Below are 62,586 nucleotides of genomic sequence, written 5' to 3'. Positions count from 1 at the left end.
TTCCAGCCCTCCCTCGCTGTTGCTTCCTGTTGCTTGTCCTGTTGTCCCCAGGAACACCTGGCACACTGCACCCCTTGGGCTGGGGAGCTGTAGGGTGCCCTGTGGGCTGGCTGGTGTGCCCAGAGCGGTGCAGGCTGGTCCCAAAGCTGTGCTGGGGGTGGGGTGGATGTGGCCGTGGTGGTGTGGGGTTTGGCAGAGCCCTGGTGGGGGTGACAGGCAGTGGTGTTGCCGCAGCTTAGGTGGCAGAGGGGTGCACTGGGACTCCTCTGTCGTGGGGGCATCACTGGCAGCGCTGTGCTGAGGGCTGGGGTGCTGGCACAGCCACACTGCCAGAGCATCCTGTGCCTGGACCTTCCCTGTGATGGAGGGCTCCTGTCCCTGTGGGTCTGTGGTCCTGCAAGGGCCCTGTGCCCCTGGCACAGCCCATCCCAGCGGCAGCTCCTGGTGCTTTCCTCTTGTGTCCATTTCCCCGCTTGTAAGGGGCAGCCCTGGCCTGCTCAGAACTGCCTGGCTGACTTTGGAGCTTGGTATTTTCTTTAAAAAACCAATTCTGTGCCCAGGCAATGTGCAGGGGTTGCTCAGAGCCCCAGCAGAGCTGTCGCCTGTTCCTTATGGATTGCACTCCCCTGGCTCCAAACCCAGAGTCCTGATCACTGTGGGACATGTTGTCCTGCAGGCATTGCTGCATCCAGACAGGATGGTTGGCTAAACCTCTGGAAGCTGGTGTTGCCCCAAGGGAGCTCCAGGCTGTGGATGAGTGAAGGAGAGGGGGAACAAGGGAAGATTGGGCACCCTGATGTTGCCCATGGAGAGCAGCAGAGCTCAGTTCCAGCAGGATCAGGCCCTCTGTGGTTGGCAGAGCAGGGGCCTGGCTGGCATGCCACTGCAGTGCCCAGCCGAGGGCACTTTTCCTTGGACACACAGAGGGCCTCCAAGGAGCCCTTGGGGCTGGCAAGGGCTGCCCCAAACCCGTGTGTGCTCCTGGCCCTTGGCATGCTGTTGGCAGGCTGTCGGGAAGCTGCCAGTGCTGATGATGCTCATTTTGCTGTTAATGGGAGCCCCATTAACCTGGTGTTAACTTCATTAACTTCCTTTTAAACCAGTAATTAACTCAGCCCTGGCTGTTGGTCCTGTGCCCAGAGCTGCCTCCTGTGGTGGCTGGGATGCACCCCCCAGTGCACAGCCTTGGGTGGAGAATGGAAAACTGACCCTGTCCAAAGGCTGTGGGCTTTGGTGGGGGATGGAGCCACCTGGGCTGGCCCCTGGCCACGCTGTGACCTGTGGGAGCACATGGGGCTCAGCACCCCAGCCCGGGTGCTGCTGCTGTCCCCAGGATGTGAGGAGCTGAGTGCTGGAGGGCAGGGACAGCCCTGCAGCTGTGTGGGTGCCCCAGCAGCTCCCAGTCCAAACTGGGCAGGGACCGAGTGCTGCTCCTGACCCTGAAACTTCCCTGGGGACACCCAAATCACAAGGATCTGTGGGGCCACAGAGCAGTGCTCCCCTCATGCCTTTGGAAGTGTTTAATGCCAGTGATGAGCCCCCCCACCTTGCAGTGACCAGTGCAGGGGACCTGGGGGCTTGGGCTTAGGCTGGATGTGTTGATTTTTTACATCATTTTCCATTTTTTCTGGGATGCACTCTTTCCAGGAGCTGAGTGGCTTGGGGCTTACGAAGCAGCAGAATTTATCTCCAAACAGGCACTGACATCCAGCAAGAGAGGAGAAGGAGAGCAGGGAGTGAAGGATCTGAGTGCACTGTACTGCTGTGAAGTATCTTATGGCTCTCCCCTTGGCTGTGTCCCCTCTAGGTTTGGGGTGGGGACGAGATCAAGACCCCGGGGAAGTTTCGTTTGTCCCCTCTAAAGAACAGCCCCCGGACCCAACCAGCGCGGGTGCAGTTCGCTTTCTCTCCTCCCTGCCTCCGACGGCCGCGGTGGGGCCGGGCGGGCGATGGGGCTGCGAGGTACCAACAGAGCTGGTCTGTGAAACTTGGCTGGGAGGACAGAGGGAGATTGATGTTTGCTTGGGCGCTCAGCCCTCAGCTGCGGGCTCTGCCCGCCCATGCACCAGCTGGGGACAAAAGCCCTGGCCCCGGGTGGCACTGCAGGGCTGGCGTAAGCCCCCCAGCACAGCTGGCAGCTCTGTAAGGCTGGCGCCTGCCCAGCGAGCAGCCCGGAGGGGCCGAGGGGCCGGGCAGGGAGGTTCATCCATTGGGAGGCTTCACATGCTCGGGTGTCTGAGCTCCACTGCAGAGCCAGAGCCCCCCTGTCCCCACCTCTGCCTCATCCCGGGTCCTGTCTCCTGGCCAAGCCTGGATGGGGTGGAAAGGGGCTGGGGTGACCGTGGGGAGCACCCCACAGAGCTGAGTGGGGAGGGAGAGTGACAGGGCTTGGGGCTGGGAGCTTGTGGGGGGCTCCTGCCCATCCCTGCTGGCGTCTCCCATGGGGGAGATAAACATGATGTCAGAAAAATCACCCGTGGAGGTAATGACATCTGTGACTAATGGCAGGTCAGGGCTCCTGTCCCCACAGAGTGGTTTTGCCCTTGTTCCCCCAACACACTGGGGCCCTGCTGGGAGCAGGAGCTGACTGCAGGGTTCTTGGCAGAGACAAATCACCAGGACACCACTGAAAACCCCAGAAAGCTTTATTTGCGTAGGAAGATTGATGCTGTTTAAAAACCCACCACCGCTGGAGGTTGGCGTGGCTGCCCAGTGCCTGTGGGTGCTGCTCAGACTCTGGTACCTCCCCATTTGGCACTGCCTTGGGTGCTGGGGAGCCGAGGGACACCCCTTCCTCTGCCTCCAAACAGGGCCTCCCCAAAAGCAAGTCTGGCCTGGACACGGGGTTGGGCCCCACAGGGAACCCCACGGTGGGGGAGGCATGCACAGAGGTGGTGATGGGATGGAGCTGGCCCAGCCTGTCCTTGTGGGTCCCTCAGTCCTCTCGTGGCATGGCCTGGGGCCAGTTCTCTGCTTGCCCAATCTGTGAAATGGGTGCATGTGGCTGAGGACTCTACAGGGTTCAGGGGGTCGGGTGGGGCAGGGCAATGCTGCCAGTCCTGTGAGGGAAAGGGTGATTCCTGCCTGAGGAGCCAGGCCAGGGGTCATAGCAGGGGTTTCTTCCTTGGTCTGGCTTCAGAAGGCAGTGCTGGCCTCCTGCCCACATCCCCCTGCCCTGCAGGGTCCATTCTGCCATGACAGGTGGGTCACTGCTGGGCCATGGGGGCACCACAGCCTTTAGGGAAAGGGGAAAATCCTGTTTCCATCCTGGCCTACCTGGAAGACTCTGGGCCTTCGCTGGCTCCCATGCCATGGAGGGGATGGGCTGCAAGCCCCCCCCAGGCTGACTGTGGGCAGAGGGAAAGGAGAGCATCAACACGTTTCTCTCTGTAGGACCTACATAAATGTTACCTACTGCTTTTATTTCCTGCTAAGCATGGAGGGTATTCAGGTCTGGAGGGCTGGAAGCCTTGCTGAGCTTGTCCTGTCAAGGTTTCAGTTGCTTTCCTGTCCAGGAGGGGTAGCAGGGGTGAACATGCCCAGGGGATGCTGCACTCAGGTGCCAGGCTGGGGAACAGGCTGGTTTCCACCTCCGGCTCTCTGCTGGCACTGTGGTGCTGTGGGAACGCAGCAGTCTGGGGATGCCACCACTCACTCTGCTCACCCAAAAGGATCAGCCAAGCTGTCCCCACTGCTTTCATCCTGAAAAACTCCCTTGGAAGATGGGCTGTGGGCCCTACCCGGCTGATAGTGCAGTGCTGGCTCCCCAGTGCCCAGTGACTGCCATCTGCAACTGCAGTGGCCATCTGTGCCCCCTCACCGTCAGCAGGACTGGGCTTGCCTGCTGCCTGCCTCAGAGCTGGCACTGCCTTGGAGCAAACAGAGCCTCCTGTCCAGTGCCCCTGCCACAGTCCTGCCTGCAGCCGTGGGCACCATGGGCAGTTCTGAGCTGTGCAGGAAGGGAAGCATCCCTGATCCATTGCTTTGCTGTGCGTTGGAGCTGGAGGGGGGCTGGAGGGGCCCTGTCCATTGCTGGGCTGGGGGCTATGGGGCCATAGCCAGCACCCCATACAGTCCAGCCTTTCCTGCAACTGAGCTCTAGGCTAGAGGAGAGAACTGCAGCCTCTCCCCTCACTGCTCATGGTCCTCAGCTCCATGATGCAGCCTGGAGAAGCCACAGCCTAACTGGGTAGGTGTGGAGGAGGAGAGTGTTTTTCTGGAAGGTGATGTTCTTTGGCCACTGTCTGTGCAGCATGCCAGAGTACCAGGGGCTCCCCTGTGCCATCCAGCACTGCATTCCTGGGTAGTATTTGTTCCCCTGTGCCCTGATGGCACAGCATCCCTGGGTACCTGGGGCTTCCCCAGCAGATCAGCATCCCTGGGTACCTGGGGGTGACACCATGCAGGAAGTAGGAAGGGTCCCTCTCTCCAGCTGACTGTGGGGACCTGCGGTTGTTGATCCCCCCGCTTGGTGCCCTGGGATCCAGTGGGGAATGGGCTGCCACGTGTCCAGGCTCTGAGGCCCAGCCCAGCTGAGCCGCTGCTCCGGGACAGAGGCAAATACAGTTCTGGCTGAGCTTGTGTTGCCCGGGCACACTGCAGGGGGTCAGACAGACAGGCAGTCGTACTTTTCCAGGCCTCAGGGCACCAGGTGGATGTCCTCTGAGCGCAGCACTTTGTAAACGACCCAGTAGAAGATATTGAAGACCAGGAAGGTGAAGGGGAAGACGGCTCGGGAGATGGTGTCGATGCGCTTGGCCCGGTCGATGTAGCGCCTGTGGAGGGCCTCCCCCTCCCGCAGCAGCGTGGCTGGAGTGGCTGGAGCAGGGCTGTACATGCTGGGGCCCTCCCCAGCCCCGTCCTTGGGCTGCAGGCAGTGGCCCAGCCCGTAGCCTCGCAGGTAGAAGCGGCTCTCGCGGACAAGCTCTTCCTCCTGGCGAAGGGAAAGGCTGTCAGCCAGGGCACCCACGGGTGCTGGTGCTGCAGGGTGAGCAGCTGCTTGTGTCTGCGTGTCCTACCCACCCTGTGGTGCTGGGTGATGAGTGCCTGGTGTTAGGTTGAGTGCTTTTTCAGAAAGCTCCTGAACCATGCAGGCAGGAGCACGGGACCAGCAGTGGTGTGCACAGGGATGGGGGTGAGTGCTGACCCATGGCCTTCCCAGCCAGCACGTTTTAGGGGTGCATCCAAAGGCAACCTTGGCCCTGTCAGCCTGACACAGATCCCCCCAGCCTTCTCCCAGCTCCAGCTTGGAGGCTTGAGAAGCCCAACTCTTGGGCATGAGGGTGAACTGGTGGGAGGGGGAGGATGGGCACATGGGGGTGCAGGGTGCACTGGGGTGCAGGGGTCTCAGGGGTGCAGGCACTGCTGTGGCAGCTGTGTTTGCTGCGGGGTGGAAGTGTGCCTGTGGTGGTGAACAGGAGAGGACAGGCATCTTGCTGGGGCAGAGCCAGGCAGGGATGCAGGAGCCTGGCTACCACCAGGGCTTGCAGGGCCTCCCAGTCTTTTCAAGGGCCCAGACACTCATTTCTCCCCATGTCTGGTTGGCAGGGGCTGACTGGTGCAGCAGAGGAGGGAGGCTGAGAGAGCTTGTCTCCTTGCTGAGCTCTCTGCCCTTGCTCAGCCTGTCTCCTGCCATGCTGGCAGGGGGCTGCAGAGAGGGCAATGTGCCCACAGAGCTGAATCCCCATGATCAAGGCTGCAAAAATGCCGTGAAAATCTCCAGTCACAGCCCACTGCCACTGTTCAGGGCACAGCCTTGCTTGCCTCACAGTCCCTCACAGCAGTGCCTGCACTCCTCCCCACCAACAGCTGTGCACTGTTAGCCACGTGCCTTGTCCTGCTCTGTTATCCTTGGAGAGGGCTGTGTGTGCAAAGATTTGGTGAGGGACAGGCGTGTGCAAGCACAGGCTGCACATCTGATGTTTTACTGAGTCCCTGGGCTCATTTGGACTCATTTAGTCTCCATGGCTCGTCTCCCCTTTGCCCTGCCGGTGCTGTATCTGGCCGTGGAGGGTCTCTTCTCCCAGGGCCAGTGCCTCTCCCTGTGCCATGCCCACCCAGAGCCTCAGTGCTGGATCCCAAACGCCATCTGCAACCGGCACTGCCCTCCAGGACACGGAGAGCAGCCCTGCTCGCTGAGCTCAGCCCGTGCAGGCGCTCGGCTGGCACGGGGGCTCTCATGCAGAGAGTTTGTCCCCTGCCATCCTTATTTAACTCAGCAATCCACAGGCTAAGCAAGATTTTTCAGTAGGAGCAGCAGCAGCGGCTCAAATTGCTGAGATTAGTTCTTATTTGCCGCGGAGTTTTATTTCCCCTCCCCAGGCTGAGTGCTCGCGGCTGCCCAGGCGGGGGGAGCCCCGTGTGCCCTGGGGGCCAGCAGCTACTCCCCCAGGACACGGCAGACTGGTCCTCCCTGCGGGAGGGTCCCTCTGGGCTGGGGCAGCCCCAGGATGCTTACTGGGGGCCGAGGCTGGGTGCGGGGAGCTCCTGGGCGTGGATTTGGGTGGTCCGTGAGAGGGATTTGCTTTGTCAGGCACAGGAGCTGTGTGCAGTGGGGCTCTGCTCCGGTCTCTGTCGGAGGAGCACCCCGAGGTGCTCCTGGCTGCACCCAGTGCCATGTCAGCAGCACCCCGGAGTGGCTCTGCAGCCTCCACCTCGGGGAGGTCTGTCCTAAGCCATCAGATGCCCCTGGGTTCTACAGAACCCCCCCGCTCCCTTTGCTGGCTAGGTGGGTGTTGATCTCCAGGGGTCGGTGCTCAGGGGCTGTGAAAGGCAGGGAGCACAGGACTGTGCTGGGGACAGCCAGGAAGCCTCTCCTGGCGTCCAGAGGTTGATGAAGGTGGAAGGGAGGCAAGGACAACCAGGCCTGATCTCCCTGGAGCTTCTGCACCTCCCCATCATCCTGGGAGCCTGTCCTGCCCCATGCTCCTCCCTATGCCTCAAGCTGCAAAGTGCCCGTGTGCCCTGAGCAGCTGCTGGAGTGACTGTGGGCAGCCCCGACTGCCTCAAACCTGCCTGCACCGAGGCAGCCAGGCAGGCAGAGAGAGCCCTCACCCTGTCAGAGGAGTGGGCATGGCCTGGGGAGCTGGGCAGCAGCCCAGGAGCAGCCATCAGTCTGCCTCAGCATCACTCAGTCCTCAGCAAAGGGGACTGTTTTACAGAAGGAGAAACTGAGGCACAGAATGGGGGTGTCTACAAGGGAGATCTGCTCCATTCCCATCCCTCTCTCAAAACTCTTTTGAGCCCAGGGAGCAGCAGCTCCATCCTACAGGCACATACTCTGTGCAAATCACTGGTCTGCTTCTTCCACGGGCCCTTGTGGCCCCCCCCGGGGCCAGCTCCTGGGGGGCTTGTTTTGGGGAGGGGAGGGTGAGCTGCGCTGCACGGAGGGGCTGCCAGGGGGGTCGTGCTTTACCCGGGAGCTGGAGAGCTGCGAGAGCGTCGCGTAGGTGTGCTCGCTGCTGTGCCGGCTGCTCAGCTGCCGCAGGGACTCCAGGCTGGCCGTCCCGCTGCTCAGGCCCTTTTGGCATCCAGCAGTGTGCACCAAACAGAAACAGGACAGCGGGTGACCCATGGCCCTACCCCGGCCCCGCGGCAGCGGCTCTGGGGGACAGTGGGGACACGGGGGTCTGTGTGGGGGAAACCCCCCCCTCCAGCAGTGCCCTGGCACCGGGATCTGTCTTCAGCACAGGATTTGGTTGCATAGGGCACTGTCAGCCTGTGTGGTGTGTACATGTACTCATGTTTTCTGTGGAGATCTGGTGCCTTGCGGTGTGTTTATGGCAAGGAAATGAGAGTGGGGCAGCCACATGCCCACCCCAAGCAGGCCCGATGCCTGTGTTGGTGGGCTGACGGAGGGGAGGACCATTTCCATGAGTGAGGGACCCTGCCTCTCCACATCTGTAGCCCAGGCCTGTCCCTTGGTGCCACCAGGTCCCCTTGGTGCCTCAGCACCCTGACAGAGCAGTGAGCCCCCATCACCACTGAGGCACAGCAAGGAGCCCAGGTTTGGGGCTGCAGGTAAGGGGAAAGGCTGTTTTCCCCCCATCCTCACTGTTCATTTTTCTACTTTTTGAGAGGAAGCAGAGCCTGAGGGCGTCCCTGCAGGAGAAGGGCAGCACCCTAAGCAAGGCCTGGGGCATCCAAGGGTGCTGTGCCCTGTGCTGCTCAGGCAGGCAGGGGGTCCCTTGTGTGCCAGAGGAGCCAGCCACAAGCCATGGGCAATGAACACAGCCCAGCGCCGAGCCCTGCGCCGGGGGCTGCTGGAAAGTGGCCCTGCAGCCCTGGGGTGTCCCCTCAGGGGCTGAGGATGGACAGATGTCAGTGAGAGTGGTGGTGGGGGGACTCACCATCCTCTGGCGGCGCTGGCGGCGGCGCAGGCGCATGAACTCCTTGTGCTGGCGGGAGACAAAGTTGACGGCTGCGTATTCCAACAGGGCAGCAAAGACGAAGAGCAGGCACACGGCCATCCAGATGTCAATGGCCTTCACGTAGGACACCTGCCAGGGGGAGAGGGGGCTCAGGCACCCACTGGCCCCTGCCTAGCTAGTCATCACTCCCCCCTCCAGTTTCATCCTGCTGCCAACAGCCACAGGAGCCCTCTCAGCTTGGACACATGGGCTGGAGCTCGCCCAGCCAAGCAGCACCGTGTTCCTCCTCAGCACTTGTGGTGTCCCAGCCAAGCCTCTGAAAGGCTCTCCCTGCTCCTGGAGCACTGGGGGTGGCAGTGGCACCCCAGGTGCCCGGGCAGGCTGCAGCAGGGGAGCCCAGCACGGAGGCAGCACTGACCTTGGGCAGGGAGGCCCGGGAGCCGGCGCTCTGTGTGGTCATGGTGAGCACCGTGGTGATGCCCAAGCCCACTCGGGCTGGCGCTGCATCCATGTTGATCCAGAAGGAGACCCAGGAGAGGATGACAATGAGCAGGCTGGGGATGTACATCTGGATCAGGTAGTAACCCATCTGCCTCTCCAGGTGGAACTTCACCTCAATGCAGGTGAACTTGCCTGTGGGGAAAAACAGCCCTGATGGGTGAGAGGGACCCCTGGGCCAGGAGGAGGGGGTGGCAGCAGGATCCTGGGGTGCTCACCTGTGTTGTAGTACTTGGTGCAATAGCCCAGGTCTTTCTCATCCCTGAGGATGAACTGTGGGAGTGTCAAGCCCTCTGCCACCTGCACAGCCTCCTGTTCCTCCAGCCACTCAAAGATGAGGTCGTTCATGGTGTAGCCAACTGGAGGGGATGTAGGGAGCCATGGGATGGGGAGGGACATGCACCCTATTCAACCCCACCCTGAACAACTGTTCTTTCCTGCTCACCTCCCTCAGGAGAGGGCAGATGCCAGCTTTTAGATGGGATGAGATGGGGGGAAGAAGCACAGCTTGAACCCCCCTAGGTACTCACAGCTCTCCAGCTGCATGGTGCATGTCTGGATGTCCATGGGGAAGTTCTTGAGGTCCATGGGGCAGGACAGGATCAGTGTCAGCCTGGAGGAGGCAGAGGAAAGGAGGGGGTTGGGGCAGTGAGTAGGGAAAAGCTGCTCCATGAAAGGCCTTGCCTCCCCACTCAGGCACCGCACCAGAGGAGAAGGTTCTACCTGATGCTGTAGAGCACATTGCCATTCTTGAAGATGCGCAGCAGCTTGTTGTCGGTGGTGACCTCGTGGAAATTGGCCCCTTTCTCGTTGGCAAAGAACAGGTCTGGCTTCCAGATGGAGTCGAGCATGGAGGGGTCGAGGTCGAGGGAGTCGTCGGGGTACTCGCGGTAGGCCAGGCGGGGGTCGTTCCACTGCTGCCGCAGGAACACGTTCACCCGGTAGTCCTGGGACAGAGGGCACCTCGTCAGCTGGGAGCACCCCCTGGTGCCCAGGAAGGGGGAGGAAGAAGGGATGGAGGAGGTGGAAGGGGCTCCCCCCACTGAGGCTCAGCCCTGCAGTTGCCTCCTGCCTGCTACTAATTGTGCATGGGGCAGGGGCAGCTCTGGAGCCTTTCCATGCTGTTGGCAGTCAGGAGAAATTAAAAAAGCCAAAGCCACAGCAGCTGAGAGGAGAAGGAGGAGGAAAAGGAGGAAGACCAGTAACTGCAGCTTGCAGCACTCTCCATATGACTCTGTGGCCCTGTTGATGTGATGGTTGATGGTATTAAGGCTTTGCAGAAGCACAAAAGGTGAATTTTTAGCCCTAAGGCTTCCATAGAGGAGTTCCTTGTGTACCCAAGGAGGCTGGGGATGGCAGGAAGCTGCCTACAGCTGCCTCACTGTGACCTCCTGGGGGTCTTTCTCCCAGCTCAGGAACAGGGAGTGTGACCCACACAGCCAAGCTTGGGTTAACTGACCCCAAAAAAATTCACAGCCATGTGGTATGCCTTTGCATGTCCCCACCTTGGTGCTAGGGAAGGGCCCCTGTCAAAGGATCACTGTAAGCACGGCCATGGGCTTGGGCACTGGGACCCACATGCTCCTGGGCACAGCCACAGCCAGCCCCGAGGCACTGGGGGAGGAGCCCGTGCAAACCCTGGCAAAACCCTCACCATGGTGGTCTCGGTGACGGAGCCAAAGCTATTGATGAAGATGTTGCACGTCACGTTGACGGGTGGACCTGGAAAACAGCGTGAAGCCTCCTCTTGCCGCTGGCTGCGGAGACACAGGCACTGCGCAGGCACACGCGGGGACACAGCTCCTGCATGTGCTGTGTGGATCAGGGCACACGAGCGTCCCCCTGCCTGCTGGGGCCACCCCCGGGGGGTGTCGGGGTGAACCCCAGTGTGCCCTGCAAGCACTGAGCCGCCCGTGCTGTCAGACAAAGCGGGCACACACAGAGCGGCTGTGACGGCAGGAGCAGCCGGGACTCTGGGAAGGGTGCTGAGACAGAGGAATGTGGGTCAGGGTCCTGCCCCCAGAGCCCATTCCCTGGGTTTGGGCAGCCATGAGCATGGATTGCTGCCAGGTTTGGGACCCTCACATCCTCTCTTACCTTTGAAGTTGGGTCGAATTCGGGCATCGTACCCTGATGTTCGTCCCATAAGCTTGTCCAGGAAATCAGAGGGTGACATGGGCTGGGGTGAGCTTCGGGAAGCAGCTTTAATCTCCTCCCGCCCTGAGACCAGCCTGTGGGGCAGAGGAGGCAGGTTATCTGCCTGCCAGCACCAGGGGTCTGCAGATACACCTTGGCACCCCATGGGGACTTCCAGCTGCCAGGGCAAGCAGCTGTGCCTGCACTGCATCCGCTCCATTGCCAAGTCCACATGCTGACCCTGGGGTCCCTTCCTTCTGCTCTGATCCCGGTGGCTTTTCCCCTCACCTGCCACAGTCTGAGTGTCATGTATCCCTTGGCATGGTGTTGGGGGCCGGGTGCCTCCCTGCTCCAGGGCTGCAGTGGGGACAGGGCACAGCAGGCCATTCCTTGTGCTCTGTGCTGGTGCTGGAGAGGGAAAGCAGGGAGGCTCCTTCCCAGGCTCCATCACCATCTCCAGCTGGAGCTGCTGAGCAAACAATCGTACCCTGCCTTGCACAGAGTCATGGCCTGGGGACTCGGGGGACACAACAGCCCTGCCTGAGCCGAGGGCTGGCCTGGTGTGGGTGAGGAGGTGTCTGGAGCACAGCTGAGGTTGTGACACCTCGTCAGGGGCCAAGGCGACGTGGCAGGAGAGGAGCAGCAAAGCCCACCTCCTCACCAGCCGTGCCGACATGAGCTCTCCCACGCAGCGCTCCCAATGATGATGGAGATTTATTTAAGCTGACTTTAGAGGGGATATTTTTGTGAATGCATCTTAGCCTGCCAGCTTCTCTCCTTCCGTCAGTCTGTAATGATAATTTCAAGGAACAATGCTAGAGATGTTCGCTCACCACATTGCCAGGCATGTGGCTGTGATGGAGAGGAATTAGCCAGGGATCTCTGGACACAGAATTAGCTTTGAGCATGTTGCTGGTGCTGCTGCATGCTGCCTTGTAACTCCACCAGGTCCATGCCCAGGTGAGTCTCTCTTCTGGTTGAAGCTACAACACCATTACCGCAAGAAGAGGACGATGTTGGGAGCTGAGAACCCTGGGGTTCTTCTTCCTACCTGCTCATTCCTACCCCTTCTCAAGGGAGTGAGATTTATCCTAGAGGGGCTTATGTGCATCTTTTCCAGCAGGGCTGGATATCTCCTTAATTGAAGAGCAGCAGAGAGTACCTGAGACGTGTCCTGACCAAGAGCAAAACGGTTGGAGAAATTCCCCATCCAGGAGCTGCAATAGCAAGGTGTGGTGCCTTGGGGAGGAGGACTCCAAGAGGCCAGGGTAGAAAGGATTTAAGTCAGGCCCCTCCCTGCCACATTGCTGTAAACCACTGGCCCTGCCTGCCCTTGGGGCCTCTGCCACAGGGTCCGGGTGCTGCAGGGAGCTCAGCACCTCTGGGGAGCGAGTGGGTGGTAGGGCTGGAAAACGCTAAAATGGTCTGCCTAAAAATGCCCCCCCCCCCCCCCCCGCAGAGACAAGCAGTTTCTGCATGTGAAGCAATACCATTTCCCCCCTCCCTGCCACAAATGTTGCGGTTCCCTCCCCTGCCGTGCTGCTCCAGCCACTGGCCGGGTGGTGGGAGGGACAGTGGGGGCAGGGAGCAGGCTCAGCCCAGGAGCACTGCAGCCCCCCAAAACCCCCCTGCCTGGCCCACTCTCCCCTGCATCCCACTCCATCCCAGACAGCACCCAAGGTGGACAGAGATGGAAAAAGGCACATGGGGGCTTTAGATTTTCCACCCAAATGGGCCAACGGTTGTTCCTGCACCCATGGGACGTGGGGCACCCACCCACTGGGCCAAGTGACCAGGGGCTGCGTCAGGGACTGTCCTGAGCTCTCCTCCCCCCATACACCATGAGCCAGGAGAGGGTCTGGACATAGCAGGGGCTTCTTTGCAGCACCAGAGAAGGAGCTGCCTGGACTATCACCTGGCTCAGCTCACCCTTTCTCCCACTGGGACAAGATTCCCCAGCTGGCCCGGGGCCAGGGGGACATACAGGGACCCAGCACTGGGGCAGGGGCTGCTGGGCAGAGGCAGAGAGCCTGGCTGTGTGTGTAGGGGGCCTTGAGGGGAAAGGTCTGTTGGGTCCTCCAGGATTCTGGGTCAGAGTCCTGGGGAATAGGGGGGCGAGACCAGATTTGGAGAAGCTCCAGTGGCCCGTGGGGAGGTCCAGATAGGGGCGGAGAGCGTTCTGGCTGGGGGGATCATGCTCTGGAGGGAGGTCTGGATCGGGGGTCGGGGTACGGGTCCCGAGGCTCCTCCGGGTCAGGGAGGGGATGCCCAGGTCCCGCAGGAGAGATCTATCTAACGGGGAGGGGATGATACCCAGGTCCCGGAGGGGAATCGTGGCTCCCGGGGGTTGGGGGTGCCGAGGGAGCGGCACGGAGAGCCCCGGTCCCCGCAGCCCCGCCAGCACCCGAGCACCCGCGCCGTGCGCTCACCTGAGCGGGCCGCGCCGGGGCAGGAGGCAGCCGAGGAGGAGGAGGAGGAGGAAGGCGAGGGCACCGGCCCGGAGCGCGCCCATCCCGCCGCAGCCCGCAGCCCCGCCGCCCCGGGCGCACGGGCATGACCCGGCCGGCGGCGGAGCCGTCCCCGCTCCCGCTCCCGCCGCACCGGGGCCGCCGCCGCCGCTGCCGCCGCCCCCCGCCCGGTCCCGCTCCTCATAGTCCGGGCGCCCGCCGCGGGGTGGGCGCCGGGCGGCTGCGGGCCCCGGGAGCCGGGCGGAGCCTCGCCCGCCGCGGCGGGAGGAGGCGGGAGCGGCGGTGGGGGGCTCCCGGCCCCGTGCCCGCCTCCTCCTCGTCCCCTCGGGGCCGCGGCCGCCCTGCCCAGGCTCTCCGGGAACTCCGTGGGGGCTCCTCGGGCGGGGCGGGAGGGATCCCTTTGGGATTTGGGAAGGGGCGCACCGGTGTCGGGGCTGGGGGATGTGCGGGTGTGCTGGGGTCGAGGGATGCGGTGGGGTTTGGGGATGTGGCAGGGCTAATGGCTGTGCGAGGGACGCTCCGAGGACTAGAAGCGCGCTGGGATCGACGGACGTGCCGCGCTGAGGGATGTGCTGGGATCGAGGGCTGTGCAGGGGCTGAGGGATGTCCCAGAGGTACTGCCCGTCGGATGGAAGGGAGCGGCTGGGAAAAGCCGGGCTTCTAAATCCTTCCACCTGGCCTCGGAGCCGCAGCTCAGGGCCGGCCCGTGGGCAGGCAGGGGCCCCAGAGGCCGGGGGGGCTCAGCCCTCCCGCTGGGACCCCGCGCTTGCCTTTCCCAGGGGCTCAGCATATGTACAGTCGTGTCCCTCGGCAGAGGCAGAACATAAGATGGACAATCATGTCAGCGTGGTGCGGGAGCTGCAGCGGCTGCCAGGGAGAGGAAAACCAAGGCAGAGGGAGGGGAGCTGCTTGTTAACCCGGGCGGCAGAGGCAGGGCTGGGACTCGGGCTGCTCGGCTGCCTTTGCCCTGTCCCCTGGGGTCACCCAACCAAGCCTGTGGTCCTAGGCAATCTGTGATTAATTTGCAAGGAAATAAATAGTATTTAAAAAAGATAAAAGTCCAGAATAAATGATTCCCGGAGGATATGTCAGTCAGGTTTCTGTTCACTCTGCTGTGGCTGGCTCATCTTGTTTATTTATATTAATTGCAGCTTGATAATGGCTCGGAGCTGCTGTACAACCGCTGCTGCAGGGGTCCACAGAGGAGGATCTCAGAGGAGGAGGAGGAGAGCATTGTGCCCCTGTGCCCGCTCTCCCCATGGCAAGTGAGGGGCTGCGCAGGATTTTGAGAGCTCCCCGATGGATTTGCTGTAGGGAGGCAACAGGAGTGAGGGCTGGCTGTGCGAGGCTGAGCTTGGGGTGCCTTGTGGGCAGCAGGCATTTGGCTGCAAGGCAGCGTGCAGGAGCCCTCATCTCCACTCCCTGGCTCTCCCAGCACCAGGAGCTGGGAGAAGTCTCCTCTGATTACTGTTGATATTAATGTTTACGGGGCCACGGTGCTGGGAGGCGCAAGGAACAATCTGGAGCCCCGGGGCGCAGAGCGAGCACGCACTGTGTGACAGCTCCTCTCCCACAGCCTGCCCGAGCTAAATGGACCTGACACTGTCGGGAGGAGGGGAGCCAGTGCATTCTCTCTGTCTCTGGGGAAACTGAGGCACTGGCACGGTGTGCCTGCATCAGCCAGGGGGCCTGGGAGTGCTCAGAGTGGCTGTGGAGCCAGGAGGGCAGGTGAGCATGAGCATGGGCTCTCAAGATAACCAGCCACAAGCCACGCATACTGCGGTCAGCAGAGCCCTGGGGCAGAGACAACAACACCCTTGGAGAAGCTGGTGAAGCCAGTGTGGTTCCCTGATGCATAGGACTGTGGGAAAAGGTGCAGCCATAGCCCTCCTGCCCACCTTGCAGCTTTGCAGGCAGCTTGCACTGAGAGGAGTGAAGCAGTGCTGAAAATAAGCTCTAAGAAAATGAAGGCAGCGAGGATCCCATCAGGCGGGCGAAGGCAGTGCTGATTTGTTGCTGGCTGGGTTGGGGGGATGGAGCAGGAGCTGCAAAAGCAGAGCCCAGCTGTGCCCAGGGGATCCCAGGCACTGCGCCTCATCCTGGCCAGGGGATTTTTGGGAGTGACAAGAATAGGTTTCTTCCCATGTTCCTCAAATCAGAGCGTGAGGTGAGTTTTCCGTAAGCAGCAGAGATGCCTGCAGCAGGCAGCTGCCAGTGCTGGGCTCCTGGAGACAGGCATCCACCACCAGCTTGTCCTGTGGCTGTTCTTCCCAGAGGCAGCAAGACCAGGCAAGGGACATGGGACAAGGACCATGCCCTGACTCAGGGTGTGGGCAGCAGCTGCCAGCCTGGTGCAGACCCCAGACCTGGACTTCCCTGTGTCCCTGCCCCAGTGCTGTCCCTGTCAGTGCCAGGCTCTGCTAATGGGGCAGATGCAGGCAACAGAGACTGGGGTTGCTGAGACAGGGAGACAAGCGTGATACCTTTTTTCCCCCATTCTCTCCACTGCCCACATCAAACTGTTTCCCTGGGGCCAGATACTTACCTGCCTCAAATCTGCCTTGCTCCAGAGCCTGGAGAAGGGCTGTGCCAATCCACACTGCCTATGTCCCAACCCCTCTCTGCTACTCAGACCTGCACTGCCACATCTATATATTTAATCCTGCCTGATAAATTAAACCCTGTAGTGCATTTGCAGACAAGACAGTTATAAGGGGTTGAGTGATTCAACTCCTCTGAGGTTTGAGGTTTTTTCCAGAGAAAAGATTGAGGTGCTTAAGCTCAATTTTGGGATGAACAGCTACCTATAAGATCTATTTTGTGCCACTTGTGTTGAGGGGTGAGTGAGAGGGAGGACAGAGGGCAAAGGAGCACACTTTGCTCCTTCCTGGGCTCCCCCAGCAGCAGCATCACACCAGCAGCAGGACACTGCTGCCCACCCTGCTCCTTGGCCTGTCCTTTGGAGTGACCACAGGGATTTGCCTTTGCTCTAGAGCCAGGAAAAGCTGCTGCATCAGGAGGGACAGAAGCTTCAGGTGAGCATAGGTTTGTGGTGGGTTTTAAGTGACCTGTTCCAGCTCCCCTCCAGCAGGCTTGGAGGGCAGGGGGCTCTGGGGAGAGTTTGATAGCAGCTTAGAGGCAGCTCCCATTTTGGGGGCATCACTTGTTCTGCAACTTTCAGTCCCAGACCCAGTGAAGGGCTGGCACAGGATAGGACAGGACAGGACAGGACAGGACAGGACAACAACTCTGCAATTCATCAGGCGCAGAGGCAGATGCTCTGGGAGATTCTACTTATTGTAATTGGAGAGCACCACACAGCAGGCACCTCCATCCTGTCTCCTAATTTTCTCCTGCTTTCCTTCCCCTCTCCCAAGGCTCCCAGCCAACCCAGTCACCTTTGGACATCCTCCTGTCTCTTTTGCCCCAGGACTGGGATTTTCTTTTGCAGAAAACGAGGTGTGAAACAGAGCTGCTGAGTGCAGAGGGCTCTGCCAGCCAGCCAGCGTGCAAGTGCTGCTGTGTGCTTCTTCTCTGGACCAATTGCTTAAATGCTTAATGAGCCCTGGGGACCAAAGCGCTCCTTGTGAAAGATTCAAGGCCTCTGTGCCTTCAGTTTAGGGCTATGTCATCTGTCCTTTCCTTTTTTAATCCCCTGATCAGTGAAAGGAAGGGAAAGCAGACAGAGTCTCATAACTGTTTCTAAGGAAAACAACAAAACAAATAGGAAAACCCCATGTGCCCCTCAGCCCTGGGGTGGACATGGTGATGGAGTCCCCCAAAGCAAACATTTTGAGGTGTTTAATGGGGTGTGAAATGAATGCTGGACAGAACACACTCTCATGGGTGGTTGTGCATTGCCCTCAGCCCGCAGCTCCCCGTGGCGTGAGCGTGGTGTGGGTGCTGTGCTCTCGTGCAATGTCACATTCCTCTGGTTTTCCAGTGTCATGCTGGTCCCCATCTTTCCCTGGAGAAGCTGTATAATAGACTGTGGGTGCTTTCCTTTCCCAGCAGGAGCAGAAATCATCTCATAGCAATAAATGCGTGACTAAGGGATGAATAACTGTCTTGGTGCTTTGGTGGGGGGACTGAGGCCCCACTGGCAGCAGTTTGGGCTGAGAGCCCAACCCCCCACACATCTCAGCAGGAGAAATGGGCACTGGGTTGGGTGTAGCCACCAGAGGGACAGGGCAGGATGTACCCTTCAGTGGCTCTGGAATTTCATGGGTTGCTGGGGGAATTTGGGGCAGATCTTAGGGGAAGGTGCCACCATGGCATGGGAGGAGGGGACAGGTGGCACTGGGGAGCCTGATGGGTGCTCAGTGCTTCTGCAGCAGTGCCAGCAGGACCCACTGCCTTGCCAAGCTGGGCAGGGTGACCCAGAGGGGATTGCAAGGTGAACGGAGACATCGGTCCCAACTCCAGCTAATGTCGCTCTATGATTTTGTGGCGCTTTTCCAGGCTAAAAATACCCCGATGTTGGTGCAGCACGGGGTGGGCTCTGCGTGCAGCGACTGTGAAGGGATGTGCTGTGCTGTGCCACTGGCCAAGGGCAGCTGGCCAAGGGCTGGAGTGGCCCTGCCAGTGGCCGTGGGCTGGCCCTCCTGATCCCTGAGCAGCCAGGCACAGGGGTCACCTCTTCTCTCCTCTCACTCCGACATGACTTGGCACCTCTCTCCAGGGCTGTGCCAGATGCAACCACTCAGCCAGCCGTCCCCAAAATACTGAGCGGGGCCAAAGCACCCTCAGTGACCTCTCTGAGCTGTATTTCAACCCAGCACTGGGTCCCTTGCTGATCCCAGAGGGTCACTCTGGCTCATCTGGGTGCTTCTTGGGGTGAGCCTGGCCCATCTGGGGACCAGCCTGGGGATGGGATGTTGCAGCAGGGCTCATTTTCCTAACAAGGTGCAGAGAGGCCTGAGGAGCTCAGCCCATCTCTGTGGCTGTGGGGCTGCTGGATGTGCTAAGGAAATGTGCCCCCAGACCCTCCTTCCAGCTGTGGGGGTATGTTGTTGGGCTGAGAGGGCCTTTACCTGTCCCTGTGTACCCGAGCTGCTGGAGAGCTGGATTTGGGACACGTGAGGGGGTGGCTGGAGGGGATTGGGTTCCAAAGCTCTCCTAGGCTTGGAGGCAATCCCAGCATGACAGGATCCAGTTGTACCAGCCCCATCCGGGTTCACAGCCCTCCTGGACATGGGAGGGGGGGCAGCTCCTGCTCCACTCTGCTGCAAGGAAACCACTCAGCTGGGCGATGAGGAATGCAGGATCTGGCCCTGGGTCCCTGTCTGCATCCGCGACAGGACTTTCAGGACTTTTCAGAGCGGTCCATAAGGATTCAGTCCCCTGTGCCATCGTGCAGCCAAGGGGTATTTTGTGCCCATGGGGACTGCTGTGACAGAGGCAGAGTGCAGATGCCATCAGGGCCAGATGCTGTGCCAGGAGGGAGTTGGAGGGCAGCTGAGAGGGACAAGGACACGCTGCAGCAGCAGCTGGTGGCCGTGTGCTGCCCTGGGGAGCTCTGCTGTGCTCTGTTGAGTTGATCAGCTCCTGCACAAAGGCTGCCTGAGCCCAGCATCCTGGAGCTCTTGGGTGCCCTCTCTGCAGCCTGGGTTGTGTTTCAGGTGTTGCTCTCCTGAAAGCTACCTAAGAAAAGAGCTTGTTCTTCAAAACCACCCAGTCGTCAATAGGTGCTTATCCTCATGTGTCTAACTTATTTCTGATATTTTATAGCAAGTTCTCAAGGAAATATTTCGTGTACATCCTTTCCATCATGTCTGAGCAGGGGACTACCATCTTGGCCTGAAGACAAGGCCTGGATGGTCCTAACTTGTCTGTTCCTGCCCATGGGCTGCAGATCTTGTATTTCCAGGCACTGATGGTTCTCTGCTTTGGGCAGACTATGTGAATCGTATTTGCAGATAGAGCAACAAGCACGGAGGGAACTGCAGACGGAGGGAAGGCTGGAGCAATGGTACTGACTGATCCTGTGACCTTGGCAAGCAGGCAGGATGAACAGGGAGATTTAATTTAGATAAGTGTCAAGCAAGACTCTTTGGGACAGCAGCAAAGCTTGGCACAAATTCCAAAACCCTCAGTGGGCACCTCGCTTCCCCAAGACGCCGACCCGACCCCTGCTCTGATTGCCTCCAGCATTTCCAGTGACTCCAGAAAAAATACTGAATTTCGACAGTGCAAGACCCCACCCCTAACCTCTGCCTGCCCTAGTCCCCTCACCCCTGCAGCTCTTTGCCCTTCCTGAGCATGGGCAGGAGAGGAGCTGCTGGGCTGAATGGATGCCTCAGCCAGTGCCGGGCTAAGGAGTGGCAGGTGGGGAAGCAGGGACAGTGTCAGTGTGGTCCCCAAGTCTCCTCCCCCTTTGGGGTACCCAGCTCTGTGCATCCTTGGTCACAGTTGCCATGGTGATGTTCATCTCTCCCTGCGGCAGCGCTGGGGTTTGATGAGCTCCATTCCCTGCTCTGGCTCCCGCAGCTCTCCTGCCTTCAGCCCCAGCAGCCTCCAAGCAGGAAGGCAGAAGGAGATCACTGGGAGCAGATTGTGGGGTTTTATCTACAGACTGTCTGCCTCAGGGTGGGATTTCTTTTTTTTTCCTTTAGCTGAAGAAAGTTTAGAAAAAGTTTAGAAAAGAAAGCATTACACATCTGCAGCATCTGGCAGGAAGCACAGGGGAGAAGGAAAAAGAAACCAGACCCCCTGCCCTGTGCCCCCTGCTCTGTGCCACTGCTGCTTTCCCCCTCCAACCCCAGCATGGCCACTGTGGTGGAGATGGAGGATTTAATTAGATGGCAAATCCTTCCACTGCTGCACAGAGGCAAACAGCAGCAGGTCAGCCAGCTGCAGTTCCAGGGGGAGTCTTGGCTGTGGCAGTCAGTCTGTGGAGCTGACATGAAGGCACCTTCATCCTATGGAGCTGGTAGATGTCATCGTGCCAGTGAAGCCATGCCTGAGAGGGGACAGCATGCTGGGTGCCACTCCCTTAGTGTTGGTCATGTGGCTGCAGAGGATGGTGCCATGAGGAGCCCGGTGTGATCCCTGGCACTGCTACACCCTTCTTTACAGAGCCCACTCCAACTTCACAGGGGCACACAGAAACAGTGATCCTGGGCTGTATTTGCTGTTCTCATATACCACCCACTCCAAGGAGGTAGAATGACATTTGTGTTTCCCTTCCAGGATTTTTCTGAAAAGTAAATGAGAACAGTTCAAGAATATGACCCTGTGAATGGCAGAGTGAGAGGGTAATGAACAGCTCTGAGAACATCAGAGTGAGGCATCTGTTTACCCTCCAGAAAATCAAGGAGAAAAGCAGTGGATGTGAAAGGCAAATCTGCTGGAAAAGCAGCCAGGGGAAATCACCTTCTCCACAAACCTGTAATTAGTCTGAGGGGCTCGCTGCACTTGGAAGCTTGCTGGGAATTTTTGGGGGAAATTAGAAACCATAATAAGAAAGTCATTTAGACCATTGTATTATCTCTAATTTCTGCAGTAAATAACGGGGATGTTTGGTGGGTAAAAGGAGCAGCAAGCAGGCAGCAAACCTTCCAGTACCTGGGCTGCCTCTCACTTCAGCTGGGCCCTGGGTTCTGCTGCCAGCAGCTGCCTGAGCCTCTGATTTCTCCCTGGCACAGGCACAGACTGCACCCCTGCGCCCACCTGGGCAGCACAGCCTGTGGGAGATGTGGAGGCAGCAGGGTGGCTGCAGGGCTCCTGCATGTGTCACCTCTGGGATGCCAGACAACCTGCCCCAAGGATGGCTGGAGAGCTGGTGGCCCCCCTGCCACCCAGCGAGCCTGGACAGGGTGTGTGGGCTGCACGAGGAGATATTCCGAATTTAAAAACCTGGTACCTTTAAAAAACCAGGCTCCTGCATCATCATCCAGGCACACCAAAACAGAGCACAGATATCTGCTCATCACCTCTAAAGGACGACTGGGTTAGAGGTGAGCTCATCTCGGGTGTCATCCCAGCTGGCCAGCACCTCCCTCTGTGGTGCCAGGTAAACTCCAGCAACAGGTGCAGACAGGAGGTGAGTGCTGGTGCCAGAGAAGAGGGCTCTGCCTCCAGGTTATCCAGCAGGGTGTTGCACTGCCTCCAACCCTGATTGCTGGCGGTCCTGAGAGCCCTGGAGCATCCCTGGAGGTCTCAGGGTGCAGGGTTTCACTGCTGCCAAACCCCACACTCAAGGCTGGTACCCTTTGCCCAGCCCTTGGCTGAGCCTCACAAGGGTTTTAGCTGCTCCTCTCCTGAACAGCCCCTGCCCTTCTTCTGTTATCCTGCAACACTGGCCTGTCTGTCTGTCCTTCAGCATGCCTCCCCTGTCCTCTGACAGCCTCTACCAGCCTCTTTTCTTTTTTTTTAATTTAATTTTTATTAGCACATTTTGCAGCCTTGCAGCAGCCCAGGAATACAAATAGGACAGTGAGTACAGCCAGGCCCGGGCAGTGGGAGCAGGGCTGGCTCTGGTGGGAGTCCTTGGCACCCCTGGGAGGAGGCAGCTGGACAGATGCTGCCAGTGCTGCCACAACCTTCCCATGGTCACCAGGGCCCTCCCAGGTCACACTATGATCTGAGAAATTCTTGAAGTGACCTTAAAACGCTCATTCTCGACATCATCTCTTCTTGGGTTGGATGGGGCTGCCTGGGAAAACAGGAGATTTTGCACGGCAGGAGAACCCCTGGCTGCTGGGGAGAGCAGAGCCAGGACAAGTCTCGGGTTCCCCAGCTGAGGTGTTTTTACCCTGCTGATGGGTGAACCAGGGCAGTGAGCTGGGTGAAGAAGGACAGTTAAAATCAGCAGCAGAGAATGAGAAATTCAGCCTGACCAGGGGAGCAGTTGCCTAAAAATAGCAGCAAGGTTCTCAGCTGTGACAAGATATGCTGGGATTTCTCCTGCTGACAGATGTATAATGGATAAGGGCACTGCACGTGCCATTTGCTGGCGCCTCTTGGGTGTCCTGGGGCTGTGCCTGCATTTTGGGGGATCGGAGTGGAGGCGCTTTCCGTGTTCTGCAGAGTCAGCACATGCTGATTTTGGCCACTGTGCATCTTTGAAAACCCAGCCCCATGCCCTGGGGAGTGCAGAAAATGAGCCTGTGGGATTGTAAGCAAAGAAATTAATTAGTGGGGAAAACAAATCCTCCCTGAAACTGCAGGAAACCCCCTTCTCCTAGCTGGCCCCTCTGCAACTGCTCTCCCTGACACCTCCTGGCTCACCCCAGGGAGGGTCACCCCCATGCCCAGTGCGTGCCAGGGGGGCCAGGACAAGCAGGAGGCTGTTCTGTGCCATCAGAGTGATGGGACAAGTGTGACAGTCAGCAGTGATTACCGATGAGGTGGCTGCCTATGGGGATGGGGACAGGGAGGATGCTTTGGTCCTCTGTCCTGTCCCACATTCTGCTCCTTGCTTTTCCCATCTCACTTCTTTGCCCTAAAGCAGTGGAGTGCAATAGATCAGTAGTGCCTGTGTGCCTCTCCCTTTGCCATTGATGTCACCTGTTTGTCCCCCCAGCTCCAAGCTTGCTTTCCCCATGGCCCAGGGAAAGCCTGAGTCTGAGCTGCAGTGGTAGAGAGGACCAAAGAGAGAACCACACAAACATTCCAGAGAGGCCTTTCCACACAGGGGGTTGTATTTAGAGATGTGTGTGTGTGTTCCTCTCAATACTTCATTTTGGTGCAGCCCATTGCAGTGTCTCAGTGCAGATTTCATGTGGCTGGGGAAGGAAAACCTTCTCCAAGCTTTGTCCATGTCAGCCCCCAGCTGACACCTCACAAGGGGCACCGTGGCTGTCCCAGGGTCTACTGATGAGGGCAGGTAGCTAAGCCTTTAATTGCTCTAGGGGGAGATGTGGCAGTTTTGGACATAATTGGCCACTGCCCGAGGGTCAGAACAAATCGCAAGGTGATCCGCATTGATTTATAAGCATGTTTATTTTTACCAGCCTGGAATGTCCCTCTCCTGGCTGGCAAACAGGGATGCATCCTCCCTTCCCCACCTGAGAACCAGCAGTGTTTTCTCTGGCAGGGACGAGCCAACAAGAAAATTTTGATGAGGGCTGGCAGGCTCCCTGCAGCCACACGCTCCCCCTGGGGCCTCCCCCGGGAAGGGGTTGAGCTGCGGGATTGCTCCAAGCACGGGGAAGTGCGAGGTTGTGCGCTGAGAGTTTGCAGCAGAGCATCTCACAGGCTCTCCTACTGAAATGCAAAGGGAAAGGGATGCAAGAAGGCCTTTCCAACACCCCCGTGGCCACGGGTACCCCCAGAGCTCTGGCCCCTGTCGTGTGGGCACGGGGCAGTGTTTGGGGTGCGCTGTTGGCTGCCCCCCCAGCTGCCTAGTGCAGGGTACCCACCCTGCTGGCAGAGGAAAGGCAACTCCAACCACTTTCCTGCATATTTTCTGCTCCCTCAAGCCTTAGAAATCCAGGGAGGGGATTTCCCCCTTTTCCCTGTTTTGCAGCTCTGCTCTGGAGCATCCGTGGAGCACTGCCAGGAGGTGGCTTGTCCCTGCTGCCAGCAGGTGATGCCTGTGGAAAGGCCAAGGGTTTTCTGTCTCAGGAGGGAAACCCTTGCTGACGAAAAGTGTCCAATAACCAAGAACTGAAGCCACTTTGTGCAGAAATCACAGTTTCTCTTAGTTGCTCACTTTCTGCCCAGTGGACTAAAGCTGCCACTTCCTTCCAGGTTGTTCAGGAATGGCAGAGTCAGCAGGACTGGAATTTCTATGAAGAGAAAGAAAAGAGCTTATATGTTTTTCCCCAATGTCATAATTTATTCTTTTTCTATGATGTTATATTTTATTTGTTATATTTATGAGAGAGTTTCATATCATATTTTTTCCTCCTGATGCCCAAGGGTCCCTCTCACTGCCCTGGGATTCAGGCTGGGTCCTGCTGGTTTCCAGTGGCTAAAGAGGTTATGGTTATTTCCAAAGGGTTGTTGCAAGGCTGTCGCCTTCCCATGGCCATTACAAGGTGCTCATGGCCAGGTGACATCACTGCCAGGCCACCTGGGTGCCATCTTGAGGGCTAAGGGATGTGCCCAAGGTGTCAGAGGCTCTCCCTGCTGTATTGTCCCTCCTCAGCCCTTCCCATCCCACGGTTGGTTGGGGATGCCAGGATTCCCTCTGTCATCCTGCCTTGCAATGGGAAACTGAGGGAGGGAATGGTGTTGGGGGGGTCAGGCGCTGTGTCCCCCTGGTGCAGGGTGCAGCTGGCCACCATGAAGCCCCAGCAGCTTTTGCACAGACGCCCAAGTGCTGTTTTCCCCCCAACCCATCTGTGGGCCAGCCGAGGGGTGGCTGTTTGGGTGGGCAGGGAAGGCACAGGGGTCCCCACAGGGTGCCCACCCTGGTTCCTAGATTGCCACAGCCCACCAGTGTCCCCAACCCTGGGGACAGCCAGGCCCTGCCACCTCGCTGCCTGGCACAAAGTGGGGCATTGAGGGACACAGCGGGGCTTTGTCCACCCTGTGCCTGCCGGGAAGGGGCCGGTTGCCCTCTGCAGGCTTCCCTGGCCCTGTGCTGGCTCCACAGCTGCAGCACACAGGGGAGTGGGGGGCACCCTTGGGAACTGGGGTGCCCCTGGGACATGAGGCACCCAAGGCACCAGCATCCACCTGCTACAGCCCTAAAGCCACGAGAACCCATGGCTGTGCCCACCCGAGTGCTGTTCCCCAGTCGGGGTCATGGGGCTGGGGACAGTAGCTGCGGGATTCCTGCCAAAAGGGGGAAAGCTCCCAGTCTGGAGCCCCCAAAGATGGAAGCAGGTCTCTGGGACAGGGAACCCTTATTCCCCACTGGTCAGGGAGGTGACAGAGGGGCATCACTGCTGTCCCATGGGGCTGGTCTCCCACACTGCCACAGTGGGCAGCTGGGACAAGCACAGACCAGTGGGCCGGGGGGGGCATCCCCAGAGCCACCGAGGAGGGGGGACACCCTCACCACTCTCCCTTGCACCCAAACTTCTCATTTTCTTTTGCAAAAGCCTTTTCCCCCAAGAGCCCTGAGGGGGCCATGGGGCAGCTGTGCCCAGGCAGCCGCCGGGCACCCGGGAGCTGGCAGCCAAGGGGTGCTGGGGGGGCCGGGGGAGGGCGGGGTCCGGTCCCTTTAAGGGGGGTGGCTGTCACTCAGAGAGCCCTTTTCTTTGCTGGAGAGCGGGACAGGCACCCAGAGGGGGGAATTCAGGGCGTGGGACCGCCAGGCAGGCGAGGGCTCCGCAGACAGCACCGAAGCAGCCGAGCGGGCGGTCGGGGCAGTTCACCAAGTCCAGCACCATGGGTGAGTATGGGGTGAGGGTGGCGGCCACCCGAGGGGCTGTCATTGGGGCCCCCTGGGGACCCTATCCCTGAGCCAAGCCCTCTGAAACTTTCCTCTGGCACCAGTGAGGTCCTGGTGACCCCGGTGTGGCCATGCCGGCCATAGGAGCTGCTCAGGGGGGATGCCTTGGCGTGGCAGGGATGGCGTTTTCTTTCTTTCCCAAAGCAGTTTTCTGTCCCCCGTGTGCTCGTGAGCTGTCTGTGGGGACAGATGCCATTCCCACAGCTTGTCCCACCCAAGCCCTCAGCTCATGGGTTGGAGAGATGAGAGCTCCTGCCTGGGGGCTGGCAGGAGCTGGGAGGTCCAGGCAGGGCCCTGAGACCTGTCACAGCTCGTGCCACTTGTATGCCAGCAGCCTCGGGAAAACGGAGACACTCCTTGTGCCTCAGTTTCCCTACTGATACAGCAGAGCTAATACTCACCAGCATACCCCTGGGACATCGGGGCTGCCCTGTTCCCAGGGGTGCCTTGTGCTCCTGGCACGCTGCCTCCTCCTCCTGCCTGCAGCACATTGTTTGGTGCTGGCAGCAGCTGAGCCTGTGTACAAGACTCAGGACTGTGCGGCACAAGGGCTCTTTCTCTCCTCCTTTGCCCTCCCTAGGCATCCCCAGTGCAGCTTCCCAAAGCCCAAAGGGCTGTGGCAAGAGCCTGTCAGGCACTGTTGCATCCCGGGACTCTCAGTCTCCTGGGAACGGAGCCGTTCCCTGTGCCCCAGCACAGGCACCTGCCATACCACTTCCCAGGTGGCTAAAAATAAAAGTAGGAAAGGCAGGCTTGGCCCAGCACCCCGTTGGGTGCACAGGGCCGTCCCTGGGGGTCCCAGAGAGGTTTAGGAGCAGCTCTGGCCAGGCTGAGTGGGGCCCCCCCTGGAGCTGCTTCGTCCAAGGCAAACAAGAGGGAGGGGTCCCAGCACTCCCCTATAGCGCTGCCTTTGTTCCCTGTTTGCTCTTGGCATGGGGCAGCCACTGGGGTGGCAGTGCCAGGACAATCCCCCATTGTCCTCGGTGCCACTGCGCAACCTTGCTCCCAGTGGGGAGGGGACAACGCTGCTGGCCAGGACCCCATGGCTTCCTTGTCCTTTGAGGGAGGAGATAAGCACTGTGGGATTCGTGGAGGGAGCGTGGGTTTGGCGTGGGTGCCTTCTTGGCATTCAAGGCAGAAATGCTATGGCCAGATGGGATGTGCACAGGCAGCCACTGTGCCCTGGGCAGTGGGGTGCCAGAGCCCACATCTTGGGGAAGGGGAGCAGCTTCCCTGCACACAGCCAGGGCAGCAGGTTGTCCCGGCTTAGCTGAGGCCAAACTGATGCTCTGGACCCAGATGCCAGTGGCTGCAAACCCACCTGGCTGCCTGTCCCCAAAGCAGGCAGGACAGTGGCTGGCTGAGCACTCCAAACCCAGCCCACTGGGAATCTGAGCTAACCCTCCTGCATGTTAGAGCCCTGATGTGCAGAAGGAGCAGGTGCCCATGGCCCCACTGCTGAAGAAAAACAACATTTAGGCAATCCAAGCAGCACGCTGGCATGTGTCCTCACTTTCCCTCCCCACACACAGGTCCTGGAGGACTAAATCTATTACACAAGTGCTGTCATTCAGGGAACTGCCACAGCTCCTCTCTATAAGCACATCTGCCCACACAAAGGGGCTGCTGCAGCCCCAGCTGCCCGCAGGGTGCCAGGCGAGGGGACAAGTGCAGCCCAGTGTGCCACCTGGAATCCTGGAGAGCTCGGGGTGCATGCTGGCTCCTGCTGGGCTGTCCCAGACTGTGCCACATTGCTGGATCTCCACTGAGGTTTGCCTCTGTGGAGGTGCTGGGCTCCCCTTCATCTCTGATGGCAAAAGAACGTTGCAGGCAGCTGGCATGGCCGCTGGGCTGTGCCGGCAGTGGGGAGCCCATTAGCAGCTTGTTTGCCAGGTCCCACTGGCATTACACTGTATCACGCTCTATTTCCATCTCATTTCTCACAGGTCAGCATGGCTGGCTCGCCTTGGCCCCTCACAGCCCCACGCTGCCATCACCCCCATCCCCGGGCACCCTTGGGTGGGCTCCTGCGTGCTACTTAAAGAGCTCTCAGGGAACCTGCTGGGTTTGGCTCCCCAGCACCATGAGGAATCATTTCTGGGTTTTCCTTTAATGTGCTTCCCTCTTCCTGCCAGGCACCTTTCTGCCCCTGAGCTTGCCTGCCCCTGAGCTGTAGGCTCCAAGCAATCCTCATCCCGGCAGTCTCGTCCCACCTCCCTTCTTTTCTCCATAGGTTTACTGGAGTGCTGTGCCAGATGTCTCATCGGGGCACCCTTTGCTTCGCTGGTTGCCACTGGCTTGTGCTTCTTTGGGGTAGCGCTGTTTTGTGGCTGTGGGCACGAAGCCCTCACAGGCACTGAGCAGCTCATCGAGACCTACTTCTCCAAAAACTTCCAGGACTATGAGTATCTCATCGACATGTAAGTACCCTGCTGCAGGGCATCTCCCTCGCACTGGAGCCCCTCGTGTCTTTGTCTTGTTCTTTGCCAGCACGGGGTGTCCAGCTGGGCTGGCCAGGGCAATGGTGTCACCAAGTGACATGGAGGCCCCAAGCTGCCTTTGCCATGTGCCGGTGCCACAGCTCCATGGCAGGGTTCAGTGGCCACTTGTTTTCACTTCATGCCATTTTTATCTGACCCTCGCTAGGTGCCCTGGGTAGAGCTGGACCTCTGCACTGGGTAGGTATGGAGGGTATGAGGGAGTTGGTGGCAGCCCACAGCCTTGCTCGCCACAGCTTTGCCCCAGCTTGCTCCTCTTGTAGCTTCACCCTCCGTTTCGGTCCCCCTGGGGCGGCGTGGGGAGGGGTAAGTCACGGTGGCCACGCAGGGCTGAGCTCTCCATCACCTGAACATCCCTGCCCACTCCTCTCCCTGGCAGCATCCATGGTTTTCAGTACTTCATCTATGGCACAGCCTCCTTCTTCTTCCTCTATGGATCCCTGCTGCTGGCCGAAGGCTTCTACACTACCGGCGCCGTCCGGCAAATCTTTGGGGACTACAGGACCACCATCTGCGGCAAGGGCCTCAGCGCTACGGTAACTGGGGGCCCGAAAGGGAGGGGAGCGCGAGGCCCCCAGCGAGCTCACTCGTGGCAGCGGGTGTGTCAGTGTTTGGGAAAGTGGCTAGGACATCCTGACAAGGTGATCTTAACCGGGGTTTGACACCCCTTCGCGCGCCCCAGCGGGTTCGCCACGCTCGGCGTGGCCAAAGGGCAGGAGACTGGGGCCGTCCGGGTTTTGGGGTATCCCAAAGGGAAGCGCAGCCCGGTCACCCTCCCCCAGGCCTGCCGTGGCCCCTGGGGACCAAAGCAGCCCAAATGGCCCCATTTAGTCAAATTGCTTCATGCTTAAGCATTGGCAGGGGGAGCCATGAGCATCCCTGCTGCAGTGCTTGGCAGCCCAAAGCTCTGTGGCACCTGGTGCCCCTGGGATCGTCCTCTCCACTGAGCTTGGGAACCATGACAAAGTGCTGGCAAAGGGACCTTGTGGCCTGGGGGAGCGGAGGGGCATGGCTGTGGTTCCCTCGGGGGCTGGTTGGGGTGGCACCATGGAGGGAGGGCAGGAGAGCTACATTGACACGCCAAGGCAGTTTTGCAGCTGCCCCCCCGCAGGGACCAAACCCTGCTTGGCCATGGCCACGGTTATCCCTCCCCCCACCGAGAGTGGCAGCCATCCTGCTGCCGCTGGTCACCCCCATGCACACGTAGCTGGGCGTGGATCCGGGACTGGCACTGTCCCCATGAGCCACAGGAGCTCCCAGCTGGGGCTGCTGCCCTGTGCTGTCTGCCTGGGGACACGCTGGGTTTGGCAGAGCTGGATGCAGCAGCATCGCAGTCCCACACCTGCCCCACACCCTCCCCTGCCTGGGGAACCTCGCGCTCCCCTGTCCATGTCCCTGGACCCTCGGTAACCACGGCTCTGCCCCGGTTTGTCCTGCCCCTTGCAGTTTGTGGGCATTACCTATGTCCTGACCATCATCTGGCTCCTGGTCTTCGCCTGCTCTGCGGTGCCCGTCTACATCTATTTTAACACTTGGACCACCTGCCAGTCCATTGCCAACCCCACCAAGACCACGGCCAGCATTGGCACCCTGTGTGCCGATGCCAGGATGTACGGTGAGTGCTGGGTTCACCACCCAGGAGCCAGGGCTCAGGGCAGAGGAGAGGGGATGGAGGAGAGGACCCAGGCACAGTAGGCTGGGATAAAGCAGGGCAAGTGCTTAAGAGCCCTGAAACACCAGGGTGTGCATGACACACGTGGCTGTGGGAAGCTGAGCAAGGAAGCCAGCTGGCAGCTGTGCCCAGCTCACCTGGCTCCCACATCTCTCCAGGTGTCCTCCCCTGGAATGCTTTCCCTGGCAAGGTGTGTGGCACCAACCTGCTCTCCATCTGCAAGACCAGCGAGGTAAGTGCTTCCTGCCATTCCAACGTGTGTTGCCCTCAGTTCCCCTGGCCTGCCCAGGCAGCACATGGGACCCTGGGAGCTCACTCCTCTCTTCCCTTGCAGTTCCAGATGACTTTCCACCTCTTCATCGCAGCCTTTGTGGGGGCAGCTGCCACGCTGGTCTCACTGGTGAGTCAGTGCTCCCCTTGCCCAGCCGTTCTCATCCGCCTGGCACGGAAGTGGGGGCAAAGGACAGCAGAGGTGGTGGGCATGGATGGGACAGAGCCTGTGCTCGTGTCATTTTCTGGCACGTAAGTGCAGATGGTGAACTGAGGCCGTAAGAAGGTGGAGGTGGCTGCTGGAGGGGATCTGGAGAGGCTTTAGGAGAGCTACAGGGAGATGTCCTGCTGCCAATGCACTGAGTCCCCTGCCTTTCCCCAGCTCTCCTCTCGCTTTACGCCAGCGAAAGGACACTGCAGTGTCCTGATGGTGCAGTGGGGCCATGGGGCTCTGCAGGGTGCTGCCCTGTTGGGGTGTGGGGCTGGGGGACGCCCCCTCGCTCACTCTCTTCTCACCCACAGCTCACCTTCATCATCGCCGCCACCTACAACTTCGCAGTCCTCAAGCTGATGGGCCGAGGCACCAAGTTCTAGCCCGCGCGGCGGAGCACAGCCAGACCAAGCGCCCTTCTTTTCTCTAACCCCGAGGCTTTAACACTGCAGCCACCTGACACCAGGTCTCCTGCCTTAACTCTGCCTTCGCTGATGACTCCCCTCCTCTTCCTCCCTCGCATCCATCGTGCTGAGCGTGACCAGGAAGGAGAGCTTCCCACCAATGGACACCTCTTCATGCACTTTTCTCTCTTTGCTCATCCGTAACCGGTTCGCTCTAGAGCCAAGCCCGTCAAAAACAGCCAGAGAAGAGGAGGGACTTACTCCAGTGTCCTGATTGTTGCCTAGGGATGAGCAAACGCCTTCATGCTCCTGGGAGGAAGAAATCCATGTAGGTTGCTCCGTGAGTAGCAAGAGGCTACCCAGAGAGAAAAGGAAGTTGGCCCAGTCCTGGTACCATTGCTAGAGACTCTCCTGGAGCTGTCTGCTGTCACCACCCATGGATGGAGAATAAGAGAAGGATTTTTTTTTTTCCTTAGCAGAGAGAGATGAATTTAACCTAAATTGCCTGCTGCAGCCAAGGCAAAGGGAGTTCAGGGCAAGGATCTTCCCAGTGTGGAGAAGAGAGTGCTGACCCCAATGCCGATAAAGCCCTAACCCAGCTGCCCCTATTAAAGCCTAAAGGAGTTTGGTGTCTCTGTAGACAAAGGGGGACTCTTGGCTTTACCCTCCAGGCAGCAGAGAGGCAGCAAATAGGTTTGACTGAGAGGGGACATCTCTGCAGCAAGCCCTGGGAGTGTAGAGCCAGAGCCATCCCTCCGTAGGCAGGGGATAACCCTCAGGACCGCGTGCCCTGCCCTGCCCTGCCCTGCCCTGCCAGCGCCGCGCTCGCCGCACGCTCTCGGCCCTTCACAATGGTGCTCTTCTCTGGGGTGATGTCTGCTTCTCTAACCTCCACTGCGCCAGAGAGCTTCCTCTGCTTCTCACCCACGTCAGATGTAACCCTCCCTCGCTCTGTCCCCTTCGCCCCCTCACCCTCTTTTCCTACAAGTCAGTACAGCTGTCTGGTGACTGCCAGGGTGGGAGGGACTGGAGGCATCTCGCTTCCAGGTGAAACCCGTGGAGGAATTGAGGAGGGAAGGAAAGGTGGTGGTTTGGGGCAGAAACACAGCCAGTCTCTGCAATCCAGATCCTTTCTGGTGCCAGTTCAGTCTTTCCCCATGGAGTGGGGCAGCAGGGCAAGGGGTTTGGTGGAGGTGGCCTCTCCTCCACGACTGTTCTCCAGCTGGAGGAAAGCCCTCTGGCTGGGTAGCATGGCTCCAGCCAGACCTGCCAAAATGCTGCTTCCAGTCCTCCCCCAACAACTGGTATTTTGATTTGCTCTTCCCTGCCTCTCCTTAATGCTAATCTTTGTGTTTATTTATTGGAGAAACTACTTTCAGTGGCAGACTGTAGCTCCATCTTGCATGGATTTCTTTTTTTTTTTTTTTCCTGTGTCTGTATTATTGTGATATATTTTTTAAGTGCTGGTTTCAGCAGGGGCTAGGATAAAGAGGCAGATCTGCTGAGCAGTGAATTTGAAGGATCCTTGCCGCCGGGAATGCTGAAATAGGTTGGCCAGGCTACCAACGCACATGGGATGGGGAGGGGGGAGATGCCAGGACGGGGTGGCAGGGTGGGGAGAAACCAGTCAAGATCTGGAAATTCACGTCAACGCTATCTCTCTTGGGGTTTTCTGGGGTTTTATTTGATATCCATTTAACAAAAAATAACCAGATCCTCCTTCCCACTCTTGGCCCCAGACCCCACACACGCACACACACACGCACACACACACAGACAAACACACGGGCAAAAAGAGTTAATCGACTGAAAGTGTTTCCTTCATTTCTGATCTAGAATTTCAACTTGTTAACAAGCAATAAAAAGGAGCAAGTTTTTAGAGACTTATCTTACAAGATGTATTTTATAAAAATTAAAGAAAATAAATTAAAATTAAGAACATTCTGAACAAGGTATACATCTGCCTGTCCGTTTGTTGTGCTGGCTTTCCCAACCCTGCCCTGCCCACAGCCAAAAAAAAAAAAAGCAGAGAAGGGGAGGCTGCAGAGGAGAAGGGCTCAGAGGAGCAGCACTTTTCAGCCCCACTGCTGGCCAGCAGTCCCTTCAGGAGTTAATCAACTCACTCCAGTCATGAGGTTCATAACCCTGACTTCAAAATCTTTGTTCCCAGCTGGGGAGCCCTTAAAACCTCTATTTCTCTTCCAGCCACCCAGAGGAAATCTGGTGTCTTGTAGCAGCCGCTTGATTGTGTTTGGTGATGTGCTGCTGCCCTTTAATACTCAGCCCACATGGTGACAGCTCTGTCATGTCTCCTTACGCAGCAGCTACAGCACAACCACAGCAAAATCAACCTGCACGGCTCAAGCTGCAACATGTTTGGGACAAGCGTGTCCCGAGCCACACAGAGTGTGCAATTCCCTCACTTGTAGAGAGTCTTGTGTGGAGTGGGATGGTCCTGGTTAAGCACAAGGGCACATTGGACTGTCACAGGGCCCTACGTGTCCAGCCTCTTGCTGCAGGATTGTTAACAGTGTGCTGGTGCGTGGGATGGCTGCTGCCTTTCTGCCCCGATCAGACACATGCTGCTCTTAGGTGCATGTTTCCACAGCAGCTGCTCAAAAATTATTGATTCAGATGTTGCTTCTCTTGGAAATTCTCCCCAGGAGCTGTGCAGGGAGAGAGGCCACAGAAGGATGCTCCCAGCCCCACGCTAAGACCCCTGGACCACTCCAGTTTGCAGCAGGTCTGTCTGAAAGGCAGATTTCAGGCACATGGCTATGTGCCCAGGAGCAGCAGAGTGGGCTGGGAGCTGTCAGGCTGATCCTTACCCACGGCCAGGACCTTCGCTGCTCTTCCTAAGTGGGACTCAAGCCCAAATCCCACCCTTCCCTCTCTCCCTTGGCTTCAGCCCCCTGCAGGCAGGCAGCAGTTTCCCATGCATCCTGGCCAGGAGAGGTTTAGCTCATGGGTTGCTGCTGCCCCAGCTCAGTGGCACAGCTGTGCCTGCACCTCAGCCTTGCCCCAGCTCACAGAAACCCGTGGGGCTGCAGCCAGCATCAACGGGGCCCTTTGTTCCCGGCGTTCCCAGATGCCACCACCCTCCTCTCCTCATGCTGAAAGGGCTCTGTGTGTACACAATCAGCCACTGGGCAGGAGCGAGCTGGGGAACAAAACACCATCTCTTTCCCCTGGCGGAGACTGGTGCCCACCCCGGCCGTGGTGAGGGCTGGGGACAGCAGTGCGAGCTGGTGTGTGAAAGCATGGCCAGGGTGCCGGGCGAGTCCGGAGGCTGAAGGACACATGTAGCCTTCTCAGGTGTGCCCTTGGCTGTGCCCGGCTGCCACCCCCCCGGGCACATGGATCCTGCCCTCACAGCTCCTTTCCTGGGCACGCAGTGCCCTCCAGGAACTGGCTGAGAAAAGACAAGGAATAAATAAACTCTGATTCGTACCAAAGCACATCTCTGTAAAGCCCATCAGGAGAACTCCCAGGAGGAGTCTAGTGGCTGAACTGTGGCTGCGCTTTGCTCCCACAAAGGCTGGACCAGAGAAGGGGACCCTGGAGCAGGTCCCATGGGTTGCCTTGCCGGCAAAAGGGCAAGGTGACTCCCACCCCTCCATCCTGTGCCCGGCCGCTCCGGGAGATGGCCCTGCGCGCCCCTGGCAGAGGAGAGGAAAGGGGAGAGAAGGGGAGGGCGGCACTCAGGGGTGTTGGTGATGACCATGGGTCCCCAGCCCTCCCCAGGGGCGAAGGGCCGCCAGGCTGATGCTCCTGCCGGCCGCCCCCGCATCTCCCGTCCTGCGGCCCCGCATCCCCGGTCCTGCGGCTCCTCCCCGCGGCCGCCGGACGCAGCGGCGGCTGCCCAGGCAGGGGACAAGGCAGGGACGAGCCCCTGTTCCCCCCGCGGCCCCGATCCCCCTCCCTGCCCTGCCCGGCCCCCGCGGCGGCTCACCGGGACACACCAGAAACATCACCGGCGGCTCCCTCCAGAGCCCTTCTCTACAATGGGCTCGGTCCTGCACAGCTCTCAGCATGGGAACAGTACATAAAAGCTACTCTGGACATCCAGCCACAGCCATCCCTAGCCCTGACCACAGAGCACATTCCTCTGAGGCCACACAGGCAGGTACTGTCTCCTGTCTTGCCCTCTTAGCAAGGGCTTGGGCTCAGCCCTGGAAAGGTGGTGTGGGATGAGCAGGAAGGCTCAGGGAAAGGGGGCAGTGCTGGAGGCAAACCCAGGGCTGCCCTGGCTCAGCCCTGCATCCTTCCACCTGCACTGACACTTGGCAGAGGGGACAGAGGGCACAGTGGGCACAGCAGCCAGGGCAGGGCACACTCAGGCTGCTCCTCAGGGCAGCTCCCCCAGCCTGGTCCTGACTTCAGTTCAGGCAGGGAAAGGGCTGTGAGGGGTGAGCTGTGCCAGGCAAGCAGTCCTGCCTGCCAGAACCATGGTGTGGTACTGTCACCTCCCTGCCCTGGAGGAAGTCCTCACCTGCCACTTCTCAGGCACCCAGCTGCTTTCTCTCCATCTCTGGGCACAGTCTGGCTATACCAGGGAATTGCCTGAATACCAGGAGGGAATAGCTGGTGGGAAGTCATAGAATCATAGAATGGTAGAACTGCCTGGGTTGGAGGGGACCTTAAAGATCACCTGGTCCCAACTCCCCTGCCACAGGCAGGGGCAGCTTCCACTAGACCAGGTTGCTCAGAGCTCCATCCAGGCACTTCCACTCCCAGGAATGAGGCACCCACAGCTTCTCTGTTCCAGGAGTGGAACAGCCTCACCCAAACCCTGTGATGCTTCCAAGGCCAGAATCATCTCCCTCCGGATCCTGTTCACTGTCTGTTTTCAGCTCTCTTTTGAAATGGCCAAATTAAGGGGCTGGAGGCCCTCAGATACTCCAGCCCACATTTTAAAAGCATGATTTCCAAGGACTTTGGACCCTCCACTGCCTCCTGGAATCGTGGATAGGCAAGACCCATGAGGAAAATAAACTAAAAGGTTCTGCCAAAAGAAACAGCAGGCACAGGCTCTGCAAACACAGAGAAAGCCTCCCAAAATAAGCAGCCATCCTGGCAGGACAGCGAACAAGAACAGTCCCCATATGCTGATTTCCTTCTTGGCATCCTATGGAAATCATGCCTGGTTACAACCCCCTGGAGCCTGAGGGATCAGTTCCAAGATCACAGGAAGAACTCAAAGGAAAGTACCGGGCTTGCTGCTGAGAGCCCAGGCTGAGAATTTAAAATATAGTGACAGAAGGAAGCAATGTGGAAGGTTTCTGTTATGAAAGTGTTTTCTGATACACTCTTGAAAAGGCAAAACTGCTCATTGGATTCAGCTCGTGAGTTCTATTCCTTCAGCTCCTGGTCTAGTTAGGCACACTAAGGAATAACCAACCCCTCTGATCCCTGATCCCTTAGTGACTTCTCTCTGCCAAATGCTGTAACCAACCACATCTCTCAGGAGAACAGAATAAACCAAGCAGGCAGCCTCTTCCTGATAAAACCCAAAGGCAGGTCTCTGCTGGGATGTGCATGTCCTCCCTGGGAAGAGATGCTAGAAAAAGAGTATACCCCAGCTTGGCATTAGCAGGGAGGTGAATCCGAGCTGGGAATGCTTCTGGGTTTTATTTTTACCACTGCTGTGGGAAAGCCTGTAAAATCTCCAGAGCCATGGCAACATGGATGCTCCTGTTCCCCCAGGCTCGGCAGGGCTGACAGGGCTGCGTGTGTCACCTGCACAGGGACAGTTCCTGCTGCAAGCTCTTGGTGGCTGCAATTAACTTGTACTTAAGCCCAGACAACTACTGATTTTTGGGGTGTTTTTTTTTTGGTTTCTTTTTCTACAGTGTGTCTAACAGCCATCAGGATTTTTAAAACTTGAGCTGGCAACAGGTTCCCACAGTTGTAGGAACTCCTGGAGCAGGAGATCTATGCTGGGTACCTTGGAGATGCTCTCAGCAGCTGCTGTTAAGGCAGGAGGCAAGACCCGAGGTCTGGTGGATAGGAGCTGAGGGAAAACCTTATACTGCTTCCCTGATAATGTAGCACTGTGCTCTGGGCTTGGGAGGTGGGTTTGGGACCTCCAGGGGGAGGTACCAGGGATGCCTGGAGGTATGGTCTGGCTACAAGCCCTCATCAAGAGCCCCAAATTTTTCCCCATTCATGCACAAGAGCTCACCTTGTCCTGCTGCCCTGCCCTGCTGATGGACAGGCAGGGAGAGACCTCAGCTTTACAGAAGGTCCATCCTTCAGCCCTGGCACAAACGGTGCATGGTAAAAAACGGCTCCTGCCAACAGCAAATGGAGCCCAATGCTGTTTGCAGAGGCCCAGCCCTGGGGACAGTGGACAGCAAGTACAGTGCAGTGACAGGCAGAGGGAGCCCCAGGCTAGAAAGCAAAGGGATGAGCAGGGAAAGGTGTCCAAGCCATCCAGGAGATGTGCATGTCCCTGGCACAGCAGTGGGAGCCGATGCTGCCGCCTCTGAGTGGTCCCAGCCTGGCAGAGCTGTGATATCCCCTCCTTTTGAACACCTCTGCTCTTTAGGAAACTTATGAAAAGAAAATGTCTCCTGGCTCCTCATCAGCCCCCCTGGCAGGGCCAGCCAGCACAAAAGGACTGGAGCCTGTTCCAACCCTGGGCCCCTGCAGAAACCAGCTCCAGGGGAACGGGGCTGTTCAGAGACGGAAACTGGAACTGCAGGTCAGAGGCTGGGATCTTGAAGGAAATATCATGCAATGTTAACTGAAGAAAAATCTAGAGGCCTGGGGAAGTCAGACATAGGTAAATAAACAATAACAATAACATTCTATAAAAATCTCTTGCACCAACAGAACCTTCTCCTTAAAGAACCTATTTTTCCAGAGGTTGCAAGAGCTGCTCAGATAGCATTCACTCCCCATGAATACGAGTGTTCAGCCCCGTTCAGAAATCAGATCCCTCTAAAGAACTTTGCATTAATTCTCCAGCCCCTTCCATGCACAGTTGGCCTGCAGAGAAAGGCAGGATCACCCCGGGCTCCCCCAGAGGAAATGGGGGAATGCTCATGCTCTGCATGCTCAGAGATGCATCGTGATGGCAGCAAGCTGCTGGCACAGGGCAGAGATTGCCCTGCTCCAAAGCACAGCATCACTGCTTGATCTGAGCTGCAAAATTTACCATCCAGCAGCTCATCAGAGTGGGAATCACACTCAGCAGCTGGTGTTTACGTGCTCAGAGTGGGCTCCTACGTGCCCATGGGCAGTCACAGCTTTGGCCAAACGTTTGCAGGGGAAGTTGCAGGACATGAGGTTTGAGTGGCAAAGGCTGCAGTCAGCAAGCACTCATCTCTTTGCTATACATAGAGCCTGGAACTAACACCTAGCAGGGGGCAGGAGCCCGGCATCCTTTCTAGAATGTACTTTGGGCCCCCATCTCCATTTTTCAGCCACCTTGAACAGAGGTGAAACTGGTGCAGCTCTCTCCCCTTTGGACTGAACACAGCAGCCAGTTAACTGACCAGACACTCTCAGTGTCTTCTCTCAGTGAAGTCTGTCATAGGAATTACAGATAACACACACTGGATTTCCCATGAGGGAATGGCATGGGTTAACTGTGCTCAGCAGCACTGCACCTGACACAACAGGGGATACACTGAATGGTTCCATGTTGCAGCATTCAGATGGGAACATCCGTGCTGGAGCAACTGAAGATGTGGATCCATCAGCTAATGAAGCACAGTGGTCACTGGCACCAGACAGAGAGGGGATTTAACAGCTGACCATGCCTGAGTCCCCCAACCACCTGCACACCTAAGAGACAGCCCACCCACCTACCATCTGGTCTGCCAGAGCACATCATCTGAGCACAGCGATTACTTGTGACAGAAACCAGCTGAAGTTTCACACTGCAGATCTCCTGAGTAGCTCCAAACACTTCGACATGACCTGGCGAGTGTCCACATCAGTATTTTTCACCCAGGGCTTCAAGGTATGAGAAGTGAGATCTGGTGTTGAGCCTCCACAAGAGACAAGGAAACATATATTAAACAACAACAGACATAAATAACAAAAAATAACACTCACACAAGACAAAAAAAGGTGAGGAAAAACAGACCAGAAATAGGCAGCTACAAAGAAACAATGCTGTCACATTCAAACACAGGCCCATCTCTCCTTCATATATTGCTCCAGATCAGAGCTCTAACAATTCTCATCACAAGTCAGTCTCAGGACACAATGCACTTATCCCAAACAACAGGTACACACACCCCAGCCTCTCCAGTATTTGGCTTTTTCACAGTCACAAGGGCCAGAGTCTTTACAACAAGTTTTTTCAGGATGCTGAGCAGGCTTTCCTTTGGCAGTATGGTCATGAGTGGGTCTAGTATTTTTTTTGAGTTCAGGAATAAAATACTTCAGAGTGCTCTCAGCTTTGCTCTGCAGGCAGTTCTTGGTACAGAACAGATCACTACTGTCTTTAGTGAATTTAAAGGACTTTAACCCAGTCCTTTAAACCTGCTAAAACAGGCAGAGATGGAAGCAAGACTACGCTCACATGCTCTGTTAAACAGCTCCCTCCTGCGGATACATGCTCTGTGCCTGAGAACTCCAGGCAGGATTCAGACGGTGAGGCTGCAACTCCCCAGTGAGCACAAACCACTTATTGTCCTCATGGCCACTCTCCTCAGAGTGCCCCAGGGCTGCCCACGCGTGTTCCCATCCAGCCGCTGGCTCCAGCAGTGTTCCCGAAGCAGCAGCCACTCTTAACAACAGGAAGACCCCGATTTGGAGCTGGAGTGCAGGTCAATGGTGTGGCCCAGCATGCAGTGCTCCAGCTGCTCCTCCACCGCCAGCACCTGTCGCACAGCTTCCTCAAAGGCCACTGTCACATTGGTGTCGTCCTTGGCACTAGTCTCCAGGTATGGATAGTTACCGTTCTCCATGCACCAGGCCCGGGCCTCCTCCGTGCTCACCTGTCTCTCCAGTTTGTCTATTTTGTTGCCCAGGACTACAAATGGGAAGTGTTCGGGGTCCTTCACGTCAGCGTAATAGACAAACTCCTTCTGCCAGTTACTGAGGTTCTCGAAGCTCTGCCGGTCGTCCACGCTGAAGGTCAGCAGGCAGCAATCTGCCCCCCGGTAAAAGGGCGTCCGCAGGCTCTTGAACCGCTCCTGTCCCGCCGTGTCCCAGATCTGGAGGGTCACAAAACGCCCGTCCACCTCCAGGTCCCGGTTCAGGAACTCCACCCCGATCGTGTGGAACGCCTGCGAGTCAAACTTGTTGGTGACGTAGCGGTTCATGAGGGAGCTCTTCCCAACTCCACCATCCCCGAGGAGAATGACCTTCAGGAGCAAGGACTTCCCACTCATTGCAGCAGGACGGGGGGGGTGTGTCCCAAGGCAATCTGCAGGGTTCAGAAATAGTACAAAACACCCATTTGACTTGTGGATTCTGCAGAAAGACACATACAGAAGAACAGAATATGGCATTTTCATCCCCATCTCTGAACAAGTTTTGTATATAGGAGGTAATCTCCTATATAGGAGGTGATCTCTCTTTTTAGAGAGAGATCTTATTATTCTAATCTCTCTTACTAGAGAGATTACAGCTGGGGACTGGACGAGCTTTCAGGCACATGAGTCCTCCATCAGGTCCAAAATGGATTCAGTGGGTCACCACTGTAAGGGCAAGATGAGAACAATGTTGACAATTTAGTACCGATTATACTACTTTTAGTGAAAACTCTGCATCTATAAGCTTGTCCAGTTTTTCTAAACAGATCATCACTAGTTAAACATCTCTCCTGGTCTGCATCCTCAGGCTATCACAGGAACAGCAAAATCACCAGGGGTGCCTATTACCAGGCCTTCCTTCCCACTGTACCATCACCAGCTAAATAATTTCTCCTATCTGACTTGCTCCACTGGAGGGATGTTACAAATGTGCAGGTCTGTATCCATGCAAGTGATTCGTCAGGCCAGCTCTGGATCACCCTGAGGATGCTGACTCACCAGCGGAGCTGCGCGTGATCCCACGGCTCAGAAGGGGTTTCCCAGGCACAGGGACCAGCTGCTCTGCTGCTCCTTGCTGGCAATGCTTGTCACAGCCCAGTTTGCTCGGGCTCAGGTGCAAGTTTACACTGCAACAACCTCGACACCACAGGCTCCTTAGTCAGCAGCCTCTAGGCCAAGTGCCAACGCATCCTCCCCCTCCCAGGGATGCTCTACAGGCCTGACATGGAATAAGAGGTTTGTTTGGCTGTTGTACTGTACCTGCTCTGGTGATACAGTTGTCTCTGGGAGTGTCCAGGGAACACTTTCCTCCAGTGTAACAGTCACTAAAAAACAAACATCAGTCATCCAGGTTGCCAGAGCTGCCCTCGGTGTCTTTGTTTGTGATGCTGATCCAGGATGGAAGAACAACAGCAGAGCTCTAGGAAGCTGCAAGAGCAGTACGGATAGCTGGAGTAAAACAGGCAAGAACAAAGCACCAAGGAGTATCCCTTGCCCTAAGTGAAATGGAACAGAGCCCACACCTGGACAGGGCAGAGCCAGTACCATGTAGATGCTACACCCAAGATAAGAACAGAATAAACTGAAGGGGCTCTGACATGACTGCACAGGCTGTGCACCCTGTGCCTCCCCTCAATCCAGGGCACATTGATAGCTGTGATCTGCTTGGCCTGCCTACTCACACACTCTGCAATCTGATTTAAGGATAGAACATGCACCTGAACCTGCTATCCAGGAGAGTGAGCCAGCTGGCAACAGCCTGGGACCTTGCTTACACCTGCTACCAACATTCCCGGGAAGGGTGTGGATGAGCAGTGCTGCTTAGTGATGACACCTCCAACCCACCAAAGCAGGAGCCCAGAACAGCACTCCTACTCTGTCCAGGCCAAACCCCACTCTCTGCACTAATTGTGGGGAGTCCTGTTCAACTTCGATTCTGCACCCCTTCCAAACAGTGTGGTAACCACAAAGCCAAAAGCAGAAACTTCTGCTTCTAGCGAATTTCTGCACTTTCTGCACAAAAGGCTCACCAATTTCACTTCCCTGCACAGAAACAGCCCAAACCCAAGCATAGCTGAGCTAACTTGATGGGACATCTGTGTAGCAGTGCACGGTCCAGCAGTCCTAAAGCAAAGAACAAAATGCAAATGTCACAAGAGACAAACAGGACGTGCAGCACAGCTCCCTGGGGCCGCTGGCTTGGGGGAACCCTGCCCTGGGCAGGTGAGCTGCTCAACACCCTTGTTCCTTTCCCAAACCTTGCTGAGGGCGGGTTGAAGATGGTCCGGCCACAGGCCATCAGCCCAGAGCAGATTTTCTGTTTAGAGATGGTTTGTTAGCAAGTGACTCGTTTTAAGAATGACCAGTAGGTGATGTCGGGCCGCTCCGGAGCCCGCAGGTCAGCGGGGCGGTGGAAACCATGACACAGCCGTGACACCGACAGCACATCCTCGTCTGCCCCGCTGTGAGCTATTCCAGCGGCTGACCCCCACTGCAGCAGGGCCGCCAGCAGCTGTGTGCAGGTAACAACACAGGGAACACCAGCAGGGCAGGCACGCAGGGCCCGACTCTCCCCCCTCCCTGCTCCCCGGGCCCCGGCTCGGCAGAGGCGAGACCCCCCGGCGGGTCCCACGGGAGCGACCAGGGGAGGTGCCCGCGGAGCGGTACCCGCGAGGGGCCTCCCGGCGGGGGCAGAGGGGCGGCTGTCTGTCCATCCCCGCCGTCCATCCCCCCTGCCCTGCCCTCACTCACCCTCAGCGCCCTCCGCCCGCCCGGCCCGCGGGGCGCAGGTGCCGCTCAGCCCCGCGCCTGCGCCGCGCACGCGCCTCCCGCCGCCGGCCGCGGGCGGGGCGGGGCCGGGACCCGCCCTTCGACCCGCCCGGCCCCGCCCCCCGGACCCTCGGCGCCCGGCTGGGCACTGCCCTCACAGTGCCCACTGTGCCCCCTGTATCCGTCAGTGCCCTCACAGTGCCCGCTGTGCCCCCCGGCAGTGCCCTCACAGTGCCCACTGTGCCCCCTGTATCCGTCAGTGTCAGCCCCTGGCACTGCCCTCACGGTGCCCGCTGTGCCCCCCGGCACTGCCCTTATGGTGCCCACTGTGCTCCCTGTATCCATCAGTGCCCTCACAGTGCCCACTGTGCCTCCTGTATCCATCAGTGTCAGCCTTTGGCACTGCCTCACAGTGCCCGCTGTGCCCCCTGTATCCATCAGTGCCCTCACAGTGCCCGCTGTGCCCCCTGTATCCATCAGTGCCCTCACAGTGCCCACTGTGCCCCCTGTATCCATCAGTGCCCACCCTGTCACTCCTCTCACAGTCCCGGCATGTCCCCTTGTGCCCTCTCACTGCCTGCCCCTGTCCCTCCCTGCACAGTACCCACATGTTCTGCCTGTGCCCCCTCAGTGCCCCCCATCACCCCTCACAATCCCGCATGTCCCCCCTTTGTCACTTCGGTGACAGCTGCTCAAAGGAGTGAGACTTCTTCCACCCTCCCCATTTGCCAAGCGGGACCAGGAGCAAGAATGTCTTAAAGAAAGAGGTTTCCTGGGAAGAGCAGCAAATGCAAACATCACAGAGAGCTGAAGGAAAAAAATAGTGACAAGGTCACTCCAGCCCGGGCCAAACAGTGAGGGGAGATAGGAGAGGGAGGGTGAAACCAGACCTCGAGGTGGCTGCAGAAGGGTTTTGGGGAGCAGGAGCCACTTGTGTGGTTCCTTCTGGCAGGCATTGTCAACTCTTCTGCCCGCCAGTGCCTGGTACCCCCTGAGATACACCTCCGAAACTTGGGGACACATCTCACTTTGTCCCCCAGACATCTTCCCCAGGGGGACAAGAGCAGGGACCCCTTGCACGGACACCCAGAGCTTATGGCTGTCTAAACCCAGCACCAGCTCCAGGGCCAAGTGAATGCCACAGGAGTGCACTGATTCCCTCCTCCCCCCTGGAAAGGCATGAGATGGGAGGAGGATTTAAATTAAGCCAGGGATTATATTAATACCAGCCTCGATCTGTCAGAGGAGATGGGGGACAAGGCAAGCCTGGGGAGGTAAGCAGGGGGTGGCCAGGATGAGGACCCATGTTGCCAGCCTGGGATCAGGGGAGCCTAGGTAAAAGGGGGGTGCTCCTGGGACCTGTATTTGGGGCACCAATATACACACCAGCATCAGAGCCAGAAGCTCAGGATGTTGCTAATACAAGGGACAGACCCAGGCTGCACCACGTGCTGGGGCTTTCTCTGAACCAGTCCGGGTCCCCATGCCAGCCCTGACAGGACCATGCATTGCTAGGGTGAGCCTCTGAGCATGGCACACTTGCCTCTGCCAGCTCCCTTTGCCTGGCAGCCGTTTAATCCTGTTATTTGCCAGTACTTATTAATTAGAGACCTGATTTAGCATGTAAGGGGTGAGACACCTCCTGAGGAAGAAAGAGCCACCACAGCAGAGTCTGCTAAGGCAACTGGGGCACGGTGCTCTGCAGCCATTCCCTGACACCCTGGACCAGCCCCCTAAGGGCTGGCAGACACCAAATCCTCAGGGGATGCTGCCTGCAGGGTTTGGGGAGGGCAGCACAGCCAAGGACACCGCAGGGCCAATGACCCCAGCTGACTGTGCCTGTGCCTGAGGGGCCCCCATGTATCTCCAGGTTAATCCTTGGGCACTTGCAGCTGTTGGGGACTCGCCCATCTGAGCAGGGATGTGCCTGGTCTGCTTTGACTCCCAGTGCTTCTGCAGCCTGGTTGCCTTGCTGAGCTGGACAACAACCTGTTTGGCATCTGTGGTGGACTGACTCTGGTGCCCACCAAGCTGCTCTATCATTCCCCTCCTCAGCAGGACAGGACATAGCAGACAGAAAAAACTTGTGGGTCAAGACAAAGGCAGTTTAATAAAGCAAAAGCCGCATGTAGAAGCAAAAGACTGCAAAGGATTTATTCTCTACTTCCCATCAGCAGGCGATGTCTGGCTGCTTCCCTGGAAGTAGGGATTAAGCACACATAGTGGTTGCTCCAAAAGATGGTTGCCTTCTTGTATCTCTAGAGCAACTATGCTGAAAGCCTTCTTGGGTGTCCTCTTAACAGCTCTCTTCCCTCTCAAATCTCATACATGGGCTTCCAGCTCCAAGGTGGGTTCCCCATTCCACTCTCTATTGTCCTCCCCTGGTCAGGCAGGGAGAACCTGTAGAGTACACCACATAGCATGCACCTGAGGCTCTCTTTCCCTCTGGCCAGGGCAGGAAGGGACTGACTTCTTGGGGTGCCCCTGACAGCCAAGGCACTGGCCTATAGGGATGAGAAGGGATAGATATTTCTCTGAAGTTCTGGAGCCAAGAAGATACTGTCTCCACAGCTGGTGTATCCACCATATCCATCACTGCCAAACTGTTAGAATTACACTAGTGCACTCTGAATCACCTTCCTCCACATGGTTCATGTGCACAGGTCATCCTCTGGATCTTTGGAGACCTCATGATTGTCTAGATCACTATACATGACTCTTCAGCACCAGTTAATTCTCTCACGTGCTGGGTGCCTTCACTTGTGGTTGTCCACTTTCCTGAGTAGTTCACAAGATCTTCCTTGAATTAATACCTTACCCTCACACCTGAGAGGAGATGCCTGAAAATACTGCAAATTGTGGCCACAAATAGCTGCAGTGGTAATCAGTAGTATTAAACAGCTCACATAGTGGTGAGCAGGGACCTCAGGAGCCTGCACAATAAAGCTGCCCACACCAGTCCCAGCTAGGGAGAGGGAGATGTATTCCCTCATCCACTCCACGAGACAGCTCCCCCAGCAGAGCAAGGCCATCAGTGTGCAGGGCAAAGCACAGAGCAGTGGTTTGTACTAACATGTTCCCAAGCCCAGCAAAGCAAAGAGATAAGCAGTGCAGCCAACAAACTGACCTGACAGGAGCTGCCTGCTTAGTAAATACTACGGCTATAGCACACTTAGCACAGGCTAAGGAACGGGCTTATCTGGGCACTGCCTTGTGAGCACAGAGAGCTGGCACTGGATGGGACCTCGCCTGTGGGTCCTGGGCACCCCTGGGCAGAGGGATTTCTCTGGAGGTGGGGTTGTGACCCAGGAGACATGTGCTGGGTGGGGAGTACAAGGGCTGTGGGGGCTGCACGGGGCAGCAGGGCAGGGACTCTGCAGGGTGCTGGGATCCTGCAGCAGGAGAGGTTTTACTCCCCAGGGCTCAGCTGCAGCCATCACCTGGCTCTCACTCTCAGCTCTGGGTGTTATGGCAAATGGGAGAATGCTGGTGCCAAGGTGAAGGAGCCCTGATCCAGCTTCGAGCGACTGCCAGCCCATGGTCACACAGCACTGCCAGCTCATGCCCCGATTAATTCATCCCACGTCCTGTGCTGCAGCTGGGGCTTGGGTCTCTGCCTTTGTTCCAGCCCCGGTGCAAGGCTCCACAGCTGCTTCTCCAAGGGCTATGCCCAGCAGCAGCTCCTGCCCATGGCATCTGCTCTCAACACTCCCCAGCACACAGACCCCATGAACAGCCCTGCCACCCTCTGCCTTGGCAGCCCCCGTTTTCCCCAAGCCCACAGCTCTGAGCAGTGGTTGACAAGCACCTCACCACCCATTTACCTCCCCAAGAGGGAACTCCACAGCTGGAGCAAAGCTGGAGAAGACACCTCGATGCGTCCCCCTCCACCCCACACAGCTCAACACGCCCTAGAGAAGTGACCTGTGCAGTTCCTGTGAGCTGGTCTGAGGCAGCAGGGAGGGGCACATGCCTGGGTTGCAGAGCTGCCTCTCTGAGACACAACACTGCAAGCAGGGGCTTGTCCAACCATCAGTGCAACCGCAGGCCTCTCAGCGGCCCAGCCACTCACCACTGCCACAGCCTCTGTCCTCACCTGCTTGTCCATCCCCTGCTCTTCCCCTTGGCCAGTTATCAGGGACAATGTCAGATGACAAGGCGGCAGAGCAGGTAGCACCATAGGAGGAAGCACCAGCCATAGTTCTACCCTGATGTAGGTGCACAAGCAGGCTGGGGCTTCAGGACACATCATGAGGCATCTGTTACAACATGTTTATCTGCTGCCCATGGTTCCTGAGCTGGTTCCTGGAAAGCCGCAGAAGCGTCTGGCAGGCACCAGCTGACGGCTGCATGGAGGGGAGTTTGACCTGTGCTGCCATGGGCTCTGCTCTGGGACTCACAGCAAAGGCACATGGCAGCAGGGACAGAGGAGGAGGACAGAGGGGCATATGGCACCCTGGCTGCCTCTTGGTGAGGAAAGTGCTTGGACAGAGGGAAACTGCTCCTGCTGCTGCTCTGGAGGTGCCTCCATCCTGCCTGTTGGTGATTCTGGGTGAAGCAGCAAAGGACCATATTCCCAAGCTGACCCCCCAGCTTGTACCCTGCGCCCAGCCCAGCCCATACCCTGCACCATGCTGCCCGTGCCCAGCCTGCCCCCAAGTTCCCTGCGAGCAGTTGGACATTCCTGCACGGGTTCATCCGAGCAGGTTTGGGGCTCTGACACTGCAGGGGGACACCAGCATTGGCTGTGGGGCATACAGGCTTTGGGACAGCAGTGTCCCTGAGGAGAGGACACCAACCTCTGCCTTGTCCGGATGGAGTGAGGTGACGTTGCCTTAGAGGTGACACCAACACAGAAGGGCTTGGGTTTTGTTTTTCCACCCCTCGAGGTCTCCTCATGTCACACAGGAGCATGAGCAGTGTCAGGTCCCCCTGGCAAACCCCAGCCAGCTGTGCCATGGCTTGGGCACTGGGTGCATCCCTACTGCCATCAACCCCATAGGTTTGAGCCCCCACCATTGTCTCCCCCCGGCTTCCCAGGCTGCCATATCCCAGCTGTTTCCTGTGGAGAGGAATAAATCATGGAGATAGAGCTATGCACTGGGAACAGGGAAACAAAATGGCTTTTCATGCCATAATCCTTTGTAATAAAACACCAGGGGCAAGAAAGATGATAAACAATGTCTCCTGTGTGAGGCAGCTGCTTCCTAAAATAAAGCACTCCTCTGCTCCATCAGCTGCCCCAGCTCCGGTGCAAGTGCGGGCGCTGCCGCACGACACCGGAGCTGTGTTCCTGGAGGAGCACATGCTCCCGCAGCTCTGGGCACGGCCCCTGGGGCCCGCGGGAATCTGCAGAATGCAACTGGGGGGGGCTCAGAAATGAGCGATGAGTTCCAGCCGCTCTCAGGAGCGAGTGGTCGCCCCCGAAGGGCTCGGCATCCCCCGGCGCCAGCAGCGCGTGTGCCGCCCAGAGAAGGCATCCAGCAGGGCTGCTCCCACCTGTGCCCCGTGCCAGCAACAACCCCGGCAAATGCAGGAGTGAGGGGGGTGCCGGGGGGCTCAGTGCATAACTTCCCAGCTTTGTTTAGGCTTGGGTGCTGGCAGAAGCCTGATCCTGAGCAGGAAGCTCTGAGTGCTCTGGGTTCATCATTGCTCTGGCTGAGCCCTCGCTGGCAGGGAATGAATAAGCTCCTGCTGGTAAACCTGACCTCCTGGGCATTATTTAAAGAGCAGCAATAACTTCTCTGCTGCTGGGGAAGGCGTCGGGGTGTGCTGAGTGTGGCAGCCTGCCTGTGCTGGCCACTGCAGAGCCCGTGGGCCAACTTCCCAGTGCAGGTGTCCTGAGGTGCCCAGCTCACTGTGATGGTCAGAGACAGCAGCTTTCCCTCCCCATGGCAGTGGGGTTCTCCAGCACAGTGCTGCTCCCCTCCACAGGATGGGGACAGCTTGTCTGTTCATCCTCCCCCATTTTACCAAGTGTCCCCATGACACACAACTCTCACACCCCACAGTGGCCTGCCATCAACTCCTTTGCTGAAGGTCCGTGGTCAGTACCCCACACAACACTTTCATTTCCCCATTAGTGCTCATTCTCTTCTGCTTTCCTCTTTCACAGCCAAACATACAACTATCCCTATGCACATACGTATCCTCCCCAGTCACTCCCAGCAAAGGTTTTCCCTGGCAGCTCGTGATTGTTGCCCCTTGCCTCTCCTCTCCACCCCTGCCACCACAGGGTGGTTTGAGCTCTGTGCTTGGCAATGTGTCCACACAAACAGCAGAGACCTGGCAGGGAAAGGCTGATCCGAGTGATGCAGAAGTGGTGACACGTTTTCCCCAGGGGTGCAGGGAGTGAGGGGTGGGCAGGATCTGCCTCACCTGGCCATGCAGCTTGGCTTCACCTTATCTTGCTTGTTCTGGTGACAAACACACACCTTACAAGCTGGGGTTTGCTTGCACTCTGACCACAGCATGGGGCTGTGGTTGGCAATTTCCTGCCATCCAGGAGTGCCCCAAGCCCTGGTCACTGAAACCCCTTGGCTCTCACCACTTTCTGCAGCAAAAGCCTCCTCTGCCCTGGGTGATCTGAGCTGCAAACCAGGGTGGTGCTGTGGGAGGTGAGGAGGGTGCTGCAGCTGCGCAGGGAGCACTGGAGAACCGGGGTTCCCAGTGCAGGGCCATGCACAGGCTGAGTCAGGGACCTGCTGCCAGAGATGGGGTTATGATTCTCCACACAGGGGTATGTGGGGCCAAATCCTCTCCTGGCTGAGTCAGAGGGGATGGAGCAGTGGCAGGGGCAGACACCCCTCCCAGCCGCAAGCCTTGATCTGAATTCACCCCTGATCTGAATTCACCTCTGATCTGAATTCACCCCTGATCTGAATTCACCCCTGATCTGAATTCACCCCTGATCTGAATTCACCCCGTGCTGCTGATCACCAGGTATTTGCCCAAATTCCTCCTGCCAGTGACTCAGCCTTCTCCTCCCTCCTCTGCAGTGGGGCCACAGCTCACCACCTGATGGAGCGTAGGAGGAAACCGCCCACAGGAGCAACAGGATGGGCCCCATGGATCGTATCCTGGCATTGCCAAGAGGGGCTGACACAAGTAACTCACCTGCTGCCCAGTGAGGGAAGGGGCATCGAGCCCTGCCAGGAATGTCCAGTTCCCAGGATGGCATCCTCTGTACGTGGGTGGCTGCTGGGGCAGCCCAAGCTGCTGAAGCCACCACATTTCTAGGGGACAAGAGTCTGGCAGCTGTCCTGGCCACCCACACCACTGGCAGCTGTGGGCTGACGTAAAAAAGGGAAGGTCTGGGGTAGGGAGGGAAAGTGTTGATATAAAGAGCTTTTCTGTAATGTTCTCCCCTTGCTGGCTCATCCTCTGCTGGCAACATTTTGGGCACTGGGTTTCAAAATGCCTGACTCTTTACCCTCAGACCAGAGGACACAGAATATGGGCGGTGTCTGGTGCTTCCCTGTGCACCATTCTGGCAGGGACGTGGGTGCCCTCATTTTAGGTGGACTCAACCACATTGGCCACACAACCCACTGAGATGTGTGTGCTGGGGCTGGGAAGCTGCCCCCAGCTCCAACTGATTCCCTGCTTCGGGCTGGGACTGCCAGCCCCTGGGGTGGCTTCCTCAGGGCATAGACCTGGCTGTGCCAGCATTTGACCCCATGTCTAAATCAGTATTGCTGCATCCCTGGGGTGGCCACAGTGAAAAAGCAACACAAACCTGGGTGCACCAACAACCCTATCCTCACTCTGCAGCTTCCTGGGATGCACGGGGGTCCTGTGGGCCACTTCCATAGGCTTGGAGCATCGCCAGCTGCTGGCACCAGCCACCCTCCCATTTAGAGCAACTGCTGGGGAGCCGCAGCCCTTGCCCTGGCTGGGAAACCAGCTGTCCCCATAGGAAGGGGGTGCCCAGCACCCTTGGGCAGTCTCTGCTGCCTGCGTGTGCAGCACAGGATGATGGGGAGGCTTTTGTGAGCACAGCGGTGCCAGGGATGGGGCACTCCTGCTGTGGCCTTGCAGAAGTCCATGTGACTCAGGGAGAGATAAGCACCCTGGTGCTTTTCCATGCCTGCAGAGGGGCCCGTTGCAGCATGCAGCAGGGAGGGGCACTGGGGTGGTGTCGGGAGCAGCCAGGGTGCTGTGGGCAGCCACTGAGGAGATCAGCGATGTCACTTCTTGTTTCCATCCATCTCTTGGTTCAGCTCAGGCACTCAGGGACAGGGAAAGGGTTCAGGCTGGCTTCGCCTGCCTGCCCCAGCCTGGTGAGAGAAACCACCCCCGAACAAGGACACAACCCCTGCTGGGATGATGAGCAGCTGTTGCCACCCCTGTCCTGGCAGGTGGCACTGAGAAAAGGATTCCCATGTCCAGGATAGGGTTCTGTCTTAGCAACATCAAGGTGCTGAAGGGGAAGGGAGACAGCCACTCACATGCTGGGTTTCCCAGTGCTCAGCCAAACGTAGCAGCAGCCCCAGCTGGGCCTCAGCATCACTCCCCACTGCCCTCACCCCACAGAAAACCCTGCACACTGCCCTGACAGCACACAAACATCAACCTCTTACCTGCAGCTCCTTCAAGTCTGCTTTTTAAGGGGTGAAGGCAGTGGCAAGCACACAGGCAGGTTATTTGCAGTCCTTGGCAGGCAGCGTGGGTGGAGGCAGTAGGCAGATAGGCACCGTGTCCAGACAGGCACAACAGCCCGTGTTTGTCCCAGCTGACCAGGCTCACTAAGGACATTGGCCAAAACTGTTAGTTGGCAAGTTTAGGCCAATCTGCCTCCACTTTCTCCATAACTGGCCTGGTGCATTCAGTGACCCTGCAGGCCAGGTGGAGGTGAGGAAATCGTGGTAGCAGCCAGAAAGCCTCAGCATAGACTTGGAGGCACTGTCAGAGCTCACCCACACTGTGCTGGAGGGCAACTGCAGGACCCAGGGATCTCCACACCTGTAAGGCAGGGCTGGGATCAACACAGAGGGTACCCAAGGCACTTACTGCATTAAACCACATCTTTACAGGGCTGCAAAAACCTCCTTCCATCAAGGGCAGGGGCAGAGATTGGCTCAAGGGGAAGAGAAGGGCTGTGCCAGGCAGTGAGGGGAGAGCTCTGGGTGGGCAGAGGTGGTCTGGCCACCACAGCAGCAGGACTCAGGCCAGCATCCCCACTGCCAGCACCTCCAGCTGTGCTGATGAGGACCCAGCCCAGCTCCACAATGGTTTTAGGCAGGGGACACCAAGGTTTTCAAAGCAGGAGGCTCAGCCTTCACATGTGCAGTGAGGCCCAGTTAAACCTCTACCATAAGAAGAAACCACTCTGGTGGTGGAGCACAGTGGCCTCGGTCACACCAGCAGTGCTCCCAGCTCCCCCAGGCCACCAGGAACAGAGACCCAGGCAAACACCAAGCTGGATTCACTCTGTAAGGAACCAACCCACCATTCCCCTGAGCAACACAAAACTGCCAGCACTGCTGCAGCAGCAGAGACCTCCCCACCCTCCAGGGCAAGCCAAGCTACAGCCAGACCCTTTGCCAGGGAATAAGCCACAAGCCATAGGTAAGTCATTACATTTTTTTATTTTATAATAAACTTCTCATTTTTTCCCCCAAGGAAGACAAAAAACTGTGAGTGAGGCTACAGAACACTGTCAGTGAAGAATATGCAAGACAGACCCAGGCCAGAGGTGAGGCCAGGCCAGAAAGGGTCCCCACTCCCCCAGGCAGAAGGGGTCCATCTCCAGAAGCCTCCATGGCCCTTGCTCATCTCCTCACTGCACCAGAGCAGGATTAGTGCTGTCAGAGGAGCCAGCTCAGCAGCAGAGATGGCATCGGGTCAGGCTACTGATGGACTGAGAGAACCACGCTTTGTCCCTGCCCTGCCAAGGCTGCCAGAAGGGTGGGACAGTGTGTTAAGTGATATAGCTGTCTTCTACACATGTACATGATGTAAATTTAAAAAAACCCACATGATTCATTTTAAAGCAAAATAATTGGAGTAGTCGTTCTTCCTGCCAGGCAATCTCTCTCTAGGAAGACTTCACACATTCCTTCTCCTGCTCAATAGCTGCAAGAGAATGGAGGGCCATTAGTCTCTGGTGCTTTCTTTTTTTATTGTGGAAGTACCCACTGGAGAAGGTTTCAGAGGATTCACTCAGGCCCTGGCGCCCAGTTTTATAATTTGACCCAAAGTGGGGTAGGCGAACGCTCGAAGGTGATGAGATACCCACGAGCATGAGATCAAAGATGGGCACTTGTCTGCATCCGTCCTCGGGAAAGCCATGCCCTGAGGCATCAGCTCGGAGCAACAGCCCTCCCCGTGTGCCCATGCCCGGTGCCCGGGCTGCACACAGCTCTGCCAGTGCCTTCCTCCGACTCAGAACCCCGCTGCCCCCAGTCGCCCCTGGCCCTCGAAAGGGCGGACCGGCCCCCGAGGGCACTGCCCCGCCAGCCCCCGGCCCCGCACTCACTCTCCTTGGAGGGCAGCGTGTTCTTCTCCTCCGTGTTGGTTTTCTTCAGCTTCTTCTTGTCGAATTTCTCCACCTCCGAGAGGTCTGGCTTGTCGCACATTTTGCCTGCGAGACCCCCGCCGCAGTCAGGGGTCGGGCAGACAAAGGCGGCGCGGCCCCCCCGGCCCCCGCCGCGGACAATAGCGCAGGGCGGGGCGGCCGCCGCCCCGAGTACCGCGCCGCTCCCGGGGCCAGGAGCAGCCGTGCGGGACGGCCCCCCAGTGCCCGCACCCGCCGGGGGAGCGCTCCCCATCCCCGCACCCGCGGAGGGGAATCTCCCCGCGCCAGGCAGCCACGTACCCCCGGGCACCCGCCGCCCCCACCCCGGGGCGCCCTGGCGAGCCCCTCCTTGCAGCAGCGGTGCTGCGCGTGGCCCCTCCCGCGGCACAGCCCGTACCTGCGGTGCGGAGGGCGCGGTGCGGTGGATGCGATGTGCTGCCGGTAGCGGTCCCGCTCTCTGCGCGTCCAGGTGTGACTGGGGCGCGCGCCGTGAGGGGCGGTGCCTTATATACCTCGGCCCCGCCCAGCCCGAGCGCCCATTGGCTGCCCGCCCGCCGCGCCTGCCGGGAAGCGCGGGCCGCCAGGGGGCGGCCGCTCCCGCCGTGCCCCGCGGCGGGGGCGCGAGAGGGGCTGAGGGGAGGGAGGGAGCGCGTGAGGGGGGCAGCGAGTGAGGGTGTGAGGGGGGCACCCGGGACAGGGGCACGGACACGGGGCACGCAGCCCCTCACAGATACGGACACGGGGCACGCAGCCCCTCACAGACACGGGGCACACAGCCCCTCACAGATACGGACACGGGGCACGCAGCCCCTCACAGATACGGACACGGGGCACACAGCCCCTCTAAGATACGCACACTGACATGGGGCACAAAGTCCCTCACAGATATGGGGACACACACGGACACAGGGCACGCAGCCCCCCCTTCCTCTCCCCCCACAGCTCCTCCTATGGACAGGGACACACACCTGGACACAACCCCTCACAGATAGGGACACGGGTCACACAGCCCCTCACACACATGGACACGGCGCCTGCTGCTCCTTGCACACACACAGCCCCACAAGACACCCCTCATGCCCCCCCAGCCCTGCACACGCCTGTCCTATGCGCACACAGCCTTGCACACCCAGCCTGTCCACACCCGCTCCTGCGCACATCCAGCTGTGCGCACACAGACTGCCCACACCCAGCCCCTCACACCCACCCTGCGCACACCCCCCTTCCATGTACACGTGCCCCTAATGCAGCCCCTGCACACCTACCCTGTGCACACCCACCCTGTGCCCTGCACACCCCTCACACCCACACAACACTGGTGCACACACTGCAAGCACGAACACCCAGCTGCACCCCGCAGTGCCCCCCAGCATCACAACAGGCCCTGCAGCCACCCCTGCTCCCCACACCAGGTTGCCAGCTGTGGAGGCAGCAGGCTGGTCCCTGTGGGGCCCACTGTCCCAGCCCCAGAAGCAGGTGCCCCCCAGCAGTGGGAGGCAGCTGTGCCCCACATATGTGCCCAGGGATGTACCCGCTGCTGAAGCAGAATTGTTAAGAAAGCAAACCCGTGGGCTAAAATCAGCACCATACTCTCACACTTGTGAGAGATGCTCGGCCACTGTGCCCACCTTACGGCCATGGCATTTCCTGGGGAGATCGGGTTGCAGAAGAAGCAGCACGGGTGGGCAAGAAGCTGACCCTGCTCATAAGGTCTTGCTTGGCCACAGCAAGGCAAGGGGTGCAGGAAGCCTGGGAAGCAGTCAGGACAGTGCAGATGGGCTGGAGTGCATGTGGAAAAAATACCTTTGGTGGGAAAAAGCCAAGAGTCAGTGCAGGCAGCGTATGTGATCCCAGCAGGAAGGGTAGCAGCAGCCTGGGGGCACCTGGCCACCAGGATGGAAAGTGGTTGTAGGGCTAGGAGGCCTGGCAGTAGGGTCCTGTAGGTATTGAAGGAAATGAGGGGAAGAGGAATGAAGGGATGGAAAAAGCATCCTGACTGCATATGAGGTTTGCCAAAACCCTTCTACGGAGATCCTGGTGTATCCATCCTGGTGTTGTGGCATGCAGGAACCTCTTATAGAGCACCACAGGTAGCAGCTGTGCTGCAGCAGCAGCTCTCACCTCCACCTCCTCCCAAGCCTGGGTTTCTCTCAGGACTTACTGGAGATTTTGCAGAGCAAATCCCTAGCAATCCGGAGGAAACACTTGCTTTGTGTTCTTTAGCAAGACGGCTGCCGTCTTGGCAGGAGGGCCTGGTGCCTTCCAGCGACAGCAGGTCACGGCCGGAGGTGGCCCTTTGCCGCAAGCCCTGAGGCACCTCCTTGCTCCAGCCAGAAAACTGGCTCTGAATTCAAGAAACACCAAGAGCTGGCAAATGCTGAAAAGGCAAAGGCCAAGATATAAGGCCAGGTTGCTCCTCTGAGAGAAGGCTGGACAGCAAACTGCCTCCACTCCCTGTCCCCCAGGGGAGGGAGGAAGAAGACACTGATGAAGCCCCAGGCCAGGCTGCTCCCAGAGCTGTTCTGATTTGGTGGTGCAGCCCCTGGCAGGGCCAGGTTTGGGGAGTGCCACAAAGCCAGAAGCATCCTTTAAACCCACCCTGCAGAGCCTGCATCACACAGCCCAGCCCGAGCTGAGAAAAGGCTCGTTTTCCCTGCACAGCCAGCAAGCAAAAAACCACCCATGCAGTTTCAAAATGAGTGCAGGAAATCCTTTCTGCCTTTATGCAAATAGTCAGACAAGTGTTTTACTGCGTGTTTACTCTCCGGCTGTGCACACCTTCCCCTCAGCTTCCCCCTCTTTCCCTGCCTGTTCTCCACACGCTTCTCCTTTATGGATGCTGCAGTCTGCTGTAGCTTTTGTCCCTGGCAGGCAGCGAGTGCAAAAGAACCTGATGCCCATCCTCCCTGTGCACAGCCCCTCGCCAGCACCAGCTGCACCCAAAAACCTGATCACCCCCTGCAGCTGAGGCACAGCCCCTGGGCAATGTGTTGCATCTCCTCCATGCTGCAGCACTTTGGAAACCCCGGGTCTTTGTTTGGGCACAAAGCCACCACGGTGGCCATGCAGGCAGGGGAAAGGGATCTCCCCCTTCCTCAAACCAGTCACGGCCACACAGGCACCACCACACTCCCACAAACCATGACCAGAGCAGCTTTAAAGCCAACCCTGTGCATTGCCAGCAGGAGAGAGGTGGGGCTGCTGCTGGGGAGCTGTTAAAACCCATCTTGCACAAAGAACAAGAAAGGAGCTTATATCCCAGCAAGAGCTTTTCCCCCTGACAAATTAGCAAAGCCTCCTGTAACCGCACAACCAGCTTCTTTCTTACGTGTTTTGGCATTTCTGCTTTCAATAATTTATAACTAAGGAACTGAGACATCAACAGATGGGGGGAAACAGCCCTGACCTGAAACAGCACAGACTGACTGCCAGCCATTTTAGATGGGTTTTAAATCTCACACAGAACAAGGCTGCCAGAGCTCAGATACAGCCTCCCCAATGGCCATTTCCAGGAATGCCTTTTCCTCTGTACCGGAAGGAGGCAGGAGGTTTTCTCTGATCAGGGAGGTGTTTTCAGCCTCCTGACCTCTCTGCCTGCAGGACACCACAGCAGCCAGCCACCCCTGCCAGGCTGTGAGCCACTCTGGAGGGCCAGTTCACTTTCTTCTGTTCATTTTAAACCCCAGCCTCCTGCCATGACCCCTCACATCCATCAGGCCAGGAGCAGAGCCCCAAGAAGGCAGCAGCATACTGGAGCTGTTGTCTTATAGCAGGGCTCATTCCTCCCATGGATTTTGCTGCTCTTAGCAATTTAGGGAAGGGCTGGTTGTTAGCACTGTTTCCCCCTTGCCCAGTAGCAGCAAGGTGCTGCTTTCTCTAGATCATAGAAACACTGACTCCAAGAAATAAGGAGTCATCTGTACACCAGCAAGACCGGAGGGAGCTGTCCATGACAATTATTTTGAGACGTGTCTCATCGTGCTCCCAGCAGTGGACAAGTCCTGCTCCTTGCAAGGCAGACTTGGTAAGCCCAGCTCCCACCCTGTGCCTTAGTGTCAGCTACCCAGGAAGATGAGCTGGGCAGGGATACAGGACTTCTGATCGATGTGTTCCCTGCTCCTGCTGCATTAACAGCAGGCAGCAGACAGACACAAGGTGGCTGCTGGCACCAGTATCAGCATTGTCACACTTGCAGCCACACTCCAGCTGTGCCCGTGGCACAGGGAGCTGCTGGAGCTCTGTCCTGCTCTTCCAGGTCTCCAACTGCAAAAGCACAGCCAATGACTTGGATGGGATTTTCTCCTGGGGAAGTAATGACTTGTTTTCTACCTCCAGAGCACCTGCATGCTCCATGCTCACCCCAGCAGCTCTCCAGGACAGGCTGAAGAACCACCTCCACCGCAACAGGGAGCTCAAGACAGCATGAGCCCTTCACAGCATGGCTGGTGCTGCTGGAGCTGAACTCACCTGGGCTAAGGGATGAGCATCCCTACACCACTCCCAGACCTGGAGGACACTGCAGGAACTTGGCTCTCTGCCATTCACCCTTCTAGGGCTGGTTTTCCTCCCAGCCCACGCTGCAGTGAAGGGACACCCTCCCCACAGCTGCCTGGTGCTACATCCATGACTATCCTGGGCAAGGAGAAGAGTGCTTTGATTTAATACACCCATTTGTTAAAGGCAGACACACATGCTCTAATAGCACAAGTCAGCCACAACCTACCTACAAATGGGCTCAGTAATTAAAAAGTATCAGAGTATTTTAATTTGGGGAAGGAAATTTGGTAGAGTCTCCATCCCTTCTGATCTGAAGGTTTCAGAGCAGAACAACTTTACCTCCTTGGGACAGTACTCATACCTACCTGTGCATCTCCCATACTTTAAGAGTTGCAGTGCTGTCACATGGAAGTTGAAGTTCGTGCTCTCCCTCACTCCAAGCTGCACATTTAATTAAGATAACTAAGAAAACATTATATACACACCAACACAAATGGTTACCTGTGTACAAATCTTTGGCTGTAAAGCTCATGTTCTGTTTCTTATCTAAGGAAGGTGAATGTTACATCACCCTGACAACACCCACCCTGCTGTTTGAGGAGAAACTTACTCACTGGCCAGTACTGAAGGACATTTTAACAGATGAACGAGTTATGATCCTCAGCAAATGTCTGCCTGAGGCCATGGTCGTGTTAAATCTAGGCCTGGAAATCTACTGTAAGGCCAAAGACCTTTCCCTAGACCTGTTATGTCATCTTTCTGACTTCATTTACACTTTCCCAGTCTGCAATACACATTGAGAAAAAGGATCAGGGTTTAGTTAGAACAAGTGCTTCTCAAGACATAATCCTGCTGCCTCTGATCATCAGCTCTGTACAAGACACTTACAAATTCTTCATTTGTACTTGTTAAACTATTCATGCTTCCCCCACCTGAACATTATGTGAACAAATCCGCTCAGATACATAATTAAACAGTACAAGAGAAACTGCACTACCGCCTCTAATAATTAAGTCAAGGAAAGCAGAGACAGACAAAAGCCACTGCTCACTAAGAGAAGCAGCTTGGTCCCATGCTTTTCCTTTCATGCAACCTGAGCAGAGCCAACCCATGCACGAGGGTTAAACCAGACGACCCTCCAAGGTCCCTTCCAAATAGAACTACTTCATGATCTGCCTGCCTTTCAAGTGACCCAACTCACACATCCCCTTAAGGTTTTTCGAAGCACTTACAGGCAGAGGCCGTGGTTTTTAAATAAAAGTTTAATTCCTTCATCAGGTCTTAACTTTGAACACAAATGCTGCTGAAAATCCTCTCAGCGCTGCTCCGCAGTCCTGGCTCTCAGGGCAGCAGCAGGGTGGCAGCAGGGGCTCCTGTACAGGAGGCGGAATCACGGACTCTCGGGAGAGCTCAGTGCAGGATGCAAAGCAAAGAAGCGAGAGATGCACAGTTTCCAGACAAAAACACCAATTCTTATACAAAAAAAAAAAAAGAAAAGCCCTACACTAATAGAAGTGTTAACGTTGCCACAGGACAGGAGTTTAGGAAGGGAGAGAAGTCTTCAGTAAAAGGCACAACTAAAGAAGTACTTCCCTAGATTTTAACCAAGTCTTTCAGTTAGTTCCACTTATACCCCAGCCCCCAGCCTCTCAAAGCCATGCTGGTTACTCTAGAAAGTAATTTCAAGTTCCTTCTTTTCCCTTTTTCCCTTCCTCCAGCTCAAAAACAATTAAAAGAGGAGTGCTTATAAAAAAAAAAAAAAACCAACAAAAAAACCCCAGAATAAAAATGCTTGGTCTATAAACCGGTAAGAGTTCAAGAGAGACTCAGCAGTTTACCTTACGATTGTCTGGTATATTTACTAAGTATTCAAGTTTCAGATGATACTTATTACATCTAAGAGCCTCAGCCAGCTCTAGTTTTGGTATTTTTCTTTCAGGCACTTTGTGGCCTGTCAGGTTGGTGTTAGATCTGCAGTTTTCCCAGTACTTATGTATCACCAGCCTCTTCGAACCATTGCTGTGAGCACTCCTGAGCAGCATCACACCTACTCCAAAGGTTTCTTTGAGTTCCATAGTCCTGCAACCTGCAGTGCTCCTTGCCTTAAGATATTTTGTAAGGAGCAACACTTTGAAGGCAAGGCAGACAATGAGCAGGACAAACAAACAATGTGTCAGTAACTTACAGGACTGCAGGCAATGAGAGGCTAAGCCAGCTGGACACAAAGCTGTTGTGTATTAGGTCACCCCAGCGTCTGAGCAGGCACTTGCTAGATGCAACAACCATGCTACTGTGGCATAAAGAGGCTTGGTTTACTACTGTACTGGTAAAAAAGGGTCAGGGCTTTGCACAGCAGGTCAAGGTGCAGCTGCAGTACATGACAGCAGTTCTCTAGTTGCTAGCAGGGCTAACAGGAAGCTGTGAAACTGAGAAGCTGGTTTTAGCCTGCACTAGAAACTGAAGCACACAACCACCAAGGGTCCTCTATGTAAGAGAGAAAAGAACACTTGTCCAGGATGCACCTTCCCCACTGAGCTAACACAGCCCTGCACAGACTCTGCTCTCACCTTCACTTTGCTGTGTAGCACACTAAAGGGCATTTAATTTCATCAGCAATAAGAGGAATTCAAGTTTGCAAGCTACACTGATCTCCTTTCATGGGAGGAAGCTGTAGCAGAACCACCTCCTAGGTTTATCCCAGGGCTTCAAGTAGGGTCAAGCTTGGCCAAGACACAAACCTTCCCCAACCACTCTCCAAGGGCTGTCAGGTACAGTGGTAAAACAGCCAGCAGTCTCTTGGGCTCTTGCTGTAGATCCAGATCAACATGTCCTAGGGAGCTCTACTTCCCAAACAATTTAGGGTGCACATGCCAGATCATCTAACCCTGCCCACAGACAAACCCTCTCCCTCCCCCCCTCAAAATAATTGTGGCAATTAGCCAGGTGTCAGTCCTGCTCTCCACAGACCTGCAGAATTGAGTCAACACTACTGATGAGCCCCATGCACAGGGTTGCTGGTGGAGTTGGAGTGTTACAGAGATGAGCTTCCCCCCTCCAGCCTCCCAGTGTTGGGACCAGGGCCAGTAAGCCTGACTTAAGCAGGAGCTGTGGAGAACTGCACTGGAACAAGCAGAGTCTTCTACTGAACTTTACAACAAGCTGAACAACTTTTGGTTTTTTTAAAAAAAAAAAGCCATACAAGCAGCAGCTGACATCTGTTGTTATAAAGGGACATGGCTGAACAGGTAGGAAACAGATTCCCCGTTATGAGTCCTCCTGATGGCCTCTGCAAGGATCATTGAGATGTCAATCACCTGGAGGGGAAGAAAGGTGGATCAGCATCACTGGGAAAAGACATCAAGCCTAGAAGTACATCTGGGAAGTTAGGAAGAACTTAAAGAATAAACTCATCACCAACATTTATAACGCACCAGATGGAGGCAAATAACTTCTACACAGAATTGGGATTTAATTACATATAAGCCTGAAGATACTCTACATATAGCACTACAAATATTATTTGACTGTTGATGTCCGTCAGTGTTAGAGTCTATTGCCACTTTGCTTTGCTGAGACTCCCTAAGTCTGCGTACCCCAAGCCTCACTTTGTGTAGCTTGCAGAGAAGTTAGAGGAATCTAAATCGAGATTAGATTCTTTCCTCTGAGCCAAGAGATTTTACCATCGCTGCCAGCAGTCTGAGAAATGAAGCTGCTGTGCCACAGCTCAGCTCCTGGGTGCTGTGCTGGCTCCATCTGGTGGGGTCAGACAGGAACCAGGAGGGAAAGTTGAGTCTCAGTCAAATCCCAGCTCTGAGACCCAGGAGCTACAGCATTTCTATATATGTACCCTCAGTAAGAAGCACCATGTTCGTGGTATGTTAAGGAAACTAAGTGAAAACCATATTTAACATCTCTGTCTTTCAGATAGTTTGTCTACGAAGGGAAGCAAAAAAAACCCTCAAAAGCTGCAGAGCAGACAGAGCATATGACTCATGAGAAATCCTTTAGTTCTGTATTCCTCAACATGGAACATCAGACGTCAGAGTAAAAGAGGTGTTAAATGAGAGCCTAGAAAACTGCTCCATTGCAATCTTTGGCTACAGCTATTTACACACTGATTGCCAGTTTAACATTTTGCCTACACCAGCTGTAGTGTGGAGCTTGGAAAGTAGTTGAAGCATCAGGCATGCTTTAGATGTTGCAAGAATATCATGCAGAAGTTAGTGCTGACAAAAATGCAACCCAATAGGAGTTTGCCATCAGCTTGTAATGTACTTCCAAAAGCTTAAAACTGATTGCAGCTTCAAACAGTTCAGCTTCCCTTCCACCAGCAGCCCAGTAGTGGGGAACCTGCTACATTCACACCACAGTACCAGCTGAGTCTGAGCAGTGCCAGTCACTTTCCAGAGCTTCTCCAAATGCCTGTGTCCTAGATATTTGTGCTGTGAAGCCAAGGCCCATCTGGAATTAAATCTGGCCAAGGATGTCAAGGACAAGATGAAAGGCTTTTTCAAACACATCAATAACAAAAGGAAAACAAAGGATAATGTGGGCCTGTTAGTAAATGGAAGGAGGACCCTGGAGACAGGGGATGCAGAGAAGGCAGTTATTGAATGCCTTCTTTGCATTGGTCTGCACTGACAAACAGGAGACCAGGGTAAAGGAATGCTGGAAGGAAGACTTTCCCTTGGTCAAAGAGGATTGGGTTAGAAAACACCTGGGCAGACTTGACATCCACAAGTCCCTGTGCCCTGATGGGATGCACCCCCGAGTGCTGAGAGAGCTGGCACACATCAGAGACAGGCTATGCATGATCATCTCTGAAAAGCTGTGGTGATCAGGAGAGGTGACTTGAGGGCTGGAGGGAAGCAAGAAGGAAGACCCAGGGAACTACTGGCCAGTCAGTCTTGCCTCAGTCCCTGGAAAGGTG

At 57.0% G+C, this 62,586-nt stretch overlaps 5 protein-coding genes and 2 long non-coding RNA genes across 11 annotated transcripts in view; 2 read left to right on the top strand and 5 right to left on the bottom strand.

Moving 5' to 3' along the window:
- Window positions 1–2,627: 2,627 nt before the first annotated feature.
- LOC135421296 (glycine receptor subunit alpha-4) lies at window positions 2,628–13,923 on the bottom strand. Of its 4 annotated transcripts, XM_064669604.1 has the most exons (10): window positions 13,433–13,664; window positions 10,965–11,098; window positions 10,522–10,589; window positions 9,591–9,814; window positions 9,398–9,480; window positions 9,086–9,226; window positions 8,788–9,002; window positions 8,349–8,498; window positions 7,415–7,519; window positions 2,628–4,933 (listed from the first exon to the last, which is right to left on the bottom strand). In XM_064669604.1, exons 1-10 carry the CDS (start codon window positions 13,513–13,515, stop codon window positions 4,640–4,642), a joined length of 1,497 nt encoding a protein of 498 aa, XP_064525674.1. In that variant the 5' UTR covers window positions 13,516–13,664; the 3' UTR covers window positions 2,628–4,639. The 4 variants fall into 4 exon arrangements, with proteins under 4 accessions (XP_064525674.1, XP_064525676.1, XP_064525675.1 ...); XM_064669606.1 differs by lacking the exon at window positions 10,522–10,589 and having other exon boundaries at window positions 13,433–13,923; XM_064669605.1 differs by lacking the exon at window positions 7,415–7,519.
- LOC135421309 (uncharacterized) lies at window positions 11,212–14,529 on the top strand. Its single transcript, XR_010433960.1, has 2 exons — window positions 11,212–11,963; window positions 12,127–14,529. It is a non-coding gene; the product is annotated as an uncharacterized LOC135421309 (long non-coding RNA).
- An 11,089-nt stretch (window positions 14,530–25,618) lies between these two features.
- Window positions 25,619–32,828, top strand: PLP1 (proteolipid protein 1). 2 transcript variants are annotated; one of them, XM_064669614.1, is made up of 7 exons: window positions 25,619–25,760; window positions 28,054–28,240; window positions 28,698–28,854; window positions 29,765–29,933; window positions 30,149–30,222; window positions 30,325–30,390; window positions 30,783–32,828. In XM_064669614.1, the coding sequence occupies exons 1-7, from the start codon at window positions 25,757–25,759 to the stop codon at window positions 30,852–30,854; spliced, it is 729 nt and encodes a 242-aa protein (XP_064525684.1). In that variant the 5' UTR covers window positions 25,619–25,756; the 3' UTR covers window positions 30,855–32,828. The 2 variants fall into 2 exon arrangements, with proteins under 2 accessions (XP_064525684.1, XP_064525683.1); XM_064669613.1 differs by having other exon boundaries at window positions 25,620–25,760; window positions 28,698–28,959.
- A 6,041-nt stretch (window positions 32,829–38,869) lies between these two features.
- LOC135421302 (ras-related protein Rab-9B-like) lies at window positions 38,870–42,654 on the bottom strand. Its single transcript, XM_064669616.1, is given in 4 exon segments — window positions 38,870–40,310; window positions 41,132–41,166; window positions 41,168–41,299; window positions 42,623–42,654. Coding segments are annotated over 3 exon segments (774 nt in total). The 5' UTR covers window positions 41,219–41,299; window positions 42,623–42,654; the 3' UTR covers window positions 38,870–39,622.
- Window positions 42,655–52,211: 9,557 nt separating this feature from the next.
- Window positions 52,212–53,687, bottom strand: LOC135421290 (thymosin beta-15A homolog). Its single transcript, XM_064669592.1, has 3 exons — window positions 53,557–53,687; window positions 53,121–53,225; window positions 52,212–52,717 (listed from the first exon to the last, which is right to left on the bottom strand). Exons 2-3 carry the CDS (start codon window positions 53,218–53,220, stop codon window positions 52,680–52,682), a joined length of 138 nt encoding a protein of 45 aa, XP_064525662.1. The 5' UTR covers window positions 53,221–53,225; window positions 53,557–53,687; the 3' UTR covers window positions 52,212–52,679.
- A 247-nt stretch (window positions 53,688–53,934) lies between these two features.
- Window positions 53,935–54,338, bottom strand: LOC135421291 (uncharacterized). Its single transcript, XR_010433952.1, has 2 exons — window positions 54,179–54,338; window positions 53,935–54,087 (listed from the first exon to the last, which is right to left on the bottom strand). It is a non-coding gene; the product is annotated as an uncharacterized LOC135421291 (long non-coding RNA).
- Window positions 54,339–58,900: 4,562 nt separating this feature from the next.
- The window catches only part of PRPS1 (phosphoribosyl pyrophosphate synthetase 1), a 13,639-nt gene continuing 9,953 nt past the window's right edge, over window positions 58,901–62,586 (bottom strand). The window contains exon 8 of the mRNA XM_064669591.1: window positions 58,901–60,970. Coding sequence (XP_064525661.1) covers window positions 60,878–60,970 — 93 coding nt within the window. The 3' untranslated portion in view covers window positions 58,901–60,877. The remainder of the gene's footprint in view (window positions 60,971–62,586) is intronic.

This window comes from Pseudopipra pipra, chromosome 13 (assembly GCF_036250125.1).
Source record: "Pseudopipra pipra isolate bDixPip1 chromosome 13, bDixPip1.hap1, whole genome shotgun sequence".
NCBI classification, from domain to species: domain Eukaryota; kingdom Metazoa; phylum Chordata; class Aves; order Passeriformes; family Pipridae; genus Pseudopipra; species Pseudopipra pipra.
Note: the sequence above shows the minus strand (reverse complement) of the source record. Positions and strands in the feature narration are given on the sequence as shown.

Bases quoted from the DNA above. Each gene is read 5' to 3' on its own strand.
- LOC135421296 (XM_064669606.1), bottom strand. From the start codon at position 13,655: ATGAGGAGCGGGACCGGGCGGGGGGCGGCGGCAGCGGCGGCGGCGGCC. The intron at 11,099-13,432 runs GTGAGCGCACGG...TCTGCCCCACAG, and splicing joins CCCCGGCGCGGCCCGCTCAG to GCTGGTCTCAGGGCGGGAGG. The intron at 9,003-9,085 runs GTGAGCACCCCA...TTTTCCCCACAG, and splicing joins CACCAAGTACTACAACACAG to GCAAGTTCACCTGCATTGAG.
- PLP1 (XM_064669613.1), top strand. The intron at 28,960-29,764 runs GTGATCTTAACC...TGCCCCTTGCAG, and splicing joins GGCTAGGACATCCTGACAAG to TTTGTGGGCATTACCTATGT. The intron at 30,223-30,324 runs GTAAGTGCTTCC...CTTCCCTTGCAG, and splicing joins CCATCTGCAAGACCAGCGAG to TTCCAGATGACTTTCCACCT.
- LOC135421290 (XM_064669592.1), bottom strand. From the start codon at position 53,220: ATGTGCGACAAGCCAGACCTCTCGGAGGTGGAGAAATTCGACAAGAAG. The intron at 52,718-53,120 runs GTGAGTGCGGGG...ATTCTCTTGCAG, and splicing joins CACGCTGCCCTCCAAGGAGA to CTATTGAGCAGGAGAAGGAA.